This window comes from Hordeum vulgare, chromosome 5H, assembly GCF_904849725.1.
Source record: "Hordeum vulgare subsp. vulgare chromosome 5H, MorexV3_pseudomolecules_assembly, whole genome shotgun sequence".
Lineage (NCBI taxonomy): Eukaryota > Viridiplantae > Streptophyta > Magnoliopsida > Poales > Poaceae > Hordeum > Hordeum vulgare.
The window spans coordinates 91,756,273-91,828,361 of record NC_058522.1 but is presented as its reverse complement, the minus strand read 5'-3'; the positions used below and the strand labels follow the sequence as shown (position 1 = coordinate 91,828,361).

The window sequence follows — 72,089 nt, the reverse complement described above, 5'->3', positions numbered from 1 at the left end:
GAATCTATTTGCATGTTACTTGCATTTGCTTCTCATCATAACTTCAAATTACAGCAAATGGATGTGAAAAGTGCATTTCTTAATGGTCCTTTGAATGAGTTGGTATATGTCAAACAACCCCCGGGATTCGAACATCCCAAGCTCCCCAATCATGTGTACAAACTCAATAAGGCACTCTATGGCCTTAAACAAGCCCCACGCGCGTGGTATGAGTACCTTACTGAGTTGTTACAAGATCGTGGGTTTGAAATTGGGAAGATTGATCCCACTCTTTTTACTAAGAGGGTTAAAGGGGATTTGTTCATATGCCAACTATATGTTGATGATATTATCTTTGGCTCTCCTAACATTTCATTCAATGAAGAATTTGTTGCGCTAATGACTGAGAAGTTTGAGATGTCCATGATGGGAGAGTTGAAGTTTTTCCTCGGGTTCGAGATTAAACAAGGCCTAGAAGGGACATTCATCAAACAAGCCAAGTACACTCAAGACATGCTCAAATGGTTCGAGCTCAAAGATGTCAACCCGGTCAAGTTCCCCATGCCAACAAGATGCAAGCTTGACAGTGATCCCAATGGTAAAGCAGTGGATCAAAAGGTATACCGCTCCATGATTGGATCCCTACTTTACCTCTGTGCATCTAGACCGGATATTATGTTGAGTGTAGGGATATGTGCACGGTTTCAATCCGCACCAAAAGAAAGTCATTATATGGCTGTTAAGCGAATCTTTCGATATTTGGCTCATACCCCAAACTTTGGCCTTTGGTATCCCAAAGGAGCAAACTTCAATCTAGTTGGCTACTCTGACTCAGATTGGGCAGGAGATTGTGTGGAGAGGAAGTCAACTTCTGGAGGATGCTAATTCCTTGGTCGCTCACCGGTAAGTTGGTCTTCAAAGAAGCAGAATTGCGTCTCTCTATCATCCACCGAAGCTGAGTATGTGGCAGCTGCAAGTTGTTGTGCACAATTGCTATGGATGAGGCAAACTTTAAAGGATTATGGTGTCACTTGTGACAAAGTGCCTCTTCTATGTGACAATCAAAGCGCCATCAAGATTTCCCTCAACCCAGTGCAACATAGCAAAACCAAACATATTGATACTCGTCATCACTTCATCCGTGAACATATCAAGCTAGGTGATATTGAGGTTCACTTCATCCACACTGAAGAGCAACTTGCAGATATTTTCACCAAGCCACTAGATGAAGCAAGGTTCCGGGAGTTAAGGCATGAGCTAAATATCATTGATTCAAGTAATGTGGATTGAAACTAGGCATGTTGCACCTCACTTTACATTTCATCTTGGTCTAGATGTAGGCATGGACATAGGGGGAGTGTTGTTCTCTCAATGAACTCTCCCTCCCCCCATTATGCGTAAATCAATCTAGTCTTTCACTTTAGCCATTGTCAAATGGCACTTGTGCTTCAAAGACGAGCATTGGTCATGAACCCAAGGATAATTCTTCGCGGTGTCATACCATTGTCTCAAACATAGGTGGCCTCGGCCACCGCCCCTCCATCCTCTCTTGCGTATAGAGGAGAGGATATACAATGACAGGTCAGTACATTTTCTTGGATGTCATCCCTTTTTACTCACTTGTCATGTGCCCAAGTTTCCCTTTTTCCTTAGCCGTGTTGAAACATGTACAGCGGTACTACCGCCAGGGTAGCGGTACTACCGCCAGGACCCCAGCGGTACTACCGCCAGGACCCCAGCGGTACTACCGCCAGGTATGGCGGTACTACCGCGAGGATTCAAAATCTAACACAACCAGCTAGAAAATTTCTAGGGTTTCAAAGGGGAGCGGTACTACCGCCAGGGGGAGCGGTACTACCGCCAGGACCCCAGCGGTACTACCGCTGCACCTGGCGGTACTACCGCCAGCTAGCGGTACTACCGTCGGGGCCATAGCGGTACTACCGCTGGCCCGTACCCCTTGGGCTATATAAAGGAAGGGGAGCCCGATTTTTACATCTGTTTCTTCTTCCTTGCGGCTCCTCCCTCCCCTAGCCCGAAAACCCCCTGTTTGGATCTCACTTCGTGGAGCTCCTTCTCCCCGTTGGTGTGGAAAGGTTACTTCATCTCTTCTTCCTACTCCAAGAGCCATGAATCCCGGTAAAGCTCCTCCCTTCTTCTATTTGGTTGTTCTTCGTGTTCTAGGGTTAGGAGCATTGGGGATTGGATTCATCTTGTTGATCCTATGGCTAGTTATTGGATGGCATGAAGGAAATATTTGAGGGGAGTATAGGTCCGATGGTTTGTTGTTGTGTTTGCTGCCATGCTCTAGGATTTCATCGTCTTAGATCGAATACTTGAACTTTTGGATTAGATCTAAAACGTGCTCTCTCTTGCCTAGGCATGTTTGTACCTCTTGTTACTAAGTGTTCCTCATGACAATAGGGCTGGGGTGTACATCTTAGTGTTCATATTCAGTCCATGCCCTCGAAAACGAGTTTTATATGTCAGATCTGAAAGTCAAACCCCCAGCGGTACTACCGCCAGGGGGTAGCGGTACTACCGCTAGGACCCCAGCGGTACTACCGCCAGGACTGGCGGTACTACCGCTAGGCCCCAGCGCCCCAGCGGTACTACCGCCAGGGGTGGCGGTACTACCGCTAGGCCCCAGCGCCCCAGCGGTACTACCGCCAGGGGTGGCGGTACTACCGCCAGGAGCATTCACGGTGTATTTTTTGTGTTTTGTGCTTAGCAATGCGTGTTTACTTTTTTTGCGTTTTCAAGATTCATTGCCTTGACTTTTCTTGTCGCCTCTTTTTCGCTTTGTGGTCTGTGTCACAGGTGGCTCTGCTCGCCGTTCGAACCCCCCACGGGACACGGTGTCCAAACAGTTTCGCAACACAGAGGCGCCCGAGGGGTCTGCCACGTATGGTCTGCCTCCCAAGAAGAAGTCCTTCAAGAAGGTCGCTCACAAGGACAAGAGGGTCAATATCCATACAATGTCCCCCAAGGACTTTGTGCACTTTCGCACCAAGAACCCCTATCTCAAGGAGAGGGAAGTGATCGATGGGGTTGAAAATGTCTGGGCAAGGGACCAGTGCAGGATCTATCGGGATGTTATTGCTTCCTTCAAGAAGAACCATGTCTCTGTTCAGTGGATTGATCTGGCACATCTTCAGCGGAACATGGACTACTTTGGTGATGCCCTCTCTCTGGTTGACAAACTAGGCATCAAAGACATCATCACCTTCAAGACGGACTTTGATCCCACTGTAGTGGCTCAGTTTTATGTCACAATCCACTTCTCTCCTGATGCACAGCGTTCCATGATCTGGATGACTGGGTCGAAGAAGATGACCGGTTCCTGGACTGAGTTCATGCAGTTCCTTCACATTGACTTTCAGGGTGCTGACACTCCTCTTGGGCTGCGTCCTCATGCTGCAGCCCCCACCGATAGGGCCCCCGCAAAGGACAGACTGCAGTCACTGTATCTGAGGAAGGGGGTGCTTCCCAAGCACCTGGACATCATGCATCGGATCTTTCGCAACACCCACTTCCCTCGGAGTGGTAACTTTGATGAGGTCCATGGCTACTTGGCTGAGATGCTGTTACTGTGTGAGGAGGCTATGTCTCAGGAGTCTGCTCAGCTGGATATTTCAGATGTGATGTTCACAGAGCTCTGGAACTGCATCATCAATCGTAAGGTTCCTATCTACGGGCCTTACCTGTTCGCATACATTTGCCATAAGTGGGAACATGCTTTTCCGGATGAGGTGCTCTACGCACAGTCTGATTACATTGTGCATGACCCGATCAGGCTTCGCGTCAAGGACAAGTGGGCCAACCCATCTACATCCTCTCAGCACATGGATACTGATACAGAGACCGCTGCTGACAGAGGAACTGCCTCTCAGCCCCGCTCTTCTGCCATGCCATCTTGGGCTATCAAACTGCAGGACAAGATGAAGACACTTTTCTGTATGCAGGCCAAGGGTCAGTACCAGACACATGTGTCTCAGAAGCAGAGCCGCCACAGGCATAAGCGTGTTCTCAGGACCTTGGATGTGGACATCTCCAGCGGCTCAGAGGACGACATCACTCCTGAGGCCACTTGGATGCAGGCTCAGGGGTACCAGTGGTCTGGCGATGAGGCAGAAGAGGAGGAGCAGACCGACCAGGAGGGGACAGACGAGTCTGGTGATCCTGAAGACGAGGAGTAGTTACCTGTGGCATTAGGTGTGCCCCTTTTTGGTGTCTTGTGCCAAAGGGGGAGAGAGTCTAGGATTTTCTTTCATTTCGAACTTTGCATTGCTTTGCTTTATCTCGTATGGTTTCCTTCGAACTTGGTTTGATTCTCGTTTGCTATCTTTTGTGAGACATGATCTTATGTGAGATTTATTTCCATCATATGTTGTGAGTCATATGTCCCGTATTGTCATATATCTCTATCTTTTTGTTCTCATATTATTCTCTGTGCAAATCCGGTATTGTCATCAATCCACCAAAAAGGGGGAGATTGTTGAGGCATAGTTTATGCCTAAGTAATTTTGGTGATTGATGACAGTACCATACAGGACTAATCGTGTGTGTCAAGGTTTCAGGTAACACTCGTCAACGGCACAAGACGACATGTCTCCTCTCTTCTGGAACGGAAGCACGACGCTCTCTACGATTCTCTTTATTTGAGTCATAGGAAAGCTGTACTATTAAGAGGGGATCCGTAGTGGAAAGGTTTGGGTGGAATCTATCTTTACACACTTCACATTCTCCCTTTCCTTATCTTTTGGAGCGGCCCTCGCCTATTCGTCTCGATTATCTCTGCAAAATGGTCCCCAGCGGTAGTACCGCTGGTGCCAGCGGTAGTACCGCTGGACTGCTAGCGGTAGTACCGCTAGCCAGCGGTAGTACCGCCCCTGGTCAGCGGTAGTACTGCTCCAGGTGTTTTGTTCCACCTACCTAGCGGTAGTTCGTGGACGGACCCTTTTGCGAAGACTTTCCTGGCGGTAGTAGTGCTTGTGCACTTCCAAGGGGCCAGCGGTAGTACCACTGGTGTCAGCGGTAGTACCGCTGGAGGCCCAGCGGTAGTACCGCTGGAGGTCCAGCGGTAGTACCGCCACGCAGCGGTAGTACCGCTCCGGCACAGCGGTAGTACCGCTGGTACTCGGGCAGAGAGTGGGAAAACGGTCTGATTTTTCCCCCCACTATATAAAGGGTTCTTCTAGCTGAGGAACCCTATCTCTTACCTCTCTAAGCTCCATTGTTGCTCCACAAGCTCTAAACTGCCCGATCTCTCTCCCTAGCCAATCAAACTTGTTGATTCTTTAGGGATTGGTTGAGAAGGCCTAGATCCACACTTCCACCAAGAGAAAAGTTGATTCCCCCACCAATCCCTTGCGGATCTTGTTACTCTTGGGTGTTTGAGCATCCTAGACGGTTGAGGTCACCTCGAAGCCATATTCCATTGTGGTGAAGCTTCGTGGTTTAGTTGGGAGCCTCCAAGCTTTGTGTGGAGTTACCCCAACCTTGTTTGTAAAGGTTCGGTCGCCACCTTCAAGGGCACCTATAGTGGAATCACGGTACCTTGCATCGTGCGAGGGCGTGAGGAGAATACGGTGGCCTTAGTGGCTTTTTGGGGAGCATTGTGCCTCCACACCGCTCCAACGGAGACGTACTTCCTGTCAAAGGGAAGGAACTTCGGTAACACATCCTCGTCTCCATCGGTTCCACTTGTGGTTATATCTACCCTTTACTTTGTATTTGCTTATGCTTGTGACTATATCTTACTTGTCTTAATAGCTCTTGTTGTTAGCTTCTATAGGGTTCACCTCATTGTCATATTATTTGTGAACCCGTATAGTGTTTACCTTAACTTGTTAAGATTAATTAAAAAGTGGTCGTTGTCTATTCACCCCCCCCCCTCTAGCCAACCATATCGATCCTTTCATACTCCTCCCAAGATTAATATGTATGAAACTTTGAAAGCTATGCGTGTTTCCTTGAATGAGAGTAAAGAAAGAACCGCCCAAATTCGTGCTAGACATGAATGGCTTAAAAGGGCGTGTTCTCGTGATGAAAATCACGAAGATCTTAAAGTGCTTGGTGTGACTCCTATTGAATCCTTGTTTTCTAATGTCAATCCTAATGATGATGGGGCTGGATATGAATCCACATTGGTTGAGAAACGCCCCAATGATTCGGATTCTACTTATCTTGATGCTAAAAACAATAGAAGTGGAGTAGAGGATATCAAAACTTTGAGTAGTGATGAAATTACTACTTTGGATTTCAAGGAATTTAGTTATGATAGTTGCTGTTTGATTGAATGTATTTCCTTGATGCAATCCATGCTAAACTCTCCACATGCTTATAGCCAAAATAAGGCCTTTACCGATCATATCGTTGATGCTATGATGAAATCTCTTGAAGAGAAACTTGAGTTGGAGATATCTATTCCTAGAAAACTTCATCATGAGTGGGAACCTACTATCAAAATCAAGATCAAAAATTATGAATGCAATGCTTTGTGTGATTTGGGTGCTAGTGTTTCCGCTATTCCAAAGTCCTTATGTGATGTTCTAGGCTTCAATGAGATTGATGAGTGCTCTCTTAATTTGAATCTTGAGGATTCTACTATTAAGAAACCTATGGGAAGGATCAATGATGTTCTTATTATTGCAGATAGAAACTATGTACCCGTAGATTTCATTGTGCTTGATATTGATTGCAATCCGACATGTCCCATCATTCTTGGTAGACCTTTCCTTAGGACTATTGGTGATGTTATCGATATGAAGGAAGGGAATATTAGATTTCAATTTCCATTAAAGAAGGGCATGGAACACTTTCCTAGAAATAAAATAAGATTGCCTTATGAATCCATGATGAGAGCTACTTATGGTTTGAGCACCAAATATGACGATACTTGATTCTATCGCCTTATGCCTAGCTAAGGGCGTTAAACGATAGCGCTTGTTGGGAGGCAACCCAATGAATAAATTTATTTTTGCTTTTCACTTTCTGTTTAGTTGTGTACAAACCATCATAATTCTTTTATGATTGTGTTTCTTATGTTTTTAGTGTTTGTGCCAAGTAGAACCTTTATGATTAGTTTTGGTGATAGTTGTTTAATCATGCTGAAAAAGACAGAAACTTTGTGCTCACAAAATTATATTTAATTCCTATTCAGAAAGAGCTTTTGAGTTTATTATTTTTGCTGCTGATTGATATGCAAATTTCCCTAATTTTCATAATTTGTCAGGATTTTTGGGATACCATAGGTATACGAAATATACAGATTGCTACAGACTGTTCTGTTTTTGTTGTGTTGATTACTTATTTTGATGAAACTATGGTTAGTATCGGGGGTACTAGCCATGGATAAGTGAGAATACAGTAATATAACATCAATCTAAATGGAAATCAAGTTTACTACAGTACCTAAAGAGTTGGTGGTTTGTTTTCTTATGCTAATGATATCATGAGTTTCTGTTTAAGTTTTGTGTTGTAAAGTTTTCAAGTTTTGGGTGATGTTCTCATGGAAAATGGAATAAAGAGTTGAAAGAGCTTAAGCTTGGGGATGCCCATGTCATCCCAATCCAAATTAAAGGACACCAGAAAGCCTAAGCTTGGGGATGCCCCGGGAAGGCATCCCCTCTTTCGTCTTCAATCCATCGGTAACGTTACTTGGAGCTATATTTTTATTCACCACATGATATGTGTTTTGCTTGGAGTGTCATGTATTATAGGAGTATTTTCCTTTTGTTTTGTCACAATCATCCATGCCGCACACCTTTTTGAGAGGGACATGCACTCATCGTGAATTTGCTAGAATACTCAATGAGCTTCACTTATATCTTTTGAGTTAGGCAATTTAGCTTGCATGTGCTTCACTTTTATCTTTTGAGCTAGATAATTTTTCTCTAGTGCTTCACTTAAATCTTTTTAGAGCACGGCGGTGTCATATTTTGTAGAAATAAAAACTCTCGATCTTCACTTAAACCATTTTGAGAGTGCTCTCTCTTAGTAACTTGGTAATTGGCGTGTGCTATGAAATTAGTCCTAAATATGATAGGCATCCAAAGAGGAAATAATAAAAACTTTCATAATCAAGTGCATTGATTAGTAAGAGAAGTTTGATTCCTCACAATTAGTTTTGAGATATGGATATGGTAATATTAGAGTCATGTTAGTAGGGAGTTGTGAATCTAGAAATACTTGTGTTGAGGTTAGTGATTCCCGTAGCATGTACGTATGGTGAACCACTATGTTAGGAAGTCGGAGCATAATTGATTTATTTATTGTCATCCTTTGTGTGGCGGTCGGGATCGCACGATGGTTAACACCTACCAACTCTTCCCCTAGGAGTATGCGTTTAGCACTTTGTTTCGATCACTAATAAAACTTTTGCAGTAAGTATATGAATTCTTCATGACTAATGTGAGTCCATGGTATAGATGCAATCTCACCTTCCACCATTGCTAGCCTCTCTAGTGCCGCGCAACTTTCGTCGGTGCACAAACACACCATATACCTTCCTCAAAACAGCCACCATACCTACCTATTATGGCATTTTCATAGTCATTCCGAGATATATTGTCATGCAACTTCCACCGTTCCGACTCATGACATGTGACATCACTTTCATATTGCCATTGCATGATCGTAAGATGGCTAGCGAGATGTTTCAACGTCATACGCTAAGCTAGATTGTTGCACATCCCGGTACACTGTCGGAGGCATTTCATATAGAGTCATTATTGTTCTAAGTATTGAGTTGTAAGTAAATAAAAGTGTGATGATCATCATTATTATAGCATTGTCCCATGTGAGGAAATGAAAAAAAGAGGCCAAAGAGCCCAAACAAAAAAAAACAAAAAAAGAGAGAAAAAGAGAGAAGGGACAATGCTACTATCTTTTCCCACACTTGTGCTTCAAAATAGCACCATGTTCTTCATGATAGAGAGTCTCTTGTTTTGTCACTTCCATATACTAGTGGGGATTTTCATTTTATAACTTGGCTTGTATATTCCAATGACGGGCTTCCTCAAAATTGCCCTAGGTCTTCATGAGCAAGCAAGTTGGGTGCACACCCACTAGTTTTCTTTTTGAGCTTCCATACACTTATAGCTCTAGTGCATCCGTTGCATGGCAATCCCTACTCATTCACATTGATATCTATTGATGGGGATCTCCATAGCCCATTGATACGCCAAGTCAATGTGACCATCTCCTCTTTTTTGCCTCACAACCTCTACCACACTCTATTCCACCTATGGTGTTATATCCATGGCTCACGCTCATGTATTGCGTGAGAGTAGAAAAAGTTTGAGAAAGTAAGAGTGCGAAAACAATTACTTGGCCAATATCGGTGTTGTGCATGATTTAAATTCGTTATGTGGGGATGATGGAGCATAGCCAAACTATATGATTTTGTAGGGATAACTTTCTTTGGCCTTGTTATTTCAAAAGTTCATGATTACTTTGCTAGTATGCTTGAAGCATTATTGTTTTCATGTCAATAGTAAACTATTGTTTTGAATCTTACGGGTCTGAACATTCATGCCACAAGAAATAAGTTACAAAGAAAAAATATGTTAGGTAGCATTCCACATCAAAAATTTGGTCATTATCACTTCCATACTCGAGGACGAGGAGGAGTTAAGCTTGGGGATGCTTGATACGTCTCCAACGTATCTATAATTTTTGATGGTTCCATGCTATTATGTTATCAACTCTGGATGTTTTATATGCATGAGTATGTTATTTTATATCATTTTTGGGACTAACCTATTAACTCCGTGCCCGGTGCCAGTTTCTGTTTTTCCGTGTTTTTGACCTTTTTCAGAAAAGAATATTAAACGGAGTCCAAACGGAATAAAGCTTGCGGGATGATTTTTTTTCCATAACAGAAGATACGCAGAGGACTTGAGAAACCAAGGCAGGAGACCTCGTGGGAGGTCACAAGCCCCCTAGGCGCGCCCTAGGGGGGCGGGCCTGGCAGGCTTGTGGGCCCCACATGCCTCCTTTGCCCTACCTCTTTTGCCTATAAATTCTCTAAAATCCCGAAACCAAAGAAGAGAGCCACGAAAATACTTTTCCGTCGCCGCAAGCTTCTGTCTCCGCAAGATCCCATCTGGGGACCGTTCTGGTGCCCTGTCGGAGGGGGATTCGGACACGGAGGGGTTCTTCATCAACACCATTGCCTCTCCGATGATGCGTGAGTAGTTCACCACAGACCTTCGGGTCCATAGCTAGTAGCTTGATGACTTCTTCTCTCTCTTGGATCTTCAATACAAAGTTCTCCATGATCTTCATGGATATCTATCCGATGTAACTTTCTTTTGCAGCGTGTTTGTCGTGATCCGATGAAATGTGGATTTATGATTAGATTATCTATGAATATTATTTGAGTCTCCTCCGATCTCTTATATGCATGATTTCGTATCCTTGTAATTCTCTTCGAGTTATGGGTTTCGTTTGGCGAACTTGATCTATAATTCTTGCAACAGGAGAAGTGCTTGGTTTTGGGTTCATACTGTGGGGTGTCCTCACCCAGTGACAGAAGGGGTAGCGAGTTATGCATCGTGTTGTTGCCATCAAGGGTAAAAAGATGGGGTTTATATCATGTTGCATGAATTTATCCCTCTACATCATCTCATCTTGCTTAAGGCGTTACTCCGTTTGTTATGAACTTAATACACTAGATGCATGCTAGATAGCGATTGATGTGTGGAGTAATAGTAGTAGATGCAGAAAGTATCGGTCTACTTGTCTCGGACATGATGCCTATATGTATGATCATTGCCTTAGATATCGTCATGACTTTGCGCGATTCTATCAATTGCTCGACAGTAATTCGTTCACCTACCATAACACTTCCTATCATGAGAGAATCCTCTAGTGAACACTATGGCCCCGGGGTCTACTTCACATCCTATATTCAGATCTACAAAAATACCAAAAATACTTTGTTGCACTTTTCACCTTCAGATCTCACCTTGCAAATAATCGTGAAGGGATTGACAACCCCTTTATCGCGTTGGGTGCAAGTTTGTTTGTTTTTGCGCAGATTCATTGGTGCCTCATCTTGATACTCCTACTAGATTGATACCTTGGTTCTCAAACTGAGGGAAATACTTATCGCTACTTTGCTGCATCACCCTTTCCTCTTCAAGGGAAAACCAACGCAAGTTCAAGAAGTAGCACCGAGCACCATATGAGAATTTAGGCATCGAAACTAATGCACTTCGTTTCACATGAGGAGGGTTTGTGTACTTGAATGCATATGCAGAGAAATTCTTCGAGGATCTATTAACATAATGGTTTGAGGAATAGTGCACATATTCATGATCCTTGTAGTTTCCCAGCATACGAGAAGCATTAGTACGAGTATGAGCAGAATTTTGACCATATGAGGATTTTCATCCTCGTGAAGACTTTGGTCCACTTGAGGAATTTGATCTCGGATTCCTGTTCTTCTTGGGCCGTGTGATGAGGTCATTTACGTGAAGATTTTCCAAGCTACTTTTGGGAACCCGGATTTTCCTCAAGGGTGGTCCATTCCTGTAGTTAGTTCCAACATATCTAGCAAATATTTTGCCATTCTGATTTTTGAACAGTTTATAGTTGGAGTCAAATGACTCATCAGAGGAATATGAAGTTTCACAAGCAAAGCCTGATAATGTAGATGGATCTACAGGAGGCCCTTTTGCAGCAACCCATGAGGTTTTGGGATACTTCTTAGGTTCCCAGTATGATCCATCAGCATTCAATTTCCTCTCAAATGCAATACCCTCTTTCCTAGGGTTTCTATTCAGAATCTGCTTTTTGATTACATCGCAAAGGGTTTGATGCCCTTTGAGACTTTTGTATATGCCTATCACATACAATTCCTTCAACCCTACATTTTCATTAGTGATATTTGTGGGTTCCTGAAATGAGGAATTTATGAGCACATATACAATTGAAGAATTTGTAGCAATAGAAGCATTTGAACTTTCAGGTGAAGAATTAGCAGATTCATGTTCGATGCATTTCATGCATGGTGGAATGAATTCTTCCTGAGTGGAACTGATATGTTAAGCGAGCAAAGAATTGTTTTGACTTCGAAGATCATCATGAGATGCTCTTGGTTTCTCAAAAATCTTGCTTTCTTTGAAGAAATTCATAATAAAGCTTATCGTGGTCATCTAAGAGAGTGTCATGACGTTCTTGAAGACTATCAAATTTAGACTCAAGACTTTGAATGTCATCAATTAGAGTTTGAGTCTGGCCCATTTCCTCATTCAACATGTCATCGCTTTTGCCTAGCAGTTTCTGAAGCTTTTCAAGAGCATTATGTTGCTTAGTGGCAATATTAGCAAGTTTGTAGTAACTAGGTTTCTGATAATCATCAGGTTCATTGTCACTTGAGTTAGAATAGAAAGTGTGTTTGGGTACCTTGGCACCTGATACGTCTCCAATGTATCTATAATTTATGAAGTATTCATGCCATGTTTATAACAATTCTATATGGTTTTGGTAAGATTTGAATGGAACTAACGCGGACTAATGTTGTTTTCACCAGAACTATCGTGGTGTTATTTTTTGTGCAGAAATAAAAGTTCTCCAAATGCAATGAAGCTTTTTGATGTTTTTTTGGACAAAAGAGGCACTAGAAGCTCCGTGGGAGGACCAGAAGGTGGAGGAGGTGGGCACTAGCCACCAGGGCACGCTAGAGGCCTTGCCCATGGGCTGGTGGGTAGTGGGCACCTAGTGGCCCATCTTGACGTGAGACTGGCACCAAAATTTCCTATAAATACAGAACCCCCCATAAATAACCCTAGATTAGAAATTCCGCCGCTCCAAGCCTCTGTAGCCATGAAAAAACAATTGGGAGCCCGTTCCGGCACCCTGACGGAGGGCGAGATCATCACCGGAGGCCATCTTCATCATCCATATGGCCACAATGATGAGGAGGGAGTAGTTCACCCTCAGAGGTGAGGGTTTGTACCAGTAGCTATGTGTTTAATCTCTCTCTCTCTCTCTCTCTCTCTTGTGTTATTGACATGGCACGATCTTGATGTATCATGGGCTTTGTTAATATAGTTGGATCATATGATGTTTATCCCTCTCTATCTTTTTGTGATGAATTGAGTTTTCCCTTTGAGATTTTGTTTTATCGGATTAAATACTTTTAGGGATTTGAGAGCACTTGATTTATGTCTTGCTATGAATACCCGTGGTGACAATAGGGTATCATATTGATTCACTTGATGTATGTTTTGGCACTCAACTCGCATATTCCCAAGATGACATTGGGGTAATCTATGCATAGGGGTTTGATGCATGTTCTTGTCTTTGTTTCTCCGGTAGAAATCTTGAGGCACTCTTTGAGGTTCTTTGTGTTGGATTGGGTATTATTAATCTGAATTTGTTATGGTGTTATTTTAGTACGAACTCTTGGATAGATCGATCAGAAAGGATAACTTGTTATTTTAGTATGAACTCTTGGAAAGATCGATTGGAAAGAATAACTTTGAGGTGGTTTCGTACCCTACAAACAATTTCTTCTTATGTTCTCCACTAGATAGGAACTTTGAAGTGATTCTTTGTCGCACATTGAGGGATTGTTATGTGGTCCAATTATATTAGCATTGTTGAGAGATTGCACTAGCGAAAGTACAGACCCTAGGCCTCATTTTCAAGCATTGCAATACCCTTTGTGCTACATTTTATGAACTGCTACCTTGCTGTTCTTATTTATTCAGATTATAAAAATATATTTCTATCATCCATATTACACTTTTATCACCATCTCTTCTCTGAACTAGTGCACCTATACAATTTACCACCGTATTGGGTGTGTTGGGGACACAAGAGACTTTTTATTATTTGGTTGCAGGGTTGTTTGGGAGAGACCATCTTCATCTACGCCTCCCATCGATTGATAAACCTTAGGTCACCCACTTGAGGGAAATTTGCTACTGTCCTAAAAAAACTCTGCACTTGGAGGCCTAACACGAGTCTACAAGAACAAGTTGTGTAGTAGTCATCAACACCTTTTTCCATGAAGCAATAGGTGGGAGCAAAGTCGTCGTCGCAGTCATCGGTATTGTTGACACGGTCATTTTCTTCGAGGTTGAAGATGGACTTGCTGACGGAAGTAGTAGCAAGGGCTAGACTTGCTACACCAGACTCTGACTCCTCCTCAGATCCTTCATCTTCATCACATTCCTCAGATTCTTCCTCAAAATTCATTTCCTTGCCAATAAGAGCCCGAGCCTTTCTGAAATTGTTCTTCTTGTGCGATGAGGGCCTTGATGATGAGGGTTTTGAGGATTTATTCTTTTTCTTCGAGTCATCAGAACTATAATCCTTGTACTTCTTATTTTTTGATTCATTTACCCAACAAAGACAATTAGTAATGTAGTTAGTAGACTTCTTGTATTTATGGCAGGTTCTTTTCTTGTAGTCCTTAGATGAAGATTCTGATTTCCTCATATCTCTTTTTGAAGATTTTCCGAACTGGCCTCATCTGGAGAACTTCTGCAATTTCCTCACAAGCATTACAAGTTCTTCATCAAGTTCTTCAGGATCACCAAGACTGTAATCAGATTCTTCTTCCTCAGATGAGGAAACAACATTTTCCTTCAGCGCACGAGATCTTCCATAGCTTGGACTATAGAGATCTCTCCTATGAGATTGTTGGAATTCATGAGTATTGAGTCTCTCAAGTATATCAACGGGATCTAGTGGCTTCTAGTGTAGGATCGAAATTATGTCTAGAGGGAGTGATTAGACTACTTGACAAGATAAAAACTTAGCCTTTTCCCAGTTTTAGTCGAGGGCCAGTTTTGACGGTTATGGCAAGTAAAGTACACCCTACACATGCAGTTCTAAGAGTACAGTAGCGGAAAGTAAAACATGCAAGTGTAAAGTAAAGAAGTAAGGTAGGGAGATCAAATGCATGAGGTTGACACAGTGATTTTTGGCATGGTTCCGATAGGTGGCGCTATCGTACGTCCATGTTATTGGAGACTTCAACCCACAGAGGGTAAGGACTGTGAGAGTCCATGGAGGGCTCCACCCACAAGGGGTCCACGAAGAAGCGGCCTTGTCTATTCCACCATGGCTTCCGCCCACACAGGACTAGCCTCACTCACTGTAGATCTTCACGAAGTAGGCGATCTCCTTGCCCTTACAAACATCTTGGTTCAACTCCACAACACGAAGTAGGAGTCTCCCAAGGGACACCTAACCAATCTAGGAGGCACCACCCTCGAAAAGGTAATAGATGTGGTAGAACGATGAACTCCTCGCTCTTGTGCTTATAAAGATAGTCTCCTCAACACAAAATCACTCTCTCACAGAGTAGGCATGGGTAGGAGATATTGATTTGGTGGGAAGCCGTTTGGGGAGGCTAGAGATCAATTTTCAAATGATTGCATTGGAATATCTTGGTCTCAACACATGAGTAGGTGGCTCTCTCTCAGAAAATGGATTTGGTGATCAAGTGTGTGTTCTGAGTGCTTCTCCCACGAATGAGAGATGGGTGGATGGGTATATATAGGCAACATCCAAAAGCCAACCATTACACCTAAAGTGACCAACTCAGTGACACCGAAGTCATAAACTCGATGGTACCGATTTGCACTAAAGGAAACAAGTTTTGAATCTCGATGGAACCGATATACACAACTCGGTGGCACCGAAAAGGTGGCTAACGGTCACATGACACAACTCGTGACACCGATACTCAAACTTGGAAATTCCAATTTTGTGTACCAAGGCAATAGAAAGTTGGTCACTTAAACTCGGTAGCACCAATATGGTTTCGGCTGCACCGGTTTGGTGGCTATGGCTAGGGTTCTGTCTAAGATGAAATGCGATAGTTCCTAAACGGGAAACTTGGTGGCACCGATTTTGAGTGTGTGGTTTGGACAAAATGGTTATGTGGGAAAATGACTGAGTATTTTGGGTGGCTATCTCTGAGCACTTGAGCAACCAGTTCGTTTTAATACCTCACCCCCTTTTAATAGTATTGGCTTTCCTATTTACTCAAAAGTTATTTATCACAAATATAAAATGAGGAGTCTTCTAGCTTGAAGCTTGAGCCAATCTTATTCCTTTCTTGCATTAAGGGGCATCTCCACATAAGCCTTTAGCCAAAGCATCTTTTGAACTTTTCTAAAATATACTTGGATAAACATATTAGTCCAATGATGCATATGTTGTGATCAATTATAAAAACCACCCTATGAGCAATTGTGCTTTCAATCTCCCCCTTTTTGGTAATTGATGACAACAAATAGATCAAAGCTTCAACAAAAGATATAATCAATGATTAGCATCGACGCTTTGAGAAGTATGTGAAAAGCAAGAGCTCCCCCTAAATTTGTGCATTTTTTATAATTTGCGTTTGAATGCAAATGCACAATCAATTAGGATCATGGGTCACTCTTCCATGTCACATACATCTTGGCGGTGCGCATACAAGATAAGAACGAATAGTAATGCACATGACACCAACAAGATAAGTCAATGATCATCACATGGATAGCTAAAAGATAATAATGTAGCATCAACCAGGCAAAGCGTATGATCACACACAGAAACGTTTATAAGGCAGTACAAAAAAGTTTTGTAAAACCAAGTGAGAGCAAATAGAGTCAAAAGCTCTCTCTCTCTCTCTCTCTCTCTCTCAGCCATGTGATCTATACATTTCTCCCCCTTTGGCAACAAGTTACCAAAAAGTTCAAAAGTATAGAGCTAATCGTCTTTGTGGGCAGATGATGAAGGAGTCGACAGAAGAGCGTCCACGAAGGCTTCTGCTGAGTGTCTTGGAGCTGGAGGAGTGGATACATGAGGTGCTGGAGATGGAGCTGGAGCTGAAGCTGAAGGTGCAAACGCTTGAGCTAATGAAGTTGGTCTTGCTTCCGATATTGGCACAGCTGTTGATGAGGGATTGGTACTGAACTGAGTGGTAGTGCAAGGAGGAGATTCATCATCATCATCGGAGCATGGAATCTACACTGAGTCAACTTCATGTTGAAGCTATTTGACTGTAGTGGTCCATTCTGTAACCTTCACATCCAGGTCATGGAACTTTTTTCCACGATTCTCTCCAAACTCTTCTGATTTTGCAGAATCTCGGAGATATTCTTCTCCATTCCTTGAATAGAGCTAACTATACATGCCATTTGCTCAGCTTGAGTTCTCAGTTGTGGAACTGGTGGTGGCACATTTCTAGCAGCCTCAACTTCCGCTGCCTCTGGTGCCATTCTAGATGCAGCTGAGCTGGGATCATTCTCATCCATTACCACTTCATTGTCTTCAAATTCTGGTAGAAGGGGTAAATGGGGACGACCAAGTAGAAATGCATGCTTTCCTAGCTTGTCATTAATGAGCATCTGAATGTATGGGGCATATTCGCACGATCTTTTTTGATTGGCAGCAGTCCTCTGGATAGTTTCTACTATCAAGTCCATCACTCTAAATCTAGTGTGAGAGTCCAAATGGTGTAGCAAATTGATGGAGTGACCTCTAATCATTTTCTCATCACCTAATTTAGGCATCAAGCTGTATCTCAGAATGGTGTTAGATTTGGGTATCCCTGGTTGCAAGAAGTACACTGAGCCAAGCTTGTGAGTAGCCAAGAACTTGTGAGGAATTGTCTTGTACATGTTAGCCATGGAGTTGTGACTCATCTTCTCCTCAGAGAACACATCAACATCACCATCTTTATGCCTAGGGGCACCAATTATAGTGGCCCACTCATCAATAGTACATTCATACTTGTGACCATCAGTCATCCATACAATAGAACCATCTCCATAGAAATGAACAGTTGGGTAGAATTGCATGATCAGTTCATCATTCCATGGGGCCGTCTATTTCCCAACAAAGTCTTCAATGTCTACAGATTTGAAATTGTCTTGCACATGGGGAAAGAAATCTTTATTGGCTTTGATGTAAGCCCAGTCAACATATCTCATGTCACTAATAGGTGGACTTTTGTCATACAAGACAGTCTCATAAAAATCTTGTTGTTCCTTGGTGTGAAACCTTGGATCAACATCGGTTCTTCTCCTTATGGCATATGGATCAGCTGCTCTCCATTTCCTCAAACATGCATCCTTCCTCTTTTTCATATATTCTGCTATTGGATGAGCAGCATTGTGCAGTGGCAGATTTGGTCGGAGCTTGCTACCTCTTGAGCTTGTATTGGTTTTCCCTTGAAGAGGAAAGGGTGATGTAGCGAAGTGGATAAGTATTTCCCTTAGTTTTTTGAGAACCAAGGTATCAATCCAGTCGGAGGAACAAGCAAGGATCCAATAGTAGTACCTACACAAATAATCAAACACTTGCACCCAACTCTATAAAGGGGTTGTCAATCCCTTCACAGTTATTTGCAAGGGTGAGATCTCATATAGATAAATATATAATATTACATAAACAAAAGTAAATAAATTGAAGTAAAGTTATCCCTACAAAAGCATATAGTCTGGCTATGCTCTATCATCGTTGCACAATGAATTTAAATCATGCACAACCCCGGTATTGGCCAAGTAATTGTTTCACACCTTTACTTTCTCAAACCTTTTCAACTCTCACGCAATACATGAGCGTGAGCCATGGTTATAGCACTATAGATGGTGTGGGGTGTGGTGGAGGTTGCAAGACAAAACAAGGAGAAGATGGCCACATTAACTAGGCATATCAATGAGCTATGGAGATGATCATCAATAGATATCAATGTGAATGAGTAGGGATTGCCATACAAATGATGCACTAGAGCTACGAGTATGTGAAAGCTCTTAAAGAAAACTAGTGTGTGTGCACCCAACTTGCTTGCTCACGAAGACCTAAGGCAATTTTGAGGAAGCCTATCATTGGAATATACAAGCCAAGTTATATAATGAAAATTTCCCACTAGCTATATGGTGGTGACAAAACGAGAGACTTTCAATCATGAAGATCATGGTGCTTAATATGCACAAGTGTGGAAAAAGTGGTAGCATTGTCCCTTCTCTCTTTTTCTCTCATTTTTTTTGGTGGGCTCTTTGGCCTCTTTTTTTTGGTGGGCTTCTTTGGCCTCTTTTATTTCCTCACATGGGACAATGCTCCATCAATGATGATCATCACACGTTCAACTCAAAAATTAGAGCAACTATGACTCTATATGGAATGCCTTCGATAGTGTACCGTGACAATGATCTAGCATGGCATGGACATTAATGGAAACATCATGCTAGCTATCTATAATCATGCAATGGCAATGTAGACGTGATGGCACATGTCATGGTGGTAGTTGCATGGCAATATATCTCGGAATGACTTTGAAAAAGCCATAGTAGGTAGGTATGGTGGCTGTTTTGAGGGAGGCTAATGGTGGGTTTTGTGCACCGGCGAAAGTTGCACGGCACTAAGAAGATAGTGATGGTGGAAGGTGAAAGTGCATCTAAACCATGGACTCAACATTAGTCATGAAGAACTCATATACTTGTTGCAAAAGTTTTATTAGTAATCGAAACAAAGCATTCAACACATACTCCTAGGGGAAGGGTTGGTAGGTATAAACCATCGCGCGATCCCGACCGCCACACAAAGGATGAAAATCAATAGACTAATCATGGTGAGATTTCATCACATAGCAGTTCACCATACGTGCATGCTACGGGAATCACTAACTTCAACACAAGTATTTCTAGATCCACAACACCTTACTAGCATAACCTCAATATTACCACAACCATATCTCAAAACTAATTGAGAGGAATCAAACTTCTCTAACTATTCAATGCACATGAAGGTGGAAGTTTTCGTATCCCTTTGGATAACTACCCCATTTGAGACTACTTTCAAAGCATAGATCAACTACCAAGCCACGCACCGCTGTGCTCTAAAGGATATAAGTGAAGCACATAGAGCAAAAGTATCTAGCTCAAAAGATATAAGTGAAGCACATGTGAGCTGAATTATCTACCAAAAGATATAAGTGAAGCTCGACAAAATCACGGTGAGTGCATGTCTCTCTCTCTCTAGGTGTGCAGCAAGGATGATTGTGACACAACAAAAATAAAAGACTCCTACGATACAAGACGCTCCAAGCAAAAACAACATGTGGTGAATAAAAATATAGCCCCAAGTAACGTTGCCGATGGATTGAAGACGAGATAGGGGATACCTTCCCGGGGCATCCCCAAGATTAGGCTTTTACGGCATCCTTGAATCTCTTGGGGTGCCTTGGGCATCCCCAAGCTTGAGATCTTGCCACTCTTTATCTCTCTGTCCATAAGAACTTCACCCAAAACTTGAAAACTTCACAACACGAAACTTAAACACAAACTCGTGATAACATTAGTATGAGAAAGCAAACCACCACTTCCTTAGGTACTGTAGAAAACTTAAATTCTACTTATGCTGATGTTGGATTACTGTATTTTCAATCTTCCATGGCTAATACCCCCCGATACTATCCATAGTTTCATCAAAATAAGCAACCAACACAACAAAAACAGAATATGTTAACAGCAGACCAGTCTGTAGCAATATGTATATTTCGTATACTTCTGGTACTCCAACAATTCTGAAAATTTAAGACAGTTTGAAGAATTTGCGTAGCAATCAACATCAGAAAGAATCAACTCAAAAGCTCTTACGGAAAAAAAAAATGAAAATGCATTTCGTGAGCAGAAAGTTTCTGTCTTTTCCAGCATGACCAAACGATCATCCCCAAGACTAATCATAACGGTTTTGCTTGGCACAAATGCAAAAAAGAAACACAAAAAACACAATCATAATAGAATTATGAAAGTGCGGAAAACACAAAACAGAAATAAAAAGGATAGATACGTTGGGTTGCCTCCCAACAAGCGCTTTTGTTTAACGCCCTTAGCTAGGCAAAAGGTGATGGAATCACGTATAGTTATCTTTGGTGCTCAAACCATAAGTAGCCCTGATCATAGATTCATAAGGCAATCTTATTTTATTTCTAGGAAAGTGCTCCATTCCCTTCTTTAAAGGAAATTGAAATCTAATATTCCCTTCCTTCATATCGATGATAACACCAATAGTCCTTAGGAAAGGTCTACCAAGAATAATGGGGCATGAAGGATTGCAATCTATGTCAAGTACAATGAAATCCACGGGTACATGGTTCTTATTTGCAACAATAAGAACATCATCGATCCTCCCTATGGGTTTCTTGACAGTAGAATCCGCAAGATGCAAATTAAGAGAACACTCTTCAATCTCATGAAAACCAAGAATATCACATAAAGACTTTGGAATCGCGGAAACACTAGCACCCAAATCACACAAAGCATTGCACTCGTAGTTTTTGATCTTGATTTTGATAGTAGGTTCCCACTCATCATGAAGTTTTCTAGGTATAGAGACTTCTAGTTCGAGCTTCTCTTCAAGAGATTTCATCATAGCATCTACGATATGCGCGGTAAAGGCTTTGCTTTGGCTATAAGCGTGTGGAGAGTTTGAATGGATTGCATCAAAGAAATGCATTCAAACAAGGAGCAATTATCATAATTGAATTCCTTGAAATCCAAAGTGGGAGTTTCATTACTACCCAAATTTTTGATTTCTTCTACTCCACTCTCCACACCTTTATCATCAAGATGGGTGGACTCCGAATCATTGGGGCGTTTTTCAACCAAAGTGGATTCATATCCAGCCCCTCCATAAATAGGTTTGACACGTGAAAACAAAGATTCAAGAGGAGACACACCAAGCACTTTAAGATCTTTGTGATTTGCATCACTAGAACTTACCCTTTTAAACCATTCATGCCTAGCGCGAATTTGGGCGGTTCTTTCTTTGCTCTCATTCATGGAGACACGCATAGCTATCAAAGTTTCATCCAAGTTAACCTTGGGAGGAGCGCATCTAACTTTCAAAGCATCAATATCACAAGACATCCTATCAACGCTCTTAGCCAAATCGTCAATTTTGAGTAGTTTTTCCTCTATGGACGCATTGAAAATCTTTTGAGAGTTGATGAACTCTTTGATATTACTCTCTAAATCAGAGGGTAATTTGTTGTGATTTCCATAAGTGTTGTTGTAGGAATTGCCATAATTGTTAGAGGAGTTACTAGGAAAAGGCCTAGGAACATAGTTTCCTCTAAAAGCATTGTTGATGCCAAAAAAATTCCTACCAACAAAATTCACGTCCAAACTAGCGTTGCTACTCTCAATCAAGGAAGATAGTGGCATGTCATTAGGATCTACAGTAGCGTTTCTACTAGCAACCAAATTCATCAACTCGTCCATCTTAGCACTAAGTGAGTTAATCTCTTCTATAGCGTGTACCTTTCTGCTAGCAGGTGACCTTTCAGTATGCCACTGAGAGTAGTTGGTCATGATATTGTCTAGGAGTTTTGTAGCGTCTCCTAACGTGATTTCCATGAATGTTCCACCTGAGGCGGATTCCAAGATATTGCGAGAAGCAAAATTCAAGCCAGTGTAAAAGATTTGTGTAATCATCCACAAACTCAAGCCATGAGCGGGACAATTTCTAATCATAAGCTTCATCCTCTCCCAAGATTGTGCAACGTGTTCATGATCAAGTTGCTTGAAATTCATGATATCATTACGTAAGGAGATGATCTTAGCCGGCGGAAAATACTTGGATATGTAAGCATCTTTGCACTTATCCCAAGAATCGATACTATTTTTAGGCAAAGAAGAAAACCAAGTTTTTGCGCGATCTCGCAACGAGAAAGGAAAAAGTTTCAACTTAATCATGCCATTATCCACATATCTTTTCTTTTGCATATCACAAAGCTCAATGAAGGTATTGAGATGGGATGCGGCATCTTCACTAGGAAGGCCAGAGAATTGCTCTTTCCTAACAAGATTTAGCAAAGCTGCGTTGATTTCAAACGATTCCGCACTAGTGGCGGGAGCAATCGAAGTACTAATAAAATCATTATTATTAGTGCTCGAGAAGTCGCAAAGCTTGGTGTTTTCAGCCATGATGACTTCAACAAACAAACAAGCACACAAGCAACCAAGAAAACCGGCAAAAGAAAACGGCAAAGGCAAAAGAAAACGACAAAGGAGAAAGGCAAATGAAAATGGCAAATGTGAAGTGGGGGAGAGGAAAACGAGAGGCAACTGGCAAAAAAGTAAATGCAAGAGATGAGTTTGTGAGACCTACTTGGATAGATCTCTCCTTCCCCGGCAACGGCGCCAGAAATACTTCTGCTACTGCAACAAAAGACCTTCCAACGGCGCCAGAAATAGGTGTGTCGACGGCACCAGGAATCCTTCTGCTACGGCTACGCCTTAAGGGACTTCCTAGGCAAATATGCAAAGGATTTCCCCCGTGGCCTTGGAGCCTTGCTTTGGTGTTCCCTCGAAGCGGAAAGGGTGATGTAGCGCAGCGGTGGTAAGTATTTCCCTCAGTTTGAGAACCAAGGTATCGATCCAGTGAAGGAGTATCACAAGAGCATGCACAAACACAAAAAGATTGCTCCCAACGCTATGAAGGGGTTGTCAATCCCTTATAGATTGTTCGCCAAGTGAGAACTGAAAGCAACAAAGTAACAAAGCAAAGTAAAAGCGAAAGTGGAAACAATAGGTGTGAATAGACCCGGGGGCCGTAGTGTTTACTGGTGGCTTCTCTCATGAAAGCAAGTAGACGGTGGGTGAACAAATTATTGTTGAGCAATTGATAGAACCACGCAAAGTCATGACGTCATCTATGGCAATGATTATATCTATAGGCATCACGTCCAAAACAAGTAGACCGATACTTTCTGCATCTACTACTATTACTCCACACGTCGACCGCTATCCAGCATGCATCTAGTGTATTAAGTCCAAAAGAACAGAGTAACGCCTTAAGCAAGATGACATGATGTAGATGGACAATCTCATATCTACGACAGAGCCCACCTGTTACCCTTGATGGCAACCACATGATGTGTGCCTTGCTGCCTCTACTGTCACTGGGAAAGGTCACCACACGGTAAGAACCCAAAACCAAGCACTTCTCCCATTGCAAGAATCATAGATCTAGTTGGCCAAACAAAACCCAAGACTCGGAGAGACTTACAAGGATATCAAATCATGCATATAAGAAATCAACAAAGACTCAAATATATATCATAGATAATCTGATCACAAATCCATAATTCATCGGATCTCGACAAACACACCGCCAAAGAGGATTACATTGGATAGATCTCCATAAAGATCATGGAGAACTTTGTATTGAAGATCCAAGAGAGAGAATAAGCCATCTAGCTACTAACTACGGACCCGTAGGTCTGAAGTGAACTACTCACGAGTCATTGGAGGGGCGATGATGATGATGAAGGAGCCCTCCAACTCCAAAGTCCCCTCCGGCAGGGCACCGGGAAGGGTCTCCAGATGAGATCTCAAGGAAACGGAAGCTTGCGGTGGCAGAAAAGTATTTTCGTGGATCCCTTGATTCTTTTCTGATTTTTAGGGAATATATAGGCGCAAGATCTAGGCCAGGGGGCACCAGGGAGGCCACAAGCCTGCCCACCGCCGCCCCCTAGTGGCGGAGTGGGGGCTTGTGGGCTCCCTGTAGCCCTCCTGGCTTGGCCCACAAGCCCCCTGATCTTCTTTTGTTCGGGAAAAAATCATTTTGGGGGTTTTATTCCGTTTGGACTCCGTTCCAAAATCAGATCTGAAAAGAGCCAAAAACACAGGAAAAAAAACAGGAACTGGCACTTGGCACTGAATTAATAAGTTAGTCCCAAAAAAGATATAAAAGGTACATAAAACATCCAAAGATGACAAGATAACAGCATGAAACCATCAAAAATTATAGATACGTTTGAGATGTATCAAGGACACCGCAAGATTGAACCCAAAACCAAGCACTTCTCCCATTGCAAGAATTACCAATCTAGTTGGCCAAACCAAACCAATAATTCGAAGAGACTTGCAAAGATATGAAATCATGCATATAAGAATTCAGCAGAGACTCAAATAATATTCATAGATAATCTGACATAAACTCACAATTCAGACAAACACACCGCAAAAGAGTATTACATCGGATATATCTCCATGAAGATCATGAAGAACATGGTATTGAAGATCAAAGGGAGAGAAGAAGCCATCTAGCTACTAGCTATAGACCCATAGGTCTATGGTGAACTATTCACACATCATTGGAGGGGCAATGGAGTTGATGTAGATGCCCTCCACGATCAATTCCCTCTCCGACAGATTACCGAAAAAGGCTCCCAGATTGGACCTCTCGGGAACAGAGGCTCCCGGTGGCGTAAAAGTATTTTCTTGGCTCTTTTTGGCGATATGGGAATATTTGGGAATTTATAGGCCGAAGAATAGGGTTATGAAACCTGAAAGTGTCTCACAAGCCAGGGGGCGCGGCCAGCCCCCCAGGGCACGCCCTGCAGGCTTGTGGCCTCCCGGCAATTGCCTTGCCCCCTACTCCAAGTGTGTTGCGTGTCTTTTGGTCCAAGAAAAATCTTTCCGGAGATTTTATTCTGTTTGGACTCCGTTTAATATTCCTTATCTGCAATACTCAAAAACGTGGAAAAACAGAAAGTGGCACTAGGCTCTAGATTAATAGGTTAGTCCCAAAAATAATATAAAATAACATATAAATTAATATAAAACAATCAAAACAGATAATTTAATAGCATGGAACAATCAAAAATTATAGATACGTTGGAGACGTATCAGAGCTTTTTGAGTATAGGTGCATTCTCTTCTTCTTCCTGTGCAGCAAAGGCACTAGAAGCAGGGCCTTTCTCCTTGGTAGCTGCAAGAATGTCCTGTGTAGTCCTCTTGGGAGCTACATACCTCTTAGCCTTAGAGGGAGGCTTCGGAGCATTTTTCCTGGACATGGCATCAGCCATGAGCTTCTTCTTCTTAGGAGGAGGAGGAGGGGCATCATGTGGGATATCTTCTTCTCCATCGGCATCTTCTGGGTCCTCATACATGGAAGTAGGTCTTCCAAGAATGTGAATCACCCTTTTCCTCACTCTCTTCACACGAGCCTTCTTAGTAGGTTTACCAGTGGAGAGTGACATACTCTGCCTTGTAGACTCAGGAGCTCTAAGATTAGTAGGCTTAGCATACTTTTTCCTTACAATCTTCTTAGGAGCCTTTGGAGGAGGTGAAGTTTCCTCTAGCACAAAATTTGAGTCCTCTTCGTCTCAATTGAGCTTATTTCTCTACCTCGTGGCTACCTTGGGCAGGCCATGGGAGCTGTAAGAACCAGGGTCAGAGTCTGTCTTCTCAGGACTTGTGCCTGAGTCCATCTCAACACTGTTCTCTCTGAAATCATTCTGGCTATCCTCAGATCGGACATCTTGGTAGACAAGCACACAAGCAACCAAGAGACCAGCAGACAATCAGGCTTGTGACATGGATATAGAAGATCAGATGGATTGAGCATCACAAAATTGAGAAGGTTTTCAAAAGTTGAACAAAGAAATCCTTAGTTTTAGCTTTCTGCAAATCACATTTCGGTAGCACCGAGTATGAATTTTCAGAGTCACCGAGACAAATGAACTACTTAACAAAGATGTGGCAATCACTTTGGTGGAACCGAAAGTGACAACTCAGTCTCACCGAGTTCATTCTCAGAAACCCTAGATTCAAAATTGATGGAACCGATTTTTGCAATTCGGTATCACCGAGATGTGTCCTACGGAGGGCTAACCCTAAAATAAATTTTTGTTCGATGATCTACGAGAACATCTGGTGGAAGGAGGGGTTTGCACACGGTGGCTTATAGAGAAAATATTTCTAATGCACATGAGTCGGATCAAAGGAGCGCAAGAGGAGATCGGAACCGTACCCTAGCTTGGTGACGGTCCGACTACGGCAGCGACGGATCATACGTCTCCAACGTATCTACTTTTCCTAACGCTTTTCCTCTTGTTTTGGAATCTAATTTGCAAGATTTGAATGAAACTAACCCCGGACTGACGTTGTTTTCAGCAGAAGTACCATGGTGTTGTTTTGTGCAGAAATAAAAGTTCTTAGAATGGAACAAAACTTTGTGAGATTTTTTTTATATCAATAAAGAGAATTTCTAGAGCCAAGAGTCACCTGAGGGGGGCACCTGGGTGGGCACAACCCTCCAGAGCGCGCCTGCCCCCCCCCCCCCGGCGCACCCTGGTGGGTTGTCCCCACCTAGTGGCCCCTATGACCCTGAAACTGATGCTATAAAATCACATTATTCCAGAAAAAAATAGGGAGAAAGAATTATCGCATTTCACGAGTCGCCGCCGTCTCATGTTCTTCATCGGGAGGCCAGATCTCGAGTCCTTTTGGGGCTCCGGAGAGGGGAATCTTCGATCTTCGCCATCACCAACACATCTCCATTGCCAATTCCATGATGCTCCCCACCGGGAGTCAGTAATTCCTTCGTAGGCTCGCTGGTCGGTGAGGAGTGCTACTTCTCAAACAACAATGCCATAAATTGACACGTTGACGGAGACTTGCTTGCGTTGGTTTTCCCTTGAAGAGGAAAGGGTGATGCAGCACAGGAGCAATAAGTATTTCCCTCAGTTTGATAACCAAGGTATCAATCCAGTAGGAGAATCTCGTCAAGTCCAGAGTACCTGCGCAAACACAAACGAGCTTGCACCCAACGCTGTAAAGGGGTTGTCAATCCCTTCAATATTGATTGCAAAGTGAGATCTGAAGGCGGAAAGTGCAACGAAGTAAAACAGTAAGGCTGAAAATATGGTGTGGAGTAGACCCAGGGGCCATAGTGTTCACTAGAGGCTTCTCTCAAAATAGCAAATATTACGGTGGGTGAACAAATTACTGTCGAGCAATTGATAGAACCGCCCAAAAGTCATGACGATATCTAAGGCAATGATCATACATATAGGCATCACGTCCGAGACAAGTAGACCGATACTTTCTACATCTACTACTATTACTCCACACATCGACCGATATCCAGCTTGCATCTAGTGTATTGAGTTCATGACGAACAGAGTAACGCCTTAAGCAAGATGACATGATGTAGAGGGTTAATATCAAACCAATGATGAAAACCCCATATTTTTACCCTTGATGACAACAACACGATGCGTGCCTCGCTACCCCTTTTGTCACTGGGTGAGGTCACCGCACGGTATGAACCCAAAACCAAGCACTTCTCCCATTGAAGAATCATAGATCAAGCTGGCCAAACAAAACCCACAACTCGAAGAGAATTACAAGGATATGAAATCATGCATAAAAGAGATCAAAAGAAACTTAAATAAGATTCATAGATAATCTGATCATAAATCCACAATTCATCGGATCTCGACAAACACACCGCAAAAGAAGATTACATCGGATAGATCTCCATGAAGATCATGGAGAACTTTGTATTGAAGATCCAAGAGAGAGAAGAAGCCATCTAGCTACTAGCTATGGACCCGTAGGTCTATGGTGAACTACTCACGCATCATCGGAGAGGTCATGGTGTTGATGAAAAAGCCCTCCGTATATGAATCCCCCCTCCGGTAGGGCACCAGAACGTGCCCCAAATGGGATCTTGCACAGACGGAAGCTTGCGGCGGCGGAAAAGTACTTCCGATGATCTCCTGATTTTTTCTGGAATTTTTGGGAATATATAGGCGAAAGACCTAGGGCACAGGTGGCCCAGGGTGCCCACAAGCCTGGGAGGTGTGGGCCCCCTTGGCCGCGGCTAGGGGGCTTGTGGTGTCCCTGGTGGCCCCCTGCCCTAGTTCTCAAGTTCCCCGATCTTCTTCTGTTTCGAAAAAAATCTTTTTCGAAGTTTCATTCCGTTTGGACTCCGTTTAAAATCCTCCACTGAAAAGGGTCAACAACACGGAAAAAACAGGAACTGGCACTGAGTTAATAAGTTAGTCCCAAAAAAGATATAAAAGGCATACGAAACATCCAAAGTTTGACAAGATAATAGCATGAAACCATCAAAAATTATAGATACGTTGGAGACGTATCAAGCATCCCCAAGCTTAACTCCTGCTCGTCCTCGAGTAGGGAAGTGATAAAGACTGAATTTTTGATGTGGAATCCTACATAGCATAGTTGTCCTTTGTAACTTCATTCATGTGAAATGAATGTTCAGATCCGTAAGATTCAAAACAATAGTTTGCTATTGACATGAAAACAATAATACTTCAAGCAAATTAGCAAGGTAATCATGAACTTTCAAAATAACAAGGCCAAGGAAAGTTATCCCAACAAAATCATATAGTCTGGCTATGCTCCATCATCCTCACACAACTAATGTAAATCATGCACAACCCCGATATTGGCCAAGTAATTGTCTTCATACTCTTACTTTCTCAATTTTTTTATAACTATCACGCAATACATGAGCGTGAGCCATGGATATAGCACTATAGGTGGAATAGAGTGTGGTGGTCGTTGTGAGACAAAAAGGAGGAGATGGTCACATTGAAACGGCGTATCAAAGGGTTATGGAGATGCCCATTAATAGATATCAATGTGAATGAGTAGGGATTGCCATACAAAGGATGCACTAGGGCTATAAGTATGTGAAAGCTCAAAAGGAGAACTAGTGGGTGTGCATCCAACTTGCTTGCTCACGAAGACCTATGGCAATTTGAGGAATACCATCATTGGAATATACAAGCCAAGTTATATAGTAAAGATTCCCACTAGCATATGGTGGTGACGAAACAAGAGGCTCTCAATCATGAAGAACATGGTGCTATTATGAAGCACAAGTGTGGAAAAAGATAGTAGCATTGTCCCTTCTCTCTTTTTCTCTTTTTTTATTTGGGCACTTGGGCCTCTTTTTTTCTATTTTTTTATTTGTTTGGGCTCTTTGGCCTCTCTTTTTTCCTCACATGGGACAATGCTGCAATAATGATGATCATCACACTTTTATTTACTCACAGCTCAAAGCTTAGAACGATGATGACTCTATAGGAAATGCCTCCGGCAGTGTGTCGGGATGTGCAACAATTTAACTTGGCGTATGACGTTGAAACGTCCCGCTAGCTATCTTACGATCATGCAAAGGAAATATGAGAGTGACGGCACAAGTCAGGAGACGGGGCGGTGGGAGTTGCATGGCAATATATCTCGGAATGGCTATGAAAATGCCATAGTAGGTAGGTATGATGGCTGTTTTGAGGAAGGCATATGGTGGGTTTGTGTACCGGCGAAAGTTGCACGACACTAGAGAGGCTAGCAATGGTGGAAGGTGAAAGTGCATCTATACCATGGACTCACATTAGTCATGAATAACTCACATACTTGTTGCGAAAGTTTTTATTAGTAATCGAAACAAAGTGCTAAACGCATACTCCTGGGGGAAGGGTTGGTAGGTGTTAACCATCGCGCGATCCCGACCTCAACACAAAGGATGACAATCAGTAGATCAATTATGCTCTGACTTCCTAACATAGCGGTTCACCATACGTGCATGCTACGGGAATCACTATCTTCGACACAGGTATTTCTAGATTCACAACACCCTACTAACATAACTCTTAATATTACCAAATCCATGTCTCAAAACTAATTGAGAGGACTCAAGACTTCTCTTTCTACTCAATGCACATGAAGATGAAAGTTTTTTGTATCCTCTTTGGGTACCTATCACCTGTGGGACTACTTTCATAGCATAAGCCAACTACCAAGTCACGCACCGCCGTGCTCTAAAAGATCTAAGTGAAGCACATATAGCAAAATTATCTAGCTCAAAAGATATAAGTGAAGCATGATGAGCATTCTAGCAAAATCACGATGAGTGCATGTCTCTCTCTCAAAAAGGTGTGCAGCAAGGATGATTGTGACACAACAAAAAGAAAACACTCCTATGATACAAGACGCTCCAAGAAAAACACATATCATGTGGTGAATAAAAATATAGCTCCAAGTAATGTTACCGATGGATTGAAGACGAAAGAGGGGATGCCTTCCTGGGGAATCCCCAAGCTTAGGCTTTTTGGTGTCCTTGAATTTGGCTTGGGATGCCTTGGTCATCCCCAAGCTTGAGCTATTTCCACTCCTTATCTCTTTTTCCATGAGAACATCACCCAAAACTTGAAAACTTCACAACACAAAACTTAAACAGAAACTTGTGATATCATTAGCACAAGAAAAGAAACTACCACCCCTTTAGGTACTGTAGCAATCTTGATTTATATTTCTATTGGTGTTAGGCTACTGTATTCTCACTTTTCCATGGCTAGTACCCCACGATACTATCCATAGTTTCATCAAAACAAGCAACCAACTCAACAAAAACAGAATCTGTCAAAAACAGACCAGTCTGTAGCAATCTGTATACTTCGTATACTTCTGGTACCTCAAAAATTCTGAAAAATTACGACGGCCTGGGAAAAAGGTATATCAACCAGCACAAAAAATAATAAACTCAAAATCTCTTTCTGAATAAAAATGAAAAATCATCTCGTGAGCGAAAAGTTTCTGTCTTTTTCCAGCAGGATCAAACAACCATCACTAAGACTAGTCATAAAGGTTTTGCTTCTCTCAAACACAAAAAGAAACACAAAAAACAAAATCATAATAGAATTATGATGGTGTGGACGCAACAAAACAGAAAGAAAAAGATAAATTCATTGGGTTGCCTCCCAACAAGCGCTATTGTTTAAAGCCCTTAGCTAGGCATAAGGCGATAAAATCACGTATCGTCGTCTTTGGTTCTCAAACCATAAGTAGCCCTCATCATGGATTCATAAGGCAATCTTATTTTCTTTCTAGGAAAGTGCTCCATGCCCTTCTTTAAAGGAAATTGAAATCTAATATTCCCTTCCTTCATATCGATGATAGCATCGATAGTCCTTAGGAAAGATCTACCAAGAATAATAGGGCATGTAGGATTGCAATCAATGTCAAGCACAATGAAATCCACGGGTACATAGTTCCTATTTTCAATAATAAGAACATCATTGATCCTTCCCATGGGTTTCTTGACAGTAGAATCCACAAGATGCAAATTAAGAGAACACTCCTCAATCTCATTAAAACCCAGAACATCACATAAAGACTTTGGAATCGCGGAAACACTAGCACCCAAATCACAAAAAGCATTGCATTCATAGTTTTTGATTTTAATTTTGATAGTAGGTTCCCACTCATCATGAAGCTTTCTAGGGATAGAGACTTCCAATTCAAGTTTCTCTTCAAGATATTTTATCATAGCTTCGACGATATGATCGGTAAAGGGCTTGTTTTGGCTATAAGCGTGTGGAGAGTTTAGTATGGACTGCATCAAGGAAATGCATTCAATCAAGGAGCAACTATCATAATTGAATCCCTTGAAATCCAAAGTAGTAATTTCATTACTACTCAAAGTTTTAATATCTTCTACTCCACTTTCAATGCTTTTAGCATCAAGATAGATGGACTCCGAATCATTGGGGCGTTTTTCAACCAAAGTGGATTCATATCCAGCCCCATCATCATTGGGTTTGACACAAGAAAACAAAGATTCAATGGGAGTCACACCAAGCACTTTAAGATCTTCGTGATTCTTATCACGAGAACACGCCTTTTTGAGCCATTCATGTCTAGCATGAATTTGGGCGGTTCTTTCTTTGCTCTCACTCATGGAAACACGCATAGATTTCAAAATTTCATCCATATTGATCTTGGGAGGAGCACATCTAACTTTCAAAGCATCAATATCACTAGACATTCTATCAACGCTCTTAGCCAAATCATCAATTTTGAGTAGTTTTTCCTCTATGGACGCATTGAAAATCTTTTGCGAATTGATAAACTCTTTGATATTACTCTCTAGATCAGAGGATAATCTATTGTAATTTCCATGAGTATTGTTGTAGGGGTTGCCAAAGTTATTAGAGGGGTTACTAGGAAAAGGCCTAGGAACATAGTTTCCTCTAAAAGCATTGTTGTTGCCAAAATTGTTCCTACCAACAAAATTAACGTCCAAGCTAGCGTTGCTACTCTCAATCAAGGAAGACAAGGGCATATCATTAGAATCTAAAGGAGCACTTCTACTAGCAACAAAATTCATTAACTCATCCATCTTAGCACTCAACGAGTTAATTTCTTCTATATCGTGTACCTTCTTACTAGTAGGTGACCTTTCAGTGTGCCACTGAGAGTAGTTTGTCATGATATTGTCTAGGAGTTTTATGGCTTCTCCTAACGTGATTTCTATGAACTTTCCACCTGAGGCGGAGTCCAAGATATTTCTGGAAGCAAAATTCAAGCCGGCGTAGAAGATTTGTATAATCATCCAAAGACTCAAGCCATGAGCGGGACAATTTCTAATCATCAATTTCATTCTCTCCCAAGATTGTGCAACATGTTCATGATCAAGTTGCTTAAAATTCATGATTTCATTACGGAGAGAGATAATCTTAGCCGACGGAAAATACTTGGATATATAAGCATCTTTGCACTTATCCCAAGAATCGATACTATTTTTAGGCAAAGACGAAAACCAAGTTTTTGATCGATCTCGCAACGAGAAAGGAAAAAGCTTCAATTTAATCACATCATTATCCACATCTTTCTTATTTTGCATATCGCAAAGCTCTATGAAGGTATTAAGATGGGATGCGACATCTTCACTAGGAAGGCCGGAAAATTGCTACTTCATAACAAGATTCAGCAAAGCGGCATTGATTTCGTATGACTCCGCACTAGTGGCGGGAGCAATCGGAGTACTAATAAAATCATTATTATTAGTAGTATTCGACAAGTCACAAAGTTTGGTGTTTTCAGTCATGGTGACTTCAGCAAGCAAGCAAGCAAGCAAGCACACAAGCGAACAAGGAACACGCGAGAGAAAAGGGCGAACCAAATGAAGAAAAGGGCAAATCTTTTTGTAAATTCTTGTTTTTCAGAAGTGGGGGAGAGGAAAACGAGAGGCAAAAAAGTAAATGCAAGAGATGAGTTTGCGACACTTACTTGGATGAGTTCTTGACTTGATCCTCCCCGGCAACGGCGCCAGGAATTCTTCTTGCTACTTCTCAAACAACAGCGCCAGAAATTGACACGTTGACGGAGACTTGCTTGCGTTGGTTTTTCCCGTGAACAGGAAAGGGTGATGCAGCACAGGAGCAATAAGTATTTCCCTCAGTTTGATAACCAAGGTATCAATCCAGTAGGAGAATCTCGTCAAGTCCAGAGTACCTGCGCAAACACAAACGAGCTTGCACCCAACGCTATAAATGGGTTGTCAATCCCTTCAAGATTGATTGCAAAGTGAGATCTGAAGGCGGAAAGTGCAACGAAGTAAAAGAGTAAGGTTGAAAATATGGTGTGGAGTAGACCCGGGGGCCATAGTGTTCACCAGAGGCTTCTCTCAAAATAGAAAATATTACAGTGGGTGAACAAATTACTGTCGAGCAATTGATAGAACCGCGCAAAGTCATGACGATATCTAAGGCAATGATCATACATATAGGCATCACGTCCGAGACAAGTAGACCGATACTTTCTACATCTACTACTATTACTCCACACATCGACCGCTATCCAGCTTGCATCTAGTGTATTGAGTTCATGATGAACAGAGTAACGCCTTAAGCAAGATGACATGATGTAGAGGGATAATCTCAAACCAATGATTAAAACCCCATCTTTTTACCCTTGATGGCAACAACATGATGCGTGCCTCGCTACCCCTTGTGTCACTGGGTGAGGTCACCGCACAGTATGAACGCAAAACCAAGCACTTCTCCCATTGCAAGAATCATAGATCAAGCTGGCCAAACAAAACCCATAACTCGAAGAGAATTACAAGGATATGAAATCATGCATAAAAGAGATCAGAAGAAACTCAAATAAGATTCATAGATAATCTGATTATAAATCCACAATTCATCGGATCTCGACAAACACACCGCAAAAGAAGATTACATCGGATAGATCTCCATGAAGATCATGGAGAACTTTGTATTGAAAATCCAAGAGAGAGAAGAAGCCATCTAGCTACTAGCTATGGACCCATAGGTCTATGGACCCATCGGAGAGGTCATGGTGTTGATGAAGAAGCCCTCCGTATCCGAATCGCCCCTCCGGCAGGGCACCAGAACGTGCCCCAGATGGGATCTTGCGGAGACAGAAGCTTGCGGCGGCGGAAAAGTACTTTCGATGATCTCCTAATTTTTTCTGCAATTTTGGGAATATATAGGCGAAAGACCTATGGCAGAGGTGGCCCACGGATCCCACAAGCTTGGGAGGCGCGGCCCCCCTGGCCGCGGCTAGGGGGCTTGTGGGGTCCCTGGTGGCCCCTGCCCTGGTTCTCAGGTTCCCCAATCTTCTTTTGTTTCAGAAAAAATCTTTTTGGAAGTTTCGTTCTGTTTGGACTCCGTTTAAAATCCTCCTTCGAAAAGGGTCAAAAACACGGAAAAAATAGGAACTGGCACTTGTCACTGAGTTAATAAGTTAGTCCCAAAAAAGTTATAAAAGGCATACAAAACATCCAAAGTTTGACAAGATAATAGCATGAAACCATCAAAAATTATAGATACGTTGGAGACGTATCAAGGAGTTCGATGAGATTCATCATGTAATCGAGTTACTTTTGTTAGGGCATGATCCCTAGTATCCACTATGTTGTGAGATTGATGTTGCTATGACTTTACCATGCTTAATGCTTGTCACTTTGGGCCCGGGTGCCATGATTTCAGATCTGAACCGTTTATGTTATCACCATTATATCCATGTTCTAGATCCGATCTTGCAAGTTATAGTCACCTACTACGTGTTATGATCCGACAACTCTGGAGTGACAATAGTCGGGACCACTCCTGGTGATGACCGTAGTTTTAGGATTTCATGTATTCACCGTGTGTTAATGCTTTGTTCCGGTTCTCTATTAAAAGGATGCCTTCATATCCCTTAGTTTCCAATAGGACCCCGCTGCCACAGGAGGGTAGGACAAAAGATGTCATGCAAGTTCTTTCCATAAACACGTATGACTATTTACGGAATACATCCCTACATTATATCTATGAAAGGGAGCTATTGTCGTATCGCCCTAGGTTATAATTGTCTCATGATGAATATCATCCAACGAGTCACCGATCCAATGCCTCCGAATTTACCTTATATTGTTCTTGCTAAGTTACTATTGTTGCTACTACTATCGTTACTGCTACAAAATCACTGCTATCACTGTTACAATTATTATTGCTGCTGCTACTGTCATCAAAACTATCATATTACTGTGCTACTAATCACCTTGCTGCATATAATTAATCTCCAGGTGTGATTGAATTGACAACTCAGCTGTTAATGCCTTCAGATATTCTTTGGCTTCCCTTGTGTTGAATCTATTAATTTAGGTTGAATACTCTACCCTCGAAAACTGTTGCGATCCCCTATATTTGTGGGTTATCAAGACCTTTTTCTGGCCTGTTGCCGGGGAGTATAGTAATAGTTGTTGACTCACTTGGGATTATTATCATATTATCACTATGAAGAATGTGAAGGATGCTAAGACTAAGATTTTTCCCTCTAAGACGAGGGGAGGTAAGGAACTGTCATCCAACTCCGCTTTAGATTCACCTTCTGTTATAAGTAAACTTGCAACACCACAACATCCTATTAATTTTGATATGTCAGAAGTTATTGATGATGCTACTTCTGCTATGAATACTACTCATGATGATGCTAGTACCTTGCTTAATGATGATGTGCCACTAGGTGAATTTCTTGATGATCAAATTGCTAGAGTAAGACAACATGATATTGTTGAATCTGATGATGAACTTGAAACCTAGAATCTTGAAACACCTACTAGAACTAGTCCTCCTAGATATGAATTGCCATAGGTATCGTAAGGTTATACTATGAGTGAGGAGGCAACTAGAGATATTCTTGCTTATAAGGATAGAGATGATCTAGAGAAATTATTATGCAAGTATAAGGAAAAATCTCTGAATGCTAAAATGAAATGTGATCCTGAGTTTGCTACTTCACCTATCTTTATTGATGATAAGGATTATGAATTCTCTGTCGACCCAGAGTTAATCACTTTGGTTGAATCTGGTCCTTTCCATAGTTATGAAACTAAAACTATTGTGGCACATCTTACTAAGTTGAATGATATAGCCATCCTTTTTGCTCATGATGAGAAGATTCACTATTACTATATTCTCAAGTTATTTTCGTTCTCATTAAAGGGTGATGCTAAAGCTTGGTACAATACTCTTGCTCCTAGTTGTGTGCATAATCCCCAGGATATGATTTATTACTTCTCTGAAAAATATTTCCCTGCTCATAAGAAACAAGCTGCCTTGCAGGAAATATTTAACTTTGTGCAAATTGAAGAAGAGAGTCTCCCACAAGCTTGGGGGAGGCTTCTCCAATTGCTTAATGTTTTGCCTCATCATCCACTTAAGAAAAATGAAATACTTGATATCTTCTATAATGAACTAACCGATGCTTCTAGGGTTTTCCTAGATAGTTGTGTTGGTTGTGTTTTCAGGGAACGAACTATTGGGCAAGCTGAAGAATTATTGAATAACATATTGAAAAATTATGATGACTGGACTCCTCCTGAAACACCTATTAAACCCACTCCGAATAAGAGAGGTGTCTTATATCTCAGTTCTGAATATATGCAAGAGGCAAAGAAATTTATGAAGGAAAAAGGTATTAAAGCCTAGGATGCTAAAAATTTACCACATATCAAAGAAATACATGGGCTTGAAGCACCACCACCACCTAGGGTGGTAGAGGTAAAATCTTTAATGAAATTCAATGATAGTGATGATCCTCGTAGTAAACATCCTAGTCAATGCCTTTATGAGTTTGATAATTACATTAGAAAGCAAGATCACTTCAATGCAAATGTTATGAAACAATTGAAATACAACTCTGATATGATTGCTCGCTTAAGTGACTTGTTATTTAGAATCTCAAATGATGTTAGAGGTGTAGGAAAGCATGCCTCTATGGTTCAAACTCAATTGGAACAAGTTGCTAAATCTCAAAGGGAGTTACTTGATGAAATGAACAATAATATAAGTGACTTTGGTGTTAGAGTAGCCGCTAGAGGAGGTAAAATGACTCAGGAACCACTCTATCCTGAGGGACACCCAAAGAGAATTGAACAATACTCTCAAAGAATTAACAGTGATGCACCTAGTCCTTCTAAAAAGAAAAAGAAGAAGAAAAATAATAGGACTTTGCCTGCCTCTAGTGAACCTGAAATAGAAAAACCTCCTGATAATGATAATGAAGTTTCTATCTCTGATGCTGAAACTCAACGTGGTAATGAACACTCACCTTCTGATAATGAAAAAGATAATGATGAGGTTCATGAAGACACTCAAACAAATGATAAAGAACCATATAAAGATGTTGAGATAGAACGAGCTATTGATCTTGATAACCCACAAACCAAGAATAAAAGATATGATAAAAAAGACTTTGTGGCTAGAAAACATGCAAAGGAAAGAGAACCATGGGTTCAAAAGCCTATGCCTTTTCCACCTAAGTCAACCAAAAAGAAAGATGATGAAGACTTTGAATGCTTTGCTGAAATGCTGAGGCCGGTCTTTTAGCGAACTTGCTTGACTAATATCTTAAAAATGCCTCGTTATGCAAAGTATATGAAAGAAATCATCACCAATAAGAAAAAAATACCGGAAGCTGAAATCTCCACTATGCTTGATAATTATACTTTTAAAGATGAAGTACCTAAAAAACTTGGAGATCCGGGAATACCAACTATACCTTGCTCCATTAAAAGAAATTATGTGAAAACTGCTTTATGTGATATGGGAGCTGGTGTTAGTGTTATGCATTTCTCTTTATATAAAAGACTTGATTTTAATAAAATCACACCTACTGAAATATCTTTGCAAATGGCTGATAAATCAACTGCCATACCTATCGGTATTTCTAAGGATGTGCCAGTTGTTGCTGCTAATGTTACTATTTTGACTGACTTTGTGATACTTGAGATGCCCGAGGACGACAACATGTCAATTATCCTTGGTAGACCCTTCTTGAATACTGCAGGGGCTGTTATTGATTGTAATAAAAGCAAGGTCACTTTTCATATCAATGGTAATGAGCATAGGGTGCACTTTCCGAAGAAACAATTCCAAGTGAATGGTATTAATGTTATTCAAAAATCTCCGACAATCAATATTGGAAGTTTTCAACTACCTCTACCTATTGTTAAAAAGAAATATGAAATGCTTATTGTGGGGGACATTCATATCCCCATTGAGGTAACTTAGTGATTTACAAAAGTTCTTCGGTTTCGTATTAATCGAAAGTGGTTGTTAATAAGACTTGATCAACCTTCTTAATGTATCATTTTCGAGAGGTATGAAGTTGATGAATTTAGTGAGCACTACCTTGTGTCCCTACCTTTTGTTTTCTGTTTTTCTTAGTTAAATAAAATAAAATGCCATGCTTTGTCTGTTTTCTCAGTTTTCTGTGCAATAAAAAATGACCCAAAAATAAAATTCCTCAAAATGCCTTGAAAATTTAACACGATCTTTCCTGAATATTTCTAAATTTCTGGTGCAAATAATATCACAGGGAGGTGCACCAGGTGGGCACAACCCACCTGGGTGCGCCACGACCCCAGACACGCCCTGGTGGGTTGTGGTCCCCACGTGGGCCCCCTCACTTACTTCTTCTTCCCACATCACTCCATTCACCCAGAAAAATCACTATCACTCTCTCTCTCTCGTGTTCTTGCTCCCGAAACCGTGGATTTCGATCTCTTTGCTCGAAGCTCCGTTTCTGAAACTGTTTCGGGGATTTGTTGCTTGGTATGTGACTCCTCCATGTGTCCAAATAGTGTTTGTTTTAGTGGTTTATATTTGTAATAGTTAGCTACTCTTGGTGTTGTTGTAGATGAGCTTGCATGTTGAATTCTTACAGTTCTAAGTAGTTTGAATGCTTGATATGGCCTCTATACATCCCTATGAGTAGTTGCTATCATTGCTGTGAAGTTTTGTTGAGAAAAATTTTGTGGACTAAAAATTTCAGAATTTTTTTCATAGGAAAAAAGATGAGTTTCTTTAGGAAGTTTGCTTCTAGGAAGAACTCCAAGGGGGTTATTGGGGAGTCATCTGACAATGATCTCCATACCCGGAGGTTGGCGGAACTACGGTCGTGCGAGTGGCTGCATAATGCGTTCATGGAAGGAGCCGGAATACTTCAAGATTTCACACAGTATGTTGTTAATGTCGGCCTCACCGACTTCATTGCAGCTGAATACAAACAGGGGGGATACATGATTATGCTTGAGGACATTGTCTCTTAACGGAACAACCTGGCTGCGGCACAGGAGGAGCCTCAGCAATGGGACCCTATGGTGCCTGCTCCCCAGCACTTCAACATTGGACCTCACAGCTTCTACGACTGGTGATTACCAAGTTAGGCCAAAAGCATAAGCTTGGGGGAGTACGTATTCCCACCGACATTACATTCATGTTCACACATTTCATCCCAGTTGTCGGTGTCCACACTTTTTCATTGTATCATCTGTTGGGGATATTACCTGCGGGTAACCCGCCTTTGGTGGGCCGGGTCATCAAAGGGGCGACTCAACATTAGGAGTGCGGCCCTTGGCCCAGAAGCCGGATGGCGGTTCGAGAAGCTATGCAGGTGATAGACTACCAAAGGAGTTCCTAATCTTGGAAGACACGTCGACTTAGAGATAGGGAAAGCTACGATGGGTAACATAGCCAGAACTCTTGTAAACACTAGGGTCTCGATCTGTATATAAAGGCGAGTCCCGGGGAAAGGTCAGGCGGGTTAGAACTTATCGAGAGCTAGGTCAGGCGAGTTACGCCCTCCTTGTAATCGAAACCATCATCAATCCACACAAAGCAGGACGTAGGCTTTTACCTCCACACGAGGGGACGAACCTGGGTAAATCTTAGTCCCGCTTTCGCTCACCCCCTTCGAGTCGCGACCAAGGTGCGATGGCTCCATCTTTAAGTCCTTTCACGAGGATATGTGCCGTGACAAAACCACGACAGTTGGCGCCCACTGTGGGGCTAGCGCACGGTGGAGTTGAGTTCTCGAAGGGAGCCCTACCAGGGTCAGAAAGCTACGCGGTCGGTGTCATGACGAAGAGCCACCGCGTAAGGTACTACATCGACAACTCGTTGTGGGGGCCAGAAGTCGATTCAGTCGAATTTGGTTACAGAGTCCCCTTCGGCAAGATCAACATCTTCATCGGCATGATTGGGACACCCGTGCCTGTGCCAGACACCTCCTCCTACATCGTCGAGCCGGCAGGTACGTCCTCCCCATCACACGACAGGATAGAAGTCGCCACGCCTTCATCGGTTTTACGCGGGGAAACGACGTACAAGATGAATCGGCGACCCAGGAGATCACCCCCGTCAACTCTGATGGCGGTTCGTCCATGGGCGAGATGGATTCAATCCATCCTCTTCATGAAGGACAAATCGGAGGGCTGTCACTGGCAATGGACCCAGAGATCCTTGATAGATCCCGTCGACAAATCGCCATCTACATGGCAGGGTCGACACAGCCTCAGCAAAACCTGGCCGGCAACAATGAAACCGGCGGGACGTCGAAAACCCCAGCTCAAACCATGGCGGAGTTGGCGGCGGAGGTCGCCAGCCTCATGGCGACCGCTGTCACGTCCGAGAATCGGGAGTCTATCAACGTCGAGTTAGCGAAGCTGCGGGAGGCGATGGCCAAAGCACAGCGGGACATGGAAGCAGAAGCCGCCACGGTAGAGATGCAGCAGGCTGCGATCGAAGCGGAGATGGAGCGGCTGAACACCGAAGGTTGGTGGCTCGAGAGACAGCAGCATGCGTCCGACGCCGTACACCAAAGGAGACACCACGGACGCATCCCGGCTGACTTACACCCGACTCGCCTCTTCGATACCCCGCGCACCCCTCGGGCGGATCCTGGTCGACCTTTACAAACTGTTCCAAGGGGAGGTCCGGCTCAACCACCTAACCCGCCACTGCCTCAGCCAATGGACGCCCATGCGACTCGTTTCCAAATGCCACGAGGTCACTTCTCGAATCCCCTGGATAATGTGCTGGCGGCAACTCGCCACATGGAGTCCCTCCTGATTTACGGAAACTCCTCGGCCAAGATAGAGGCTAGAAATGCCACTGAGATGCTAAAGACGGACGTGGTCTAGCATGCACAATATTCTCATAGCCTCGACAGGTTACACTCCACGCCTCAGGCGAGCCACACCAGAAGTCGCCACGAGGACTTACCCGCAGTAACGAGCGGGCCACGACGCCTTCCTCAAAACAACCCGCTTGGGATGCCCTACACGTGTGTCCAAGACATCGTGGACGCAGCGCGAGCTGCGCGTCAGATGGAAACAGCAGCCGCGACGGGTCAGGCTTACCCGGCTTACACCTCGACACCTCCTGCGCTCCTTGACGCCGGAGGCAAACACATTGGAGTGTCTTGTCTTGCGCCGGCTCCTAGGCTCTTGTCCTCCTCGATCAGAGGAACGTAGTTGCCGTCTCCGGAGTTGTCGGGATCATTAGGCTGGTCTGTATCCATGTATCCTGATAAGTCAGGGTTATATGCGGGGTGTGAAGGTTTTGGGGACTCGGCGAGATTTTTCGTATCCTCGGGATCTGGGTTTCTTGTGTGCCTTGCCCTTACGAGCTTTAGGTTTTTTGCGCTGGCGGCGGTGTTTGACAGGTTCATCGTCGCTGTTTTTGGCTGGGGTGTCATTATCATTTTTTACCGTATCACCTTCGTCCTTAGGGATGTCCACCATATAAACATCATAAGAGGAGGTGGTTGTCCATCGTCCCGTGACGGGAGGGACTCATGATTGAATAGTCATGTCCATATCTTTGGCTTCTTCACAAGAGAAGTCTAACAAATTGGTTAGATCTTCGATGGTGGAGACAAAGCGGGTGTTGGGCGGGGAATAAAGTTCCCTACACCTAGCTCCACGTCCGGAAAGATCCTGGGTAGGAGACCGCTGGTCCGAATAGTCATCGGTTCGTGCTTGGGTCTTAGTCTCATTTGACCATGAGAGATCCACTAGATTGAAGATCGAAGCCCCGAAGGGACCGCATTCTGAGGCTCCGGCGTAAGAAGTGTATTTGGGCGGGATGACCCTCGTGCCCTCGAATTCCATAGTCGGATCATGGCTCGAGGCCGAATCGGGGTTAAAATCTATTCCGGACTCAAAGTCTAGGATATGGTCTGAAGTTAAAGCTTCGTATTCTCTGAGGTTATCGGACGCAACCGGAATCTCGGAAGAGATCGGGTCGCCTCGGGAGTTGGCAACGAATTCCAGCTTGCCGAACTTAAATTCCTACCCCGGAGCGATACCGTCGATCTGATGATGAGTTGCCTTGAAGTGTGAGGTGCTACCGAAAGCAGAGGGTTTGTCAGAGACAAAGATATCTCCGGACTCAATGTTGTCGCTGGTGACCAAACGAGCCATCGAGCCTTTACGCGATTTCACAACGGAGTTCTCAATGAAAGCATCAATGTCGGTGTCAAAACTGGCCGATCCCGAGTAGGGGGTCCAAACTATGGATCTAGGGTCGATGGGTAACAAGAGATAATGGGGACGATGTTTTACCCAGGTTGGGGCCCTCTTTATGGAGGTAAAACCCTACATCCTACTCTTGCTGTTACTGATGAGATAGTACACATTACAAAGTTGATCTACTGCGAGATCGATGTTCTGGTCCAAACCCTAACCATAATGAGCTTGATGTATCCTGCGAGCTACGACCCCCCTGGCTTATATAGATGCTAGGGGTACCAGGGTTTATACAAAGTCAGTTACAATAGAGAAGGAATATGCTGATGCCTATATTTCCTTGGATTGCACACCAAGTCTTCGGAAGAGTCCATCTATAATCCAACACTTTTGTCAATGGTCGAACAAGCCAGAGAGTCCGGTCCATATGGACAAGTAGGTGGCCCAAGGACCCCCTAGTCCTGGACTCCCTCACTAAGCAAACGTTGGCCCATTACATGAGTTCGGCCTCCGTGCGACCCGGACGTGGCTGATTCTTTTACGTCGGTTGCTCAAGACCAACAGAAACAACGATCGTTGCTAAATAAATACTCCCTCTGTACCTAAGTTCTTGTAGTTGGAGAGAATCTAGTTCTGTCCAACTACAAGTATTTAGGTAGAGAGGGAGTAGTTAACATCTATTGGGGTTTAGACTCGGTTTTTTGTTAGAGAAGTTTAGTTACTGCTATTTTTATTTGTCTTTGCTCGTAGCGGCTAGTGCGGCCGTCTATACATACTATCGAAACCCTATCTTGTGAGATTTATCCATCTAACATATTTGCAATTTTAGATTGCTTGACTATTATTTTCTTGCATGTTCTTCGATTTGCTTGCAGGAAAAATCCCTCGTGGATAGGTTGATCGCCTTGTTGGCTTGATCGATAACACTGTGGAGTTGGTCCAACGATTCCCGTGGATATCAGTCATGTACGGTTCTCCCCGTATGGTTGGTAGCCGGATCGTGAGGGTCAAGTCCGACAAAATCGTAGTTATCCCACTCTCATCGAAAGATCAGGCCCCAGTGCACGTCAGCGATGGTGTAGCTCAAACTAATGATTTTGAAGCACCTCAAGAACAAGTTAAAATCCTGGAAGATCAAGATGCAGCTCAACTTATGAACTTTCCACACACGCATCAGAATCTCCGTGATCATCACGTGCACGCGCAACTACTCAATGATCTGGTGAAGCATATGTGGACCCATAATGGAAATCAAAGAGCAGATGATTGATTATGCACTTCAAATAAATTTGATGTAACACTACTTATGTTCGGTACCAATATTTGTTATTTACATGTGACATTTAGTTTCTGTGATTGACGTCCATGGAGGGAGCGAAATATAAGCGTCCGCCTGCGAGCGTGTCCGAGCACGTTCGTGGACGTATAGGGGACGGATTTTCCTAGTCCTTCTGTAGATGTTCTAGGTTACAAGATGGGCCAACTTGCTGATATTCCCATGAATTTTCAAATCAGACACCCCAAGGCTGTGTTTGCTTGCAAAGTATTTTAAAAGAAAATTCAAGAATACCACAATATCTTGAATAACTAGGATTTAAAATACTTTAAGTTGTTTGTCTTTGGTTAAAGTTGTAGCAAAAATGCTACACACGTTAAGAGAGCATCGTGACAAGGAAGACTTGAATGTAATTGTAGACAACTCAACAACCAAAAGATATGCTTCTCATTGGCTTATAAAAAACATCCCAAAACTATGAGGGGAAAACCCGTCACTAACGAAAATATGATGCTTGAGAGCAACAAAATAGAGGATAACATTTTTCCATAGAGGGAATAAAGAGAAACTTGGATTATCTTGAGATGTTCGATGTTTGTCTGTCGTACAAAATCACGCCCACTAAAGATATGACAGTCAAGCGCACTAACATCGGTGGGTAGGTATACCACAAGTCGAGGTGACACGAGCTGCCACACGCATAATCTCATGTACACATTGTGTATATGGGACTAGCTATTTTTGTTTTCTCCGATGCAACGACACACACATGTTCCCTAGTACACTATAATACAAATAGCGAGTGTGGAATAGTGAGGGTATGGTGTGAAGAATTGTCCGTAGGCAATCAACTAAGCTACTAATTCAATTATCGTCAGTTATATGCATGAGAGGGCTCTCCTAACATGCTCTTCTTTACTTAGAATTTTATGTACTTATGATTGAAACTATTAGCAACCATCCACGACTAATAACAAATTGGAAAAAAGAAAAGTCCCTAGTAGTTTTTTCTATGTGCTTCACAATCGGTGCTATGAGGCCCAAGGTGTGCTGTTGATATTCATGACCATTATTTTGTAGACCGGTGCAACTGTGACATGTTGCAACACAAGATCCTTCGCGAGAGCGAGGGCTTCTCAACATGAAAGAGCCTTGAGGATTGTAAGATATGGCAAACCCTGATAAACAAGAGCCGACAAAACTACATATGAGCCATCATTATACAACCGATATAAAGCTCCTCTACATGTTCTTGTCAATCGCATCATCAACATTCATTTTATGACAATTGGTGATAGTGAAATCCAAGTCCGGGTTACATCAGGTGCGTGCACCCGCGGTCTAGCCTTAGACTTTGGTATTGCATTTTTAAGAATGGACATGTAACGAATTATGAACATATGTATAAACATTAGACTTTGATGTTTGCCTCCGTCTAGATCACCCACGAAGTCACTAATAAAGAACAATGGACATGATAGGAAGTGGGTGACATAGTTTACGCGTATTGGGTTGCAACAACCAAAAGTAACAGATTTGTATCAGAAACGATCAGCGAAAAAATGAGCCACGCGGTCCAACGACTGAGTACGTGCGCTCACTACATTATTTTAAAACTGTTAACAAACAGGGCAGTCTTTTGCCAAGATTGATCAGATTCCTTCTACCCATATGCAAGCAACTCTTTTGCCGAAAGTGTCAAAACTAGCCGTTTGAACATCCCAAATCGAGATTCTTCGCAAAAATAAAAAAATATAAGCATCCCAAACAGGAAGGCGTCCGCGGAAACGACACCCTGTGCGCCATCAGCGGCAGGATCAGATCTGAACGGCTCTAATATCCCGACCCGCAGCCCAGGAACCTTCTAGAGCCCCTCTCCCGTCCTACAAAATCCCCGGTTCCGCCCCCTCTACTCTTCCTCTTCAAACCCTAGTCCTCCCTCCCTCCTCAACACGCCGCCGCTCCCCCTCCTCCGGAAGAAAAACCCTAGAGAGCTTTCAAGCTCCCCGGAGCGCGAGAGATGGCGGCGAAGGGCGATGGGCCGGCTATCGGCATCGACCTCGGCACGACGTACTCGTGCGTCGGCGTGTGGCAGCACGACAGAGTCGAAATCATCGCCAATGACCAGGGCAACCGCACCACGCCGTCGTACGTGGCCTTCACCGACTCCGAGCGCCTCATCGGTGACGCCGCCAAGAACCAGGTGGCGATGAACCCCATCAACACCGTCTTCGGTGAGCGCCTATTTGCTTTTGCATCCGTTGCACGCTCAGATCTGTCTACTATCTTCATAAAATGATTAGTAGTCTACCTCGATCTGCTCCGTTTAGTCTGTTTTATTATCATTCGCATGGGTTCTAGCTTGATATGTTATTGGTCCTGTATCTTGATCGCTTAGATCCGTGGTAGCTGTAGAGGTTTCTGTGCTGGCAACGGTTAGTTAGTAGAGGTAGCTGTTAGTGGTTGGTGTGAATGTTTCAGATCTGTTATAGTTAGTATACATTGCTTTCTCGGTTGATCTTGTTAGTCATTTGGTGTCACTTAGATCTATTTGTTTAAAGCAGATCTGTACAGTCTGTTATTTTACACTTCCATCGACACAGTTTAGAGGAATGATACATATTAGACATGTATTATTAATGTCATTATAGAGTTTGATTTCTTTGTCTTGCCAAGTGCTTTTGGTTTGACATGTTTTAAATCTACATTGTCTTGGTTGATTTATGCCTGGTTGTTAGAATACTAATACCAGAGTATCGATGTTCTGATTCTTTAACAAATCCCACTTGGTTGTATGATATACTTGTTGTTCACTGTGCACTTCATTGATTCTCATTCTTAAACTGCATGCTAGGATTCTGTGCCAATCTTTGTTGTTTTATCTTATCAATTAGTTATTATTGGTGTTTCTGTTTTATTTCTGGAGCTAGCAGATTGATGATGAAATAAAATCCAAGCGCTCTTCTGCTGAATTTATGATGGATGGCTCTGGGCTATTAAGTTTGCTACCTCATTTTGTGAAGCGGAATTGGGGTGAATCCCTCCTTTTTTGCCCGTCTAATTTTAGATGTGTCAAAATAGGGCAGCAAGCTGAATGTGCCCATGGTTTTCATGGTTTTCAATCTGAACAATCTGTGGCTCAATCACTCATTCCTTTTTTTTTTGCTACTTATGGGATTTTGATGTGGAGTTCATTTTGTCTGGTTTATTCTTGATGGGAGAAGTGATGATATCATAACCATACCACATTTCTGCATTCACTGTGATGATCAATTTACATCATGCACTACCATCTGATCTCCCATTGCTATTTTTACTGTTGAGATATTTTCATATGATTAAACTTTTTAATTCTGAAGCCAAATTCAATGATAAACCTGTTTTATTGCTGTGCAATCTGTGATGCAAACAATCCCATTTGCTGAATCACTGTGATTATTATCAACAAGATCACCATCTTTTGGCTGAGATTGCATGGCAAGTTCATGTTAATTTGTTTGATGCAATGTTTAAACTCTTGAATTCTGAAAGCCGAATTCAATGCTAAATCTGTTTTGTTGCTGTGAAACATGTGATGCAAACAATCCCCATTTGCTGGGAGAAGTGATGATATCATAACCATACCACATTTCTGCATTCACTGTGATGATCAATTTACATCATGCACTACCATCTGATCTCCCATTGCTATTTTTACCGTCGAGATATTTTCATATGATTAAACTTTTTAATTCTGAAAGCGAAATTCAATGCTAAACCTGTTTTATTGCTGTGCAATCTGTGATGCAAACAATCCCATTTGCTGAATCACTGTGATTATTATCAACAAGATCACCATCTTTCGGCTGAGATTGCATGGCAAGTTCATGTTAATTTGTTTGATGCAATGTTGAGATATTTTTTATATGTTTAAACTCTTGAATTCTGAAAGCCGAATTCAATGCTACACCTGTTTTGTTGCTGTGAAACAAGTGATGCAAACAATCCCCATTTGCTGGATCACTTTGATAATTATAGACAAGATGACCATCTTTCAGCTGAGATTGCATGACAAGTTTATGTTGGTTTGTTTGATGCAATGTTGATGAATGCATCCATGCTTTTAAACTTAGTGCCATTTGGTATCTCATACATGGTCATTTTTTGTGATTCTGTGTCTCAAAACATGGCAGAAACTCAGGGCAAATAGAACTTTGTGACACTGGCTGCTCTTAATGAGCCTCCAGTTACTATATACCCGTTTATATTACTTTGCTTATGTGAGTTTATTATTTGATAGGGTCCTCTGGATACATCCCTGTTTAGTTGTCTGTCCAGCCCAATTAAATACTAGTACTTGTTTTCTACCCAAGCCTCATCTGTGATTAAACTTTTCATATAATGAATACTGTCCTACTTTTTAGTTTGCTTTTTATGCAATTTCTGATGTGAACTGTATTATGCAGATGCCAAGCGTCTCATTGGCCGGAGATTTACCGACTCTACTGTCCAGAGTGATATTAAGCTGTGGCCCTTCAAGGTTGTTGCTGGACCTGGTGACAAGCCTATGATTAATGTTCAGTACAAGGGTGAGGAGAAGCAGTTTGCAGCTGAGGAGATATCTTCTATGGTCCTCATCAAGATGCGTGAGATTGCTGAAGCTTTCCTTGGCAGCACTGTGAAGAATGCTGTTGTCACTGTACCTGCATACTTCAATGACTCGCAGAGGCAGGCTACCAAGGATGCTGGTGTCATTGCTGGCATCAATGTTCTCCGTATCATCAATGAGCCAACAGCTGCTGCCATTGCTTACGGTCTTGACAAGAAGGCTTCTAGTGTTGGTGAGAAGAATGTCCTCATCTTTGACCTTGGAGGTGGTACCTTTGATGTCTCTCTTCTCACCATTGAGGAGGGTATCTTTGAGGTTAAGGCCACAGCTGGTGATACTCATCTTGGTGGTGAGGACTTCGACAACAGGATGGTCAACCACTTTGTTCAGGAGTTCAAGAGGAAGAACAAGAAGGACATCAGTGGCAACCCGAGAGCTCTTCGGAGGCTGAGGACATCCTGTGAGCGGGCAAAGAGGACTCTCTCCTCCACTGCGCAGACTACCATCGAGATTGACTCGCTGTTTGAGGGCATTGACTTCTACTCCACCATCACCCGGGCCAGGTTTGAGGAGATGAACATGGATCTGTTCAGGAAATGTATGGAGCCAGTGGAGAAGTGTCTCAGGGATGCAAAGATGGACAAGAGCACCGTGCATGATGTTGTCCTTGTTGGTGGTTCCACTAGGATTCCCAAAGTGCAGCAGCTTCTCCAGGACTTCTTCAACGGCAAGGAGCTCTGCAAGAGCATTAACCCGGATGAGGCTGTTGCCTATGGCGCTGCCGTCCAGGCTGCCATCTTGAGCGGAGAGGGCAATGAGAAGGTCCAGGACCTGCTGCTATTGGATGTCACTCCTCTTTCTCTTGGTCTGGAGACAGCCGGCGGTGTGATGACGGTCTTGATCCCAAGGAACACCACCATCCCCACCAAGAAGGAGCAGGTCTTCTCCACCTACTCGGACAACCAGCCTGGTGTGCTCATCCAGGTGTACGAGGGTGAGAGGACCAGGACCCGTGACAACAACCTCCTAGGCAAGTTCGAGCTGTCCGGCATCCCTCCTGCACCCAGGGGAGTTCCCCAGATCACTGTCTGCTTTGACATCGATGCCAATGGTATCCTGAACGTGTCTGCTGAGGACAAGACGACTGGGCAGAAGAACAAGATTACCATCACCAATGACAAGGGCAGGCTGAGCAAGGAGGAGATCGAGAAGATGGTCCAGGAGGCTGAGAAGTACAAGTCCGAGGATGAGGAGCACAAGAAGAAGGTGGAGTCCAAGAACGCCCTGGAGAACTACTCTTACAACATGCGCAACACCATCAAGGACGAGAAGATCGCCTCCAAGCTGCCGGCCGACGACAAGAAGAAGATCGAGGAGGCCATCGATGCTGCCATCCAGTGGCTGGACACGAACCAGCTTGCTGAGGCGGACGAGTTTGAAGACAAGATGAAGGAGCTGGAGGCCCTGTGCAACCCCATCATCGCCAAGATGTACCAGGGTGCTGGTGCCGACATGGAGGGTGGCATGGACGATGACACCCCTGCTGCATCCGGCGGCCCTGGCCCCAAGATCGAGGAGGTCGACTAAACAGTCGATGTTCTGTGGCAGAGGCGGTGAAGCCTGCTGCTAGTTATTATTATATCGTGTCTGTGTTATCTGAGACTTGGTTGCGGTGGTATTTTGCTCCGTGTGGGTGGTCGTAGTTATTCCGTGCGAGTTGGAACATTCGAGGTAACATCAGTGGATTATGGTGTCATGATGTCACGTCATGTCTATGCAATATATTAGTTCGATGATGTTTCTGCTGCACCTTTTTCTTATACTTGGTTCTGTGTTTTGCTTTTCTTTTGGTGTTTCTACGTCATGTCTACGCAATGGATTGGTTGTGTTTTGAAGTTTATAGTTGATCATTCTGTTTTTCGTTTGCTGCTAGTTTATGTTTTCCTTCAGTTTGTTTTCTCGTCCTGACATGAATTTTGTTGATTAGTTTTTCTAAACTAAATTTTATGAGATTATTTTAGTCCACCTCTTTATACTGTATAGCTGTGTTTCCTAAATGGCACGGCATATGTGACGGGTGAGGTGCTAGATTTGGAGTTTGTATTGGTTGTTCGAAACAGGTCATGGATGTTGGGTGCTACTCCCTTCTAAAGACTACATACAAAGCAAAATGAGTGAATCTATACTCGAAAATATGTACATCACTATGTAGTTCATAGTGCAATCTTTAAAAATGTCTTATATTTAGGAACGGAGGGAGTAGATTTGGAGTTTGTATTGGTTGTTCGAAACAGGTCATGCATGTTGATATCGTTAGGGTTCTTTTCAGAAGTTCTGTTTTGAACAGTTTTTAATTTTGTTGTTGTATTTTCTCTATCTCTTTTGAACGGGTGTTTTTGTTGTCTGCTCGTGCCTGTGTTGATACGTGCAGATGATCAATCTCAGTCGTTTAAGTCTCGTGGTCTGTGTAGGTAGTGAGGTTTCTGAATTATGTGTCCATTTTTCTTCTGTGTGCACTAGTAGTTGCTGCAAGGAGTTGTTGGTAGTTTAGTTTGTAAAATAGCGTAACTTACAATGATTCTTTCAGTGGTTGGTACTAAAATTTCCAGTATTTGTTTTGGTGCAAATTACAGTGATCTGGACTGAAATGTCCCATGTGTCATTGAAATTTCAGTTTAATTGGATTATAGTCTAGTGTAATTTCAGTTTAATTTCTGTGCAACTTACCCTGTAATCTCATTGAAATATCATATATTGTTTTTACAGTGCAATTTTACTGTAATTAAAGTGTATATTACACCGTAATTTCAGTAGTGTGCAACTTATAGTGATATACTCTGAATTTCTGGTATTATAGTGATATTTTCAGTGTAATTTGCAATGATTTGCACTGCTATTCCCAGTATTTCTTAGTGTTACTTACGGTGAAGTAGTTTTGTATGTGTAAGCTCCTCCGTGCAAATTCATTCAGTTAGTCTCATGTCAAGTCATTTTGGTATATATTTTCAGGAAAATCCATTCATGTACATTCATGAAATCATCTTTCTTCAGTCTACAGGTACATAATCTCATTGACCATGGTTGTTTCCCTTGTCACATAACCCTGCATTTTACAAAACCACTCTTTAGACCATGAATGCATTTATATGATTTTGCAAATTTGGTGTATATGTACTTGTTAACATGTACTCCCTCCGTCCCAAAATAACTGTCTTAAGTTTAATATAATTTTGTATTAAAGCTAATACAAAGTGAAGACAGTTATTTTGGGACGGAGGGAGTATTTCTTCATAGATCAGGGTAGCTTCCCTGAAGATGTTGTATGCATATGTATGAGTTGTAGGTCAATAGTCCATTTTTGTATGGTTGGTAAAAGTACTCTCTCTATGTGTGCTACAATATGTTATAAGTGCTTTTTTGTATGTTGGGTATAACTCTACCCCCACCCAAGGTTGCAGTTTTTTGTGAGTACTAACCTTCTCTAAGTTTTTACGTTTGATATAGGAATTCTTCTTCTAGAGTTTCAATACTTTGCTTTTTAACAATGATTATCTATATATCCTATTTTTTACAGTGATAATGTATACTCCTTCCGTCCCAAAATTTTTGTATCAGATTTGTTTAGATATGAATGTATTTAGTTACGTTTTAGTATTTTGATACATCCATCTCTACACAAACCTAAACAAGAATTTTGGGACGGAGGGAGTATGATTTACAGTGACCATGTAATTTTGGTCAAAAAATCAAGTATGTTCTTTGTGCTGTTTTCTGAACTCTTCCGTAAGTTTACTGTCTCAGAAGTTAAAACTTACAATACTGTCAAGTTCTGATTTTTTTTCTTCAAGTTTAAAGATTTACAAGTTTTGTAGCATTATGGCTTGGTTTGTTACATTTTTTGAGTGATTTTAAGGCACACACAATGGAAGATTGTCTGTTTTATTTCTTTGAGGGAAAAATTAGCATGTTCTTTATACAGAGTTGCCTACTGTTTTCTAAACTCTTCCGTAAGTTTACTGTTCTACAATTACAATAATGGTTTACGATACGTATTGTCCAGTTCTGATTTTTTTTCTTCAAGTTCAAAAAATCACAGGTTTTGTAGCATTCAGGGCTTGGTTTGTTACTTTTTATGAGTGATTTTAAGTCACACACAATGGAAGATTGTCCGTCGATTCTCCAGTCATACAATTTTTCTGAAACTAAAACCAAAACAACGAGTAATTTTAAAGAACACCAAAAGGTGCAAATTATCCTTTGGGGTTGTTCAAAGGTTGACTGCATAATTACCATGTTTTTCTTGTGTAATTACAGGTTCAATGGTCCCTAGTGCTCTAATTTACACTTGAACTTGTTCATGTTATACAACATGAGTATCTTGTAATTTCAATGGAAACCAAAGTGTTGTAGCTTATAGTTTTCTTTGCATAGAATTTAGTTTGTAATTTCAGGTGTCTGCCACTGTACCTTTAGTGTAAACCCAAGTGCTGCAGTTTAGAGTTTGCTTTATATAGGATTCACTACATAACCAATTTGTAGTTCCAGTTGTTGTTAGTCACTACAACTTTAGTGTAAACCTCATTGACGTAACATTCCCTATTGCCATACTTTTACTTTTGTTTTTCTATACAGGTTTCAGTGCCCAAGTAACTCGGGTGTTTTGTGAATGCTAATGAAAGGGCACATTCTAGTTCATCCTTTCTAGAGTTGTTTATGATCTAGCAGTGATCTGCGATGTACAGTTGGAGTAATCTATGATTTACTTACAGGTTGTGTCCATACCACTCACCCCCCTCTGCATTTTGGCGCATCATTGATTTTCAGGTGCAGTACTTCGTAATCCTCGTTCTATTTCTTTTGTAGGTAGACGCGGTGCGGCAGTCGGTGGCATGCATGGTGCGACCGCTTTCGTTCGTTCAGGTGCCTCAGTACCTCACACAGCCACACTCACAAATCCACAATGGCAGTCACGTCCCGTCGCCCGGCTTCCGTTTGACGGCCGGTCGGTCGGTGGAGGGTGGTGATTTTTTCCTTGGTCTCGAAGCATATAAAGCGTTTCTTGCCTGCCTGCCTGCCTGCAGGGCAATCCCATTTGATTCTTCCGAGCTATGGCTAGAACCCGACCCGTCGCGGCAGCGTGCGAGCTTTCCCTTGCCTTGCCTGCAGGCTGCAGCTCGTCCTCCACGCCGGGGTTGGCACTTGGCGGGTGGCCGGCGGTAGCTTTACCCTAGATTTGGGCCGGCAGGGAGCCAACCAAAAGCTGCCACGACGAGACGCAGACGCCGGCCTCGGAAGCCGCGCCGGTGGGCGCTGAATGGGATGGGGAGAGGGATCGGATCACATGGGAGGCACTCGCCTCGGACCCCCTCGCTGCCGGCTGCTTTTTTCCTCCCCTCCCGGCCATCTTTGACTGCCTATATATTTGGGATTTGGGAACCTAGACTAGATGGAGGGAGGGAGGAGTCTTACAGGCCAAGATATCTTTGATGCTGCTCGCCTCTGCCTGATTGATTGGTTGGTGATTCCTCGTCGGCTCCTCGCGCACTAGCAGTACCTTGCACTGTCTCTGCTCGCGCACTCGCGCTCCCAGGGATATAACAGTCTTTTAAGAGATTTTAATACATACTATGTACAAATGTATATAAATATACTTTACGAGTGTATATAGATATACTTTATAAATGTATATAGATATACTTTAAAATGTAAATTTATTTAATTTGTTTCATATGTACTTCATTCATGCCGAAATGTAAGACATTTTAAAGATTTTATTATGGACTACATTTAAGAAGGGAGGAAGTATATATGTAGATTCACAAACTAACTAAACAATCAGTTACACCTTTATATGAAAAAAATACAACCAGTATCTGCAATGCTTTCTTTTGTACTTCTTCTGTTTGAAAATATTTGTTCCGAAAATAAATGCATCTAGATGTATTTTAGTTATAGATACATTCATTTTTATAAATTTGTGTGACAAGTAATTTCGGACTAAGGGAATATGATAAAAATTTACCCTAGAACACGTGCCTCAAAAAAGAAAACCTACACATTTTCTCCTTCGTGAGTACAATTTGCTCCTTCGGTTTCAAAATATATGTGTTTTTTTTACTTTGCACAGTTTCCAATTTTGATAATTACAAATTATGTTGTACTATGTTTTTTCTTCTTCTAATGATACCATTTACATTTAGCCAACCAAAGTTATTTTTAGTTGCCTAGAGATTTCTTTTAACAAGAACATATATAACGCTTCCTAAAAGGACATCAAAAGAACATTTTTTCTTGAAAATATTGATACAAGCATACTCAATTCAGTACAAGACTTAAAAAAAAGAGGATAACCGGACCAATTGTTCACACCATACATGAAACCCCATGCGTTGCCATGAAATTGGATATATAGTTTCTAGATATGTTTTGTGTAGAATACTAATTAAGTCTTTACATAAAAATTGATCAGAAAAACGAGACGAACCCGAATACGCTGTCCGTTCGTGTGTCACGCGTCCATAGCATAGAAAACGTGAAACTTTTTCATCCGTTTTGCCTGTCCGGTAGTAGCCAGAGACCCGGGAAATATCGTCAGATATTTTTCAGATCCGTCCATGAACGGGTGATACAGCGTTAGCTCATGCCTAGCCCTGCATAGGGCCATGTCATGCTTAGTGTTGCATTTGTGTTTATATTTATTGTTTCTCCTCCCTCTTCTTATCGGTAGACCCCGAGACGGACGTTGCTGCTGGGTACGACTACCCACCCGACGACCAACCCTTTGTCCCAAAGCAACAAGGCAAGCAAACCCCCCTTGATCATTCCTATATCACCTATTCTTTCTTCCTCATGCTTGCATTAGAATTTTGCTACTCTTGTAGTTAACTCCTATATCTGATGCATAGCCTGTTTTTGATAAATTGTTACTTTATTCTAATACACCTTAAAACTGTTTAGTATAGGTGGAGCAGTCATCCCCTTTGCCCCCTTAGTCCAGTTGTGTGACGCCCTCGATTTAATCGTACGCTAATCATACACGCAATGCGTACGATCAAACCCAAGGACTCACGGGAAGATATCACAACACAACTCTAGACACAAATAAAAATAATACAAGCTTGATATTGCAAGCCAGGGGCCTCGAGAGCTAGAATACAAAAGCTCGATAAACACACGAGTCAGCGGAAGCAACAAATATCTGAGTACAGACATACAACATGGGGTGCCTTAGAAAAGGCTAGCACAAAAGGAACACGATCGAACGAGGCGACGCCTCCTGCCTGGGAACCTCCTAAACTACTCCTGGGCTTCAGCGGCCTCCACGAAGAAGACACCATCGGGACGGCAGGCGTCGGCAGGAAAACTCCATCTCTTGGGCTCCATCATCTGGTCGGAGCAAACGGATCAAGGGGACAAGGGGGGAGCAAAGCAGCGGTGAGTACTCATCCAAAGTACTCGCAAGTCTTACATCAGAACTAATCTAAATATGCATCAGTATCAAAGAAGGGGGGGTTATATGTGGACTGACTGCAGCAATGCGAGAATAGAGAGAGAAGGCCTAGTCCTATCGAAGACTAGCATCTTCAGGGTCTTGCAGCAATAGACGAGAGTAGAACATGGGTAAAACATTAATAGTCATATTGTTGCAGCAAAATTAAAGTGAGGTCACGCCTAAAGATCCTCCCTCGACTCCCTGCGAGGAAGCAATCCCGAGGCAAACTAATTCCAGTTAAGTAACAATTATAGTTGTATAAGATCGGGGCACAACTCCAAGTCGTCCTGTAACCGTGGACACGGCTATCCGAATAGTTAATTTTCATCCCTGCAGGGGTGCACCACATGTCCCGTCACGCTCGATAACACTCTGGCCAGACATACTTTTCTGGGTCCTGCCCAGCCTCGGAATATCGACACGTCGCAGCCCCACCTAAGACTAATCAGAGAGGTCAGCCCGCCGGTCTAAATCCTAAGCGCAAAGGGTTCATGGGCCCAGTTCCCCTCCGCGCTCCTGCACGATGCGAGGGCGGCTGACGTCAGTCATAGCATCCCTTAATCACAAGTGCAATGCATCTCGGGACCACTCGGGCGCGCGCCACTACGATTGCTGACATCTGAAAAGCTTCGGCTGATACCGCGACGCCGAGTACCCATAATTCTTCCCGCGTAGCCGGTTAGTGCGGAAAGGTCTCCGACCAACCTAGATCAAATATCCAAATCCATTAACATTTTTAATTAGGCCAACAACACAGTCTCACGGGAATCCACCCGTCTTACTACTAATCACCAAAGATCCCAGTAACATGGTCGAGTAACTGTGTGGTTGTAACATCGGGGGAAATCCGAGGTATCACCCTCGTTGGATTCCGAACGATGTACCCGTCAACGTGGGCTTAGAGGAATCACCCTCGGGGGTCCCACACTTGAGGGGTTGCACAACAGAGGCGTCATCGGGAATGGTGAAAGAGGAATCACCTTCGATAACCATGACCGACTAGCTATACTACAGAGATATCATCAGGAGTACTTAGCGAGGTGTCACCCTCGGTACCCGATAGTATATCTGTAGCGTCGTACAGTGAAGGGGGTGTATGTGATGTGTCGGGTCTGGCTCGTCGATCAGAGATCGAGATTTGAAAACAAGCGGGGCAACTGAACTACGTGGTCAGAGGGGATGACTGCTCCACCTATACTAAGAAGATTTAAAGTACAGGACTGAAAGTAGCAGTTCATCAAAAATAGGCTATGCATCAGATATAGGAGCTAACCTACAACAGTAGCAAAATACTAATGCAAGCAGTAGGAAGAAAGACATAGGCGATATAGGAATGATCAAGGGGGGTTTGCTTGCCTTGCTGCTCTGAGGCAAAGGACTGATCGGCAGGGTCGTAGATGTACCCGGCAGCAGCGTCAGTCTCGGGGTCTACCGATAAGAAGAGGGGGAAGAAACAATAAATAATAGCAATGGTGCAACACAAGGCATGACATGGCAAGATGCAGGCTAGACATGAGCTAACGCAGCAACATCCGTCATAGACGGGTCGGAAGAATATCTGACGATATTTTCCGGGTCTCGGGCTACTACCGGTCATACTGGAAACGATGGAAAAGTTCCATGTTTGCTAAGCTAGGGACGCGTGACAGACGAACGGGTCGTGTATCCGGGTTCGTCTCGTTCTACTGATCAACTTTCATGTTGAAAATATTTTGATTTGACTTACGGATTATTTAATATTAATTTTTAAAGTTTTATTCAATAATTAGGAATTAAAAACAGATTTGAATAATTTAATAAAAAGCTATTATGACATCAGCATGATGTCATGCTGACATCAACAGTTGACTGGTCAACTGACCAGCGGGTCCCGAACGTCATAGGCACACGTTTTAATTAAGATTAAATATTAATTAATCAGATTAATTTAGTGGGGGACCCATGTGCCATACTCTAATTATTCTAATTATCCAATTAATTAATTTAACTAATATATCTATTTATTTATTTAATAAAAACATTAACATTTTTTTTATTATCGCGTGGGGCCTCCCTGTCATAGACAGCGGGTGCGTTGGCCCCACCGGTAAGTGACCTTAGGCCATATACTCATTTTTTTCACAGATACATAATCATGCAATTATCGTATTCTTTCAAATACCTATATACGCGAATACATACACCACATCTCATACATACATACATACATACGTACATACGACATCTAATACATCTTTTATTTTATTTTCCTTTAACTCTCAACACTCCCATCTCTCTCTCTGTTAACAGAGTTACACAGAAGAACTGTGTGCTCTAACTCAACATAGAAGAACAACATCTTCAAATCTTCCTACGGGTCACTACCGTCGACGGATCGGAGCCCCGTTTGCCGGAACGGAACCGGGACGGTGGGGGGAACGCGATGGTGGGAGGAGCCCGAGGAGGGCCTCACCAACGTTGATGAGACGGCCCGGTGAAGCCGGAGTTCGCGGGAAGGCGGAGGTGACGGAGAGGAGGAAGAGGATGCGGTGCCGGTGGTGGTGATGCCGGTGGTGACGGTGCCGGCGAGGTCGGTGAGGAAGAGGCCCTCCCGGAGGGGGGACGACGTTGAAGGAGGGGGCCGGCCGAGGTGAGGCCGGCCGGATCCGGCGAGGTGGAGGTGTCTCCCTGCCCGGTCCCTCCTGGACCGAGCGGGAGGAAGGGCCGAAGTGGGGGGGGGGGGACGATGCAGGTGCTCCTGCCGGCGGGGTTCCTCGAGGCTTGGAGGCGAGGTGGGGCTCGGTCCTCGGTGGGGAGGGACTGGAAGGCTCGGGAGGGAGAGGTGGCTCGCCGGCGGTGAGGGAGAGGATAGGGAGGCCGGTGGGGGAGGGGGCTCGGGTACCGGAGGGAGCAGGAGGGGGAACGCCGGAGGGGGGCCGCCGGCGGGAGGAGCGCAGGGGAGGGGCGAGCTCGGTGGGGATCTGGGAGGGAGACCGACGGGTGCAGGGGAGAGCCGGCAGTTGAAGGGACTATGGGGGAGTCGGGATCTGGCGGGTGAGGAGGCTCGGGAGGAGGGAGGGGCCGACGGGGGATGGGTGTCGGTTGGGAGAGAGAAAGTAGCGAGGGGAGGAGGGGTTACCGAGAGAAGGGGGATGTGGGGGTATCGAGCAGGTGGGGTTAGCTGGCGCGGTTGGTGAGCGAGCGGGAGGCGGGAGTCTCGTGGCGGCGGCGACAGGGGGAAACGGGAGAGGGGGCGAGCTATGGTTGGGATGGGTGCGGTGGTGGGGGGCGGTTGGGGCCTGGCCAGTTGGGCCTCTTGGCCCAGCTCGGCCAAGGGTGGGGGGGGGTGTTTTGCTTTTTTTCTTTTTCTTTATTTGTATTTCATTTTCAGTTTTATTTTACCCTTTTGTTTATTTCTTTATATATATTTTTATTTTCTGCATTCTAGTTTAGAAAATATATTAACCACTATTATGTGCTACAACTCAAACATTTTTATTTTTCTTACATCTGAAAATTTAATTCGTTTGTCTTTAAAATAAAAATGATAACTGTTTTGATTTTTATTAAGTGACAACCTAGCTCAGTTAAATATGATGACCTAGCATCATTATGGTGCGGTTACCGTAGCTTAATTATCGGGGTGTCACAACTCTCCCCTACTAACAAGAATTCTCGTCCCGAGAATTAAGAGGTAGAAGTAAAGAGCTTGGGGTATTCATCACGAAGATGATCCTCACGTTCCCAAGTGGCTTCATCTTCAGAATGATTTGACCACTGCACCTTGAGGAACTTGGTGACTTTGCGACGAGTCTTACGTTCAACTTGGTCGAGAATGCGGACCGGATGCTCTTTATAAGAGAGGTCTTGTTGCAGCTCAAGCATATCATGATCCACTGCTCGAACAGGATCCTTGAAGCAGCGACGGAGCTAAGAAACATGGAAGACATCGTGAACGTGAGAAAGGTTCACCGACAGTTCCAATTGATAAGCCACTCTTCCACGTCTTTCGAGAACAGTGAAAGGACCAATATAGCGAGGAGCTAACTTGCCCTTGATCTCAAAACAATGTGCACCTCTCATTGGTGTGACACGAAGGTAAGCCCTTTCCCCAGGTTGATAGACCATAACTTGATGATGACGGTCATACTGACTCTTCTTACGAGACTGAGCAGCCTCCAGATTCTCATCAATAATGCGGACTTGGTCTTCAACATGTTAGGTAACATCTGGACCAAAGAGTGATCGATACATTGAACGGTGGCTCGAGAATTTCATACGAAGCCAAGTGTAAAGTATACTTTGGAGTCAAAGATGTACAGGAGAGTCAGGTTTCAATCCCGTGGAACTTTGGGTTATGGGTCCACCATGTGGCCGAGAGTAGGCAGATGGGTGACATATTATACGGTCTCGGTGGCAAGACATGCCAGATGATAATCTACTAGTTATGTCGGCAACAACATCGGTACCAAGGGTGGGGGACGAATAGAACCATTTTCCTGCTCGTTGAAACGAGGAGGACCAATAGGCAAGGTTCTCGTCCATCGGTGGCTACCGGAATGTTATCCATAATAGTAACAGGGTCTTACCGACATAGTCGTATATCGAGAATTTTACCTAAGCAGGGAATTAATACTGCTTAGATAAGTTATGCCACAAGAAAAGTCAGACAGACCAATAGGAAGGAAAATGTGTTCAGACACACAAAGAACCTAAAGTATACCATTCCCGAGGAAAACATAGGGTACGGTATGCATGATAGGTCATCTAGTACCTAACCATCTTGACAAACAGACAAGAAGAATCATGATGTTTGCCCATACCATACGGTTTTGGATAATTGATCAGGAACAATTTAGCATTGGGCTTCCAATGTTCCTGTCGAAATCTAAAGTACCACATTCGTGCTTCGGGGTAGCATCGACATGGTCATCAGATAGAGGTTGGACTTATGGGTATACAAAGAGGAACTAGGAGGAACAACTTGCAAAGCTAAGTCATACAATTTCCTCATGGTAAAATGGCGAACCTTACATATGGAAGGATTTATAACAATAGGTCCTGCGGCCCGGTGTGCCAAACAAGACATCACCGTACCGGGTTACATAAGACCAAAGTCATAAATATTGGAAAATGTTCCAAACATCATATCCGCCTGATATTCAGATCCGATTGGTGTTAGGATACCTCAGGCTCAAGATACCTGAGAAGAAAAGATGATGATGCAGGAGTCTCAGGATATGAACTACACGAGCAATTTTTGAACCATGAGTTCGATTTAATACATATGAACACAATGTCAAGACATTCGGGCCCACATGAAATTCTTACGAGGAAAAGCAAGTGAGTTGTGATTTGAGAACCATCATCAAGGATATCAAGGCCCTTGCGTAAGCCTCGATTAGCTCTTATGAAGAAACCTCTTTTCCTTGATCAAACCAGTCAGTGGCTTGGCGTGCTAAGAGAAAATTATATGAAGTGAAGATAGCAAATCTTCAAAACATATAACACTTCACACATGCGTGAATGATTTGGGACGATCCTAGAGGAAGCAAAACAAAACTTTCATATATTTACAGCGACAGGATTGCACGTGAACCTTGGGAAAACACTTCTTATATCAAACATATCCTCCATGAGCTAGGCACAAAGATAGTGCTTTCAAAAGCTTCATCATGAACCATGGAGAACTTGAGGGTGTGACCGATGGGCTCGGCAACAATTCCTCAAGGTTTTGACAGGGTTGAATTCCCAAAATTTATAATATCGAGGAGATAGCATTCGTCAAAACAACTGGTATAATGTCGTATGCTCGAGGGAACAACAACAATAAAACATTGGTCGAAGGGTGTACTCGGAAATACGGATGGAGTAGCACAACCAATGTCAAAAATGATGAGTCAACACCCAACACACTAAGAATGAATTAATCAGTTGTTAACCTCAAGGCAATAGGGTTGCCAGAAGTATTGGAATCACACATCAGAGTTCACTTGTCGGTATACCGGTTAGAAACAACACGGGACCAAGAAATGAATGGTGATGACGAGATGTATTACTATATCAAGAATTCTTAAGACGTGTGCAATCCTCACGACATTCTTGACATACCAGATAGTAATACTCCAAGGTAGAAGGCGACATAAGCTGAATTAGCAAGGAACTCGAAGGACAACACAAAACATGAACACATTTGTGTTGGAGGGAAGGCAAAAAGGTTGCAAATGAAAACACAAACCATCGAGGGGCAGGGATGGCATTTCTCATCATGCATTCGATCGATACCCCGCAAGAGCTCGGAATGCTGACGATGACCACGACACAATTGTCGAGAACTTCAGGAAGATGTAATTGATCAGCGACGACATCAAGCAATGGAATGGTGAAGCTATAGGTTGCCGGAAACACAGTTAAGACCGCTAGCCTAGAATTGAGATTGCCTTTTAGGACCACTAACATGATGCGGAAAGCTCGATGCAAGCTTAACGCATAGTTGGAATTGTTTTCCAGGGATGAAGGGTATAGATAGCATGGTCGAGCTCCAACATGACGATGATGATGTAGCGTGACAGCTTGGAACAACATGATCGAGTACAACCTCATTAACAAGGAAGATTGCTAAAAGTTGTTGAATCGCATTGCGTACTCGATTCAGTTGTCGATGTACTCGCGTGTTCAACAACTCAAACACGAGGGAGCTGGAATTAATGAAAATATCACAGTTGATGAGGAGCTCACAAGAAGTTATATAGCTCCGTGATATCCTCGAGCTACAAGGAATAATATTCGGAGGTAGATCAACATTAAGGCCTGGACCAATGTATTGATCTGAAGAACACAAGTACTTTAACTCGTCTAAGAATGAAATCAAGGTAGGACAACATGGTCGGAACCACGATTGTAAGGTACCAAACGATAGATACCAGATCAAATCATAGAATTATTGATTATTGTTACGAGGAGTTTGTATGATAGGATCAACGCCGTTTCCATGGGCATGAACACAAAGTTCAAGGTCGACTCCCACTTCATCAATGCATCACCTTCCACTTACTCCTCGCCTTTGATCAAGTTGTAGCTTAAAAAGATTATCTGGCAAAACAACACAAGAGCAAGACTCTGGAAAACTCTCCGGTTTATGTTGATTTAGGAAGGCATAGGTTCAACCCATTGGGGCATCTTAGGAACATATACCACACACTCTAAGAGTAATTAACACATGCTTGAAGGGCATGGCTGACAAAAGCGTAGGTTACAATTCTATCGGAGGGAGAAGACACAATTTACCAATGGCATCATGTGTCAGAGAAAGCAATCACAAGAATTTTCGGAAGCAAAAGATGCCGTTGGATAATAACCCAGGATGAGTCTGACAATCCACAAAGGACCTGATGTGGGTATCGGTACTCAATCAGAGGGAGACAGGATGCAATGCATTAGTTAATAGAACGTTTGACAAATATTGATATTTAATTACCAACGGAATTAGGATTTCCAGGTTGCTGTATCATAATCAGATGCTCCGACCAAATACAAGTAAGTTGAATAGATTTAGATGGAGAATCAATAAAAATTGATTTGTCGGGAACCAGTTCTGTTTGAAAGGACGTCTGAGTCGGAAAGAAAATTCATAAGTATCGTCAGATGATTGTGTTCATTCACACAGAGGATGAGTCAATAAGATCATAGGAAAATCACAAAGGATTTTAATGAATGCTGCTAGACATATGTATTTAACCATAATGCAAGTAGGTGAGAAAAGCCAAGAGCAATAGGCTACAGAGGATTTCGGAAGACCGAATAGTAAGTCGAAGAACTTTCGAAACCCATGACAACTGATGATGGACGAATCCCCGATAAGATAATTCGTTGCATCTCGTAAAACAAGAGCAATTAGAAAAGAAGGTATGAACGACATTTGCATGTAGTCATCCATAGTGGTTGACAAAGGAAGGGAAATCGCAAGAGCGATGGGCACAAGTTCTCGAGAGAAAGCATCGGAGAATATCATCGGAGTCTCCTGACAAATCGAGTCATTATCGGGAATGAGGGAATCCGCGGAAGGAAGTATTTACGAGAACCTAATGTTAGAGTTAGTAAAATCTTTAACCCGAAAGAGAAGAGAGAGTAGAGCCCAGAGTATAGGAAAGGAGTAAAAGATACTAATACCACCCAATTGAGATGTGGGCCCGTAAGCCACAACATCAGTGTTAGTAAAGTTTTTCAAACACTAGACTCAACTTCGGCCAAGGAGTTGGAAAGGGGGCTACCTACAGGCAGTTGGCTCTGATACCAACTTGTCACGCCCTCAGTTTAATCGTACGCTAATCATACACACAATGCGTACGATCAAACCCAAGGACTCACGGGAAGATATCACAACACAACTCTAGACACAAATAAAAATAATACAAGCTTCATATTGCAAGCTAGGGGCCTCGAGGGCTAGAATACGGAAGCTCGATAAACACACGAGTCAGCGGAAGCAACAAATATCTGAGTACAGACATACAACATGGGGTGCCTTAGAAAAGGCTAGCACAAAAGGAACACGATCGAACGAGGCGAGGCCTCCTGCCTGGGAACCTCCTAAACTACTCCTGGGCTTCAGCGGCCTCCACGAAGAAGACACCATCGGGACGGCAGGCGTCGGCAGGAAAACTCCATCTCCTGGACTCCATCATCTGGTCACAGCAAACGAATCAAGACGACAAGGGGGGAGCAAAGCAGCGGTGAGTACTCATACAAAGTACTCGCAAGTCCTACATCAGAACTAATCTAAATATGCATCAGTATCAAAGAAGGGGGGGGGGGTATATGTGGACTGACTGCAGCAATGCGAGAATAGAGAGAGAAGGCCTAGTCCTATCGAAGACTAGCATCTTCAGGGTCTTGCAGCAATAGACGAGAGTAGAACAGGGGTAAAACATTAATAGTCATATTGTTGCAGCAAAATTAAAGTGAGGTCACGCCTAAAGATCCTCCCTCGACTCCCTGCGAGGAAGCAATCCCGAGGCAAACTAATTCCAGTTAAGTAACAATTATAGTTGTATAAGATAGGGGCACAACTCCAAGTCGTCCTGTAACCGTGGACACGGCTATCCGAATAGTTAATTTTCATCCGTGTAGGGGTGCACCACATGTACCGTCACGCTCGATAACACTCTGGTCGGACATTTTTTTCTGGGTCCTGCCCGGCCTCGGAATATCGACACGTCGCAGCCCCACCTAAGACTAATTAGAGAGGTCAGCCCGCCGGTCTAAATCCTAAGCGCAAAGGGTTCATGGGCCCAGTTCCCCTCCGCGCTCCTGCATGATGCGAGGGCGGCCGACGTCAGTCCTAGCATCCCTTAATCACAAGCGCAATGCATCTCGGGACCACTCGGGCGCGCGCCACTACGATTGCTGACATCTGAAAAGCTTCGGCTGATACCGCGACGCCGAGTACCCATAATTCTTCCCGCGTAGCCGGTTAGTGCGAAAAGGTCTCCGACCAACCGAGATCAAATACCCAAATCCATTAACATTTTTAATTAGGCCAACAACACAGTCTCACGGGAATCCACCCGTCTTACTACTAATCACCAAAGATCCCAGTAACATGGTCGAGTAATTGTGTGGTTGTAACATCGGGGGAAATCCGAGGTATCACCCTCTTTGGATTCCGAACGATGTGCCCGTCAAGGTGGGCTTAGAGGAATCACCCTCGAGGGTCCCACACTTGAGGGGTTGCACAACACAGGCGTCATCGGGAATGGTGAAAGAGGAATCACCCTCGATAACCACGACCGACTAGCTATACTACAGAGATATCATCAGGAGTACTTAGCAAGGTGTCACCCTCGGTACCCGATAGTATATCTGTAGCGTCGTACAACGAAGGCGGTGTATGTGATGTGTCGGGTCTGGCTCGTCGATCAGAGATCGAGATTTGAAAACAAGCGGGGCAACTGAACTACGGGGTCAGAGGGGATGACGGCTCCACCTATACTAAGCAGATTTAAAGTACAGGACTGAAAGTAGCAGTTCATCAAAAATAGGCTATGCATCAGATATAGGAGCTAACCTACAACAGTAGCAAAATACTAATGCAAGCAGTAGGAAGAAAGACATATGCGATATAGGAATGATCAAGGGGGGTTTGCTTGCCTTGCTGCTCTGAGGCAAAGGACTGATCGGCAGGGTCGTAGATGTACCCGGCAGCAGCGTCAGTCTCGGGGTCTACCGGTAAGAAGAGGGGGAAGAAACAATAAATAATAGCAATGGTGCAGCACAAGGCATGACATGGCAAGATGCAGGCTAGACACGAGCTAACGCAGCAACATCCGTCATAGACGGGTCGGAAGAATATCTGACGATATTTTCCGGGTCTCGGGCTACTACCGGTCATACTGGAAACGATGGAAAAGTTCCATGTTTGCTAAGCTAGGGACGCGTGACAGACGAACGGGCCGTGTATCCGGGTTCGTCTCGTTTTGCTGATCAACTTTCATGTTTAAAATATTTTGATCTGACTTAAAGATTATTTAATATTAATTTTTAAAGTTTTATTTAATAATTAGGAATTAAAAACAGATTTGAATAATTTAATAAAAAGCTATTATGACATCAGCATGATGTCATGCTGACATCAACAGTTGACTGGTCAACTGACCAGCGGGTCCCGAACGTCATAGGCACAAGTTTTAATTAAGATTAAATATTAATTAATTAGATTAATTTAGTGGGGGACCCACGTGTCATACTCTAATTATTCTAATTATCCAATTAATTAATTTAACTAATATATCTATTTATTTATTTAATAAAAACATTAACATTTTTTTTAATTATCGCGTGGGGCCTCCCTGTCATAGACAGCGGGTGCGTTGGCCCCACCGGTAAGTGACCTTAGGCCATATACTCATTTTTTTCACAAAGACATAATCATGTAATTATCGTATTCTTCCAAATACCTATATACGCGAATACGTACACCGCATCTCATACATACATACATACATACGTACATACGGCATCTAATACATCTTTTATTTTATTTTCCTTTAACTCTCAACACTCCCATCTCTCTCTCTGTTAACAGAGTTACAAAGAAGAACTCTTTGCTCTAACTCAACATAGAAGAACAACATCTTCAAATCTTCCTACCGGTCACTACCGTCGACGGATCGGAGTCCCGTTTGCCGGAACAGAATCGGGACGGTGGGGGGAACGCGATGGTGGGAGGAGTCCGAGGAGGGACTCACCAACGTTGATGAGACAGCCCGGTGAAGCCGGAGTTCGCGGGAAGGCGGATGTGACGGAGAGGAGGAAGACGACGCGGTGCCGTTGGTGGCGCGGTGGTGGTGATGCCGGTGGCGACGGCGGTGACGGTGCCGGCGAGGTCGGTGAGGAAGAGGCCCTCCCGGAGGGGGGGGGGGCGTTGAAGGAGGGGGCCGGCCGAGATGAGGCCGGCCGGATCCGGCGAGGTGGAGGTGTCTCCCTGCCCGGTCCCTCCTGGACCGAGCGGGAGGAAGGGCCGACGTGGTGGTGGGGGGACGATGGAGGGGCTCCTGCCGGCGGGGTTCCTCGAGGCTTGGAGGCGAGGTGGGAGACGAGGTGGGGCTCGGTCCTCGGTGGGGAGGGACTGGAAGGCTCGGGAGGGAGAGGTGCCTCGCCGGCGGTGAGGGAGAGGAGAGGGAGGCCGATGGGGGAGGGGGCTCGGGTACCGGAGGGAGCAGGAGGGGGAATGCCGGAGGGGGGCCACCGGCGGGAGGAGCGCAGGGGAGGGGCGAGCTCGGTGGGGATCTGGGAGGGAGACCGATGGGTGCAGGGGAGAGCCGGCGGTCGAAGGGACTATCGGGGGGTCAGGATCTGGCGGGTGAGGAGGCTCGGGAGGAGGGAGGGGCCGACGGGGGATGGGTGTCGGTTGGAAGAGAGAAAGTAGCGAGGGGAGGAGGGGTTACCGAGAGAATGGGGACGTGGGGGTATCGAGCAGGTGGGGTTAGGTGGCGCGGTTGGTGAGCGAGCGGGAGGCGGGAGCCTCCTGGCGGCGGCGGCAGGGGGAAACGGGAGAGGGGGCGAGCTAGGGTTGGGATGGGTGCGGTGGTGGGGGGCGGTTGGGGCATGGCCAGTTGGGCCTCTTGGCCCAGCTCGGCCAAGGGTGGGGGGGTGTTTTGCTTTTTTTCTCTTTCTTTATTTGTATTTCATTTTCAGTTTTATTCTACCCTTTTGTTTATTTCTTTATATATATTTTAATTTTCTACATTCTAGTTTAGAAAATATATTAACCACTATTATGTGCTACAACTCAAACATTTTTATTTTTCTTACATCTGAAAATTTAATTCGTTTGTCTTTAAAATAAAAATGATAACTGTTTTGATTTTTATTAAGTGACAACCTAGCTCAGTTAAATATGATGACCTAGCATCATTAGGGTGCGGTTACTGTAGCTTAATTACCGGGGTGTCACAAGTTGCCCCAGCTTTTTCGTCAAGTCTTGATCATCTGATCGACGAGCCATGACCCGTCACATCACTCACACCCCCTTAGTTGTACGATGATGCAGAGCTACTATCGAGTACCGAGGGTGACACCTCATTACGTACTCCAATGTTAGCGTTGTAGTATATTTGACCGGTGGTGGTTCTCGAAGGGTGATTCCTCCTTCACCACCTTTGATAACGACTCTGTCGTACAACCCATCAAGCGTGGTCCACCAAGGGTGATTCCTCCCTGACCACTGATACGTCTCCAACATATCTCTAATTTTTGATTGTTCCATGCTATTATATTATCTCTTTTGGATGTTTTATATGCGTTAATATGCTATTTTACTTTACTTTTCGGACAAACCTATTAATCTAGAGCCTAGTGTCAGTTTTTGTTTTTTTCCATGTTTTTAGTATTATAGATAAGGAATATTAAACGGAGTCCAAACGGAATAAAATCTCCGGATTGATTTTTCTTGGACCAGAAGACATCTACCAAACTTTGAGAAGGGGGCAGAAGACCTAATGGGAGGCGACAAGCGTGCAGTGCGCGCCCTAGTGGGGGGGGGGGCACGTCCCCTGGCTTGTGGCCCCCCTGCAGCTCTCCTAACCCTAATCCTTGGCCTATAATTTCCCAAATATCCCCCCATTACCGAAGAGAGACCAAAAGAAATACTTTTCCGCCACCGGGAGCCTGTGTTCCCGTGAGATCCAATTTGGGAGCCTTTTCCGGTAATTTGCGGGAGAGGGAATTGATCACGGAGGGCATCTACATCAACTCCATTGCCCCTCTGATGATGCGTGAGTAGTTCACCACAGACCTACGGGTCCATAGCTAGTATCTAGATGGCTTCTTCTCTCTATTTGTTCTTCAATACCATGTTCTTCATGATCTTCATGGAGATCTATCCGATGTAATACTCTTTTGCGGCATGTTTGTCAAGATCAGATGAATTGTGGGTTTATGTTTAGATTATCTATGAGTATTATTTGAATATTCTCTGAATTCTTATCTGCATGATTTCATATCTTAGCAAGTCTCTTCGAGTTATTAGTTTGGTTTGGCCAACTAGATTGGTAATTCTTGCATTGGGAGAAGTGCTTAGTTTTGGGTTCAATCTTGCGGTGTCCTCACCCAGTGACAATGTAGGGGTAGCAAGGCACGTATTGCATTGTTGCCATGGAGGATAAAAAGATGGGGGTTCTTATCATATTGCTTGAGTTTATCCCTCTACATCATGTCATCTTACCTAATGCGTTACTCTATTCTTCATGAACTTAATACTCTAGATGCAGACAGGAGTCGGTCGATGTGTGGAGTAATAGTAGTAGATGTAGAATCGTTTTGGTCTACTTGACACAGATGTGATGGCTATATGCATAATCATTGCCTTGGGTATCATCATAATTATTCGCTTTTCTATCAATTGCTCGACAGTAATTTGTTCACCCACCGTATTATTTTCCTTCATGAGAGAAGCCTTTACTGAAACCTATGGCCCCCGGGTCTATTTTCCATATTATACTTTCAGATCTATAAACCAAAAATACAAAAAATATATTGGTGCCATTTATTTACTTTTGTTTTACTTTTAGTTCTAGGAATCTTTTATCTATGTCTATCTGATCTCATCCTTGCAAATAACCGTGAAGGGATTGACAACCCCTTTTTAGCGTTGGGTGCAAGTGTTTGATTGTTTGTGTAGGTGCTAAGATTGGGGCCTTGCTTGTTCCTCCTACTGGATCGATACCTTGGTTCTCAACAAATTGAGGGAAATACTTATCTACTTTGTTGCATCACCCTTTCCTCTTCAAGGGAAAACCAACGCAAGCTCAAGAATTAGCAAGAAGGATTTCTGGCATTGTTGCCGGGGAGGATACATAGCAAGATCAAGCCTACCAAGTACCCATCACAAACTCGTCTCTTGCATTTACTTTATTTGCCTTTTGCCTCTCGTTTTCCTCTCCCCCACTTCACCAATTTGCCGATTTATTCGCCTTTTTTCTCGCCGGATCTCTTTTTGTCTACTTGTGTTACCATGTGCCTTCTATTTACTTGCATCTTTGCTTTCTAAAAATCTATTGATATGGATCCTCATCCACTTGCTAATATTTTAAATAGATCCAATTATGATGAACCAATTGCTAGTGAGTTGAGTGTACTTGATTATCTCCATGAAGTTTTGCTTGAGATTTGTGAATCTGAAAATTGTGATGAAGTGATTCATGATGTTTCCTTGAATGAAAAGCATGATTGCAATGATATTGTTATAAGTTCTATTAATATCAATTGTGCTAATGATATATAAACCCACAATCTTGGGGATGCTATATTTTATGAGTTTGCCATGACCACTACTTATTGCAATGATCATGATTGGGGTGATAATGCTCCTTATGATCTTGATAATTTATTTAATACTCTTGATGAATATGATATCGAAAGTGGGTTTGGAAGAGTGTCAAATTTAGTAAAAATAATCCCACATATTTGGAGAGTGTTCTATCATATGATTTTTTTGATAAAAGTGGGTTTGGAGGGGTCATGACTTTACTTAATGTTAATCCCACTACCTTGGAAGATTGTAAGACTTTTATGCATGAGGATCACGAAAATAATGCTTTATGTGATAACTATATTGTTGAATTTATTCATGATGCTACTGAAAATTACTATAGAGAGGAACATATGCTTTTACATATTGCAATAATATCAAGTTTCTTCTCTATGTGTTGGAATTTTTGAATTTACACTTGTTTTCCCTTCCTATGCTAATTGATTCTTTTTCCCATAATTTGTTTGCTCACAAAATACCTATGTATAGGAAGTAGGTTAGACTTAAATATCCTTGCCATGTGATTCATGATGCTCTGTTTATGTTTCAGTTCTTTACCTTTCTGCGA

The 72,089-nt window shown here is 43.1% G+C and overlaps 1 protein-coding gene and 6 non-coding genes across 7 annotated transcripts; all 7 read left to right on the top strand.

The window, feature by feature from the left end:
* The first annotated feature begins 46,554 nt into the window (after nucleotides 1-46,554).
* On the top strand, nucleotides 46,555-51,037 carry LOC123395310 (heat shock cognate 70 kDa protein 2-like). Its single transcript, XM_045090294.1, has 2 exons — nucleotides 46,555-46,887; nucleotides 49,099-51,037. Exons 1-2 carry the CDS (start codon nucleotides 46,674-46,676, stop codon nucleotides 50,826-50,828), a joined length of 1,944 nt encoding a protein of 647 aa, XP_044946229.1. The 5' UTR covers nucleotides 46,555-46,673; the 3' UTR covers nucleotides 50,829-51,037.
* On the top strand, nucleotides 47,870-47,956 carry LOC123400508. The gene has a single exon (XR_006610752.1). It is a non-coding gene; the product is annotated as a small nucleolar RNA Z195/SNORD33/SNORD32 family (small nucleolar RNA).
* LOC123400511 lies at nucleotides 48,045-48,128 on the top strand. The gene has a single exon (XR_006610755.1). It is a non-coding gene; the product is annotated as a small nucleolar RNA Z196/R39/R59 family (small nucleolar RNA).
* LOC123400507 lies at nucleotides 48,250-48,336 on the top strand. Its single transcript, XR_006610751.1, has one exon. It is a non-coding gene; the product is annotated as a small nucleolar RNA Z195/SNORD33/SNORD32 family (small nucleolar RNA).
* LOC123400510 lies at nucleotides 48,426-48,509 on the top strand. The gene has a single exon (XR_006610754.1). It is a non-coding gene; the product is annotated as a small nucleolar RNA Z196/R39/R59 family (small nucleolar RNA).
* On the top strand, nucleotides 48,617-48,701 carry LOC123400514. The gene has a single exon (XR_006610757.1). It is a non-coding gene; the product is annotated as a small nucleolar RNA Z196/R39/R59 family (small nucleolar RNA).
* On the top strand, nucleotides 48,763-48,902 carry LOC123400598. The gene has a single exon (XR_006610818.1). It is a non-coding gene; the product is annotated as a small nucleolar RNA F1/F2/snoR5a (small nucleolar RNA).
* Nucleotides 51,038-72,089: the final 21,052 nt, after the last annotated feature.

Excerpts from the sequence above, each read along its gene's own strand:
- LOC123395310 (XM_045090294.1), top strand. The coding sequence starts at position 46,674 with ATGGCGGCGAAGGGCGATGGGCCGGCTATCGGCATCGACCTCGGCACG. Across the intron at positions 46,888-49,098 it reads CCCCATCAACACCGTCTTCG|ATGCCAAGCGTCTCATTGGC; the intron begins GTGAGCGCCTAT and ends TGTATTATGCAG.